The sequence below is a fragment of the Neoarius graeffei genome, chromosome 2 (assembly GCF_027579695.1).
Source record: "Neoarius graeffei isolate fNeoGra1 chromosome 2, fNeoGra1.pri, whole genome shotgun sequence".
Classification (NCBI taxonomy): Eukaryota; Metazoa; Chordata; class Actinopteri; order Siluriformes; family Ariidae; genus Neoarius; species Neoarius graeffei.
The window spans coordinates 74,404,059-74,476,147 of record NC_083570.1 but is presented as its reverse complement, the minus strand read 5'-3'; the positions used below and the strand labels follow the sequence as shown (position 1 = coordinate 74,476,147).

Here is a 72,089-nt window from a genome sequence, read left to right as displayed (position 1 = left end):
AACTGACAGTCTCATGTGACTCTCATTAAAACAGGATAGGTGTTATAACTTATGCAGCATACATGTACATGCATGCATTTTCACTGATAAAACGTAAAAGGCTAATTAAATAATCAGATGAACTGAGACAATCACATTCTGAAGCAAATTAAATAATCTTATACTGGTAACTTAAAGCATATATGCAGAGCCATGGCCTCACTTTCGTTTATAAATGCCTTGAGACCTCAAGAATGGCACAGGAATAGTTTTAAGCGTTAACAATAAATCTAATATCGTAATTTTTACGATTAAAATGATTCATATGGGTAGCGGTCTGAGTGAATGACCTTGACGTCCATAACGTCACAACAGGAAGTATATCGGTCTCATCACCATTTCTCCTATACTAAAACACAGAGCTGACTGCAATTCCGATCCTCTATTTTGAGCTAATTTATCGCCATGCCATCAGACGTGGGTAGTAACGCGCTACATTTACTGCGTTACATTTACTTGAGTAACTTTTTGGATGAATTGTACTTGTAAGAGTATTTTTAATGCAGCATACTTTTTACTTTTACTTGAGTATATTTGTGAAGAAGAAGCGGTACTTTTACTCCATTACATTGGGCTATATTCTGCTCATTACTCGCTACTTTATTTTTATTGATCCGTGCGATGCGTGGTCTGTTTGTTTATGTTTTGTCGAGACTTCCAGCAGAGGCTCTGTCACATGACCGCATCTCACCGATCAAATGTAGCAGCCAGAGCCATAGTGGGAGCAGCTATGGTTTAACTCCGTTTCACCAATCACACAGAGCTAAGCCGCCGCATGCGCCTGCACACAAAATTCCCGCAGCAAGAGCAGTCCAGGTAGAAAAGAGCACGGAAGCAGAAGAAAAATGGCAGAGACAGCGACCAGCGTTTCTCATCAAGCTGAAGAGGCACACCCGTGGCCACACATACAAACCATGTTCACTCTCCAAACAACAAAAAATAATAGTTATGTTATGCGGTGTCACATGTGTCTCCCCAAACCAGTGGACGTTTCAGCTTATAAAAACTCAACGCCGAATTTGAGGAAACACATTGCAGTAAGCAGGCTGTGTGCTTTTGGCTGTCTTCGTAGGCAGATGTTAGCATGTTGTAACATCACAAATAACTGTAAAATACATTGTTTTGTGGAAATGTATCGACGCACTGCAGCCTCAGACGGCAAGATAACACACACACCAGAGAACCAAGAAATAAAACTACAAAAAAATCTTCCTAACAATCACTTTTTATTGATGTGAAACCAAAAAATGCTCATGAAAATAAGGTTGCTCACCTAATGTCAGCTCCTCAATAGCGTTACAGTTGTACACGGCTCTGGTCAAAAACTGGGAATGGAAGACTGGTGAAAACTTAATAACAAAGCGCGTAACCAAGGGAGTAACTTTGATTTTGACATTGGTGGGGACACAAAAGTGATCCAAGGCAGAGCTTCCGAAAGGTGTTTTTTTTTTCCATTAGCAATCATAATTTCATGTCATGCAGATCTTATAGGTTAACAAGGGTGGTAGTGGCCTAATGGTTAGGGAGTTGGTCTTTGGATCGCAGGTTCAAATCCCACCCTTACCTCTCTATCTATGGCTGAAGTACCCTTGAGCAAGGCACCTAACCCAACATTGCTAGAATCTGATGATTTATTACTTTTACACCACACAATTCCTAATTTGTGTTTAAGCAGTCGTTCTGTCTCTTCCACAGAAATACATGAAAATAAGAATTAAAAACTTTAAGCATTTTTAGCATTAAATATTGGTTTTTTTTAAATTCAATATCTGTATTGTTTGACATGGGGGGGGTCCTCAAAATTCACTGACTGCCTTATTGAGACACTCATAAATAGGTGCTACTGGTGGCATTTTCTATTCTGTAATTAATCTCAAATTTAGTTAAAATGATATTTGGATATATAATTTAGTGATTGCCTATTATAGCATGATTATGATTACATTAGTATTGCATTTGTAGTATACCCCCCATTTTTTTGTCTTTTTGTTGCCCCTCCATTTTAGGCCGTAAGGTGAACCTCGAAAAGTCCTTCCGAAAAGGGATCCCACTCCGACCTCTCCGAACCGCACACGCTTCAGTTCATAAAAAAGAATGAGTTGTGGTAAGATTACAACAAAACAGTTTGCGTCACAGAATTGCGCTCATTTCTTAACTTGCAACATTTAATGAAGAACTAGTATCTCCAAGGCGTATGTACATATTCGGCAGGCGCAATAACACTTTGGCTCGCGAGAGGTGCCACGGTTGAAACGTCATCAGACTGGACGAATCGGGTAGCTGGTAGCTACCAGCTGTGCTAGGTAAACAGAAGCAGCATGGCAGCCACCGGAGTAGCAGTGCTATCATCCAGCAGTACCGAAGAAGAAGAAAACTCGGCCGAAACTGTTGAAAAAACTAAATCTTCGACACGTAAGACTTGTTATCTGCACATATCTTCTGTGAAGCATGAAAAAACACAGAATTTCACCAGCATACGGTGGAATACTTACCGAAACAGCCTTCGGCAGTGGCTGGAGTTGAGGGGTGAGTGCAGAGATGTATCCGAACATTACAAACACTGTCTTGACTTGGATTTTGATAAAATTCCCGAAGACGTGGCTTTCCATCCCACATGTTACCGGAGGTTCATTGACAAGCGCGAAATTGAAAGAGCATAAAGGTGTCTCGTGCGAGAGAAAGAGCGGGGAGATGATAAACAAGACCCCCAGACCAGCGAGGCTATCCCTGCAACAGTGACTGGCACGACTCCAACAAGGAAACTTCGTTCCAGATCAAGCCTGCCCATCTCGAGCTCTGGCCCCGTCCTTCCTGCCATCTGTATAATATGCAAGAAAACCTGCAAATATGTCATCAAGGCTGGCAGATGACAAAAAGAAGCTTTGTCAAAGACACAGACTTTAACCGCAGGTAAGCTAAAAGGCATCTCACCCTCATCCCCCACTACACAGTAGGTAGTCTATGCAAATGCATCCCACCCCCCAGCACACACACACACAGAGAGTAGTTGAATGACTATCTACACTGCTACTGACTGCACACAATCTCCTTGCATTTGTCTAATTTGAATGTATGTGTGGATTTATAGTACATTGACGTACAGATGTATGGATGGCTGTATGAATATGGAAAGATGTCTATTGGTTGTACTTTTGCTGGTGTGTGTGTATGTGTGTGAACTATAATGTGTTGTGTATGTGTGTGGGTGTGAGTAAAATAACATTCCAATACATAACTTCCCCGTGCCTGTAATATTCCAATACCATAAATGACCAAAATGCAGTGTTTGAGTTAAGGACTGCCCCCCCTTCTGTCTTAATGCCTGTTGCAAAGATTTTTGACAATAAAGTACACTTTGACTTTAATAGGGTAGTGTGTATGTTTGTATGGATGTCATAGTATGTCTGTGTGCTTTGATGTTAATATGCCACTGAATACCAGTCCACCAGGAAAAATGAAGTCTGACTGTTTGTCTGCCTATCTATCCATCCTTTTTTCTTTTCTTTTGTACAGACTTGTGCAGGTGTTCCAGCTGTTCGAACACAAAGGAAACAGAAGAGAAAGAAGATGATAACTGCCCTGACACTGACAGTGAGGAATAGCATGTCATGTAGTTTTTACCTCTATTCTATTCCATTGATATCATTATCATTCATTTTATTATGATGTTTATTTATATATGTATATAAGTTTATGCCAGTCGATGTATACTTGTTATGATTGTTTTTATGTGTTGTATATAGTTGTGAGTGAATAAATGAACAAATGAATACCTGAATGTTCCTTATCATTGATAATTAGAATTATTTCCATTTATTGATAAAAATGACAACATGAAAAGGTCTACCTTATCACCCACTTGCATCATTGTTCTTTGTGCTATAAATAAAGCACTGTTTGGAATCCATTTAGCCCACTTTAGAAATACATGAATGGTTATCATAATTAAATTGTTTCCATTTATTGATCAAAATGACAACATGAAAGGTCATTTGCATCATTGTTCTTCGTGCTATAAATAAAGCACTATTTAGAATCCATTTGGCCCACTTTAGAAATACATGAATGATCATTATCATTGATAATTAGAATTATTTCCATTTATTGATCAAAATGACAACATGAAATGTCTGCCTTTATCATGCACTTGCATCATTGTTCTTCATGCTATAAATAAAGCACTGTTAAGAATCAATTTGGCCCACTTTAGAAGGATATTTTGGGAGATTCCTTTATGTTGGTTACATTTGACAACACCAGGCAGGCTGTCATTTTTCCAGTTTGTTGTCGTAAATCGGCTACGCAATTGGTTTAGCGCGGTCACGTGGTGTCTCGTGACGTCAAAATTGCATTCAGCTCTGAGGAAAATAGTTCTTCAGAAAATGTCTCAATTTAAAAAACGAGTGCGATTCTGTGACGCGGAAAGTTTCCTGTAAGTGTAACATAACTTGGTCCTTTTTATCAGCTAAAGAGCATGTGGTTTAGAGACGTCGGAGCGACCGAAAACGAAAACGGGGTTCACCTTATGGTCTATTTTCCATATTATGTCTTTTTGTTGCCTGTTTCTGTGTTCGTAACGTGTTATGATTTTCACTGCAGATGTGCTTGTGACTTCTTTTATGTTCATGCTGCAGTTACCAATATTCGTCTGTAGGTGGCAGTAAAGGACCATGGATTTGTTGTATCTAGCCTAGCCTAGTAGTAGTAGAAAGAGGTCTCTGTAAAACGGTGAACATCAAAAGGATTCCATACATCAAAAGGATTTTGTTGAGTTTTTAAAGCTTGATGGAAACCCTGCACTTACATTCTTGACTTTGAAGAAGAATGAATGAATGTCTCGTTTCTTGGGAGGGGGGCCGTCATCCATGATACTCAAGTCAGCATGTGAGTCGTAGGGCAAGCATGCATGGACATCGAAGTCCAGCTCAATTTGTAGCCTGACGGAGAGTGGGGGGTGCATGGGGTAGGTCAGGTGTGTACGTGTGAGATACGGGGGGTTGATGGGCAGGTAGTCACGGCTGCTGTGGGAAGTGTGCTGCTTTTACAGCAGATGGAGTGACAGCTGGGATAGCCAACCATGCAAGTTAATGAGAAACAGGTAGCTAATCAGAGAATGTATATCTACGTTAGAGGGGGGATTATTAGCAGTGTCATACATTTAACCCTTTGTGTGCCATATAATCATTGCTCAGGTTAGGACATCGGTTTTATTGATCGTGATTACACAGTAGCGGCTGAATATTGGTAGGGACACGTCCCTAGCGTCCCTACCCAAAATTATGCCCTAGCACATAACATATCGTTTGTGAAATCTCCATTTTTCAAGCTACTGTATTTGTTGTGGATTAGAGGGATTTGTGAAGACTTTGTGTTTTTTTCTGTGAGATGTCATCTCATCTCATTATCTCTAGCCGCTTTATCCTTCTACAGGGTCGCAGGCAAGCTGGAGCCTATCCCAGCTGACTACGGGCGAAAGGCGGGGTACACCCTGGACAAGTCGCCAGGTCATCACAGGGCTGACACATAGACACAGACAACCATTCACACTCACATTCACACCTACGGTCAATTTAGAGTCACCAGTTAACCTAACCTGCATGTCTTTGGACTGTGGGGGAAACCGGAGCACCCGGAGGAAACCCACGCGGACACGGGGAGAACATGCAAACTCCGCACAGAAAGGCCCTCGCCGGCCCCGGGGCTCGAACCCAGGACCTTCTTGCTGTGAGGCGACAGCGCTAACCACTACACCACCGTGCCGCCCCTCTGTGAGATGTGTTTTATTATTTGTCTACAAGTGCTTGTTCACAAAAGGAAGGGCATTAGCTTGTTAGCTTGACCGCTTGCTAGCAATCCCCACCACCACCCAGCCAAGCTGGGCACTGGCAGTTAGTTAGCAACCTTTTTGCTTGTTACTTCCACTTGCTAACTCCTCTGCGAGATGGAGCCAGTAAACAACTTTTTGGGAGATGAAAGGATTAACATCGTTGATCGCATCTTACAGGATTATTTCCAGTCTTTTTCGTACAAGGAGATATTACGTGTGATGTTCAGCTGCTGTTAAAGCTGAACAGTCACTTCACGGAGTGGACGTGCACGCGCACACAGTGTTATGGTTTATGTGCAGACTGCCTTGAGCTTCTTGTTGTTATTGTTAATACACAGAACTACACACACACAGTTTATATGTGAAATATATATGAAATCTCTGCCTGTTATGACATCCTGATCAATAAACAAAGTTACTCAGCAATTACTCAGTACTTAAGTTTTTTCACTTAGTACTTTTTACTCTTACTCAAGTAATTAATTGGATGACTACTTTTTACTTTTACTTGAGTAATATTATTCTAAAGTAACAATACTCTTACTTGAGTAAAATTTTTGGCTACTCTACCCACCTCTGCATGCCATGTAAATATGTTGCTGGCGGGTGCCACAACACGACAGAAGGTGGATTTATGTTGCATTCATGGCCCAAGAATGTTCAAACTGCAAAGATTTGGACGTGTTTTGCAAGAAGTTCACGGGCACATTGGGCGCCTACAAAGTGGTCTCTCCTCTGCTCTGCACATTTTACTGAAGACTCGTACAAGACCTCTGATGTGTTGAGGAGTGTTGGCTATAAGCCTGTATTGAAAGAGGATGCAGTACCAACAATTAAAGAAAAAGAAAACTACAAGAAAAGGAAAGTATTTTATTTATTTATTTATTTTTAAAGGAATGTGGGTTCAGTTACACCAGTCCTCCCGGAGTGAGCCGAGGGTTGTTGCTAAAACCCGGGACGGGATGGGACATATCGCTCAGGCAGTGACCTCCCTGCAGTTGTTGCTAAAACCAGTGACATCCCATTCCATCCCGGGTTTTAGTAATTGCCTGAGCCCAGAAGTAATGGCGGACTACATAGAGTGGAGCAGCCGTCTTATTTCTAAACTGGATATTGCTGCCATCTCGCCCTTACGTGGAAGAAGTGAATGAACGGAGAACTGAACGAACAACTGAAAGTCAGATTGTTTCAAAAACAATCGGCCTTCAAGAAGCGAGAACACAGACGGGTAAGCTCCGACTCTCATTTGGATAAAAAAACCCCACAACACGTTGTTTACCTGCATTTAGATTAATACATGTAACTTGTATTGTGTGTTTCAGTTACCGGTATAAGATTATTTAATTTGCTTCAGAATGTGATTGTCTCAGTTCATCTGATTATTTAATTAGCCTTTTACATTTTATCAGTGAAAATGCATGCATGTACATGTATGCTGCATAAGTTATAACACCTATCCTGTTTTAATGAGAGTCAACCCACAATCACTGAAGTCAAATCAGTCTTAGTTGAGCAAGTCGGTGACGGTATTTCTTACTTTCACCATAAATTTTTATTTATATGACTTTGGTCTATAGCTGTCAAAGGCTTTGGTCTTAAAACCGGTTACCGCTGTGATGTCACGCACTCAGGGCTGGCTGGCTCAGCGGGACAGCTCGAATGCAAACTTTGCAGTCGATTTTTAACTCTCAAAAATATTTTTTTATTCCCATTTATGCAGCATACAAGAGTCAAGGATGGAGATACTATCCGCTCAGAAATTTATTTAAAAATAAAGACTCTGTGTATCTCCTTTAAATACACAATACAAGTTACATGTATTAATCTAAATACAGGTAAACAACGAGTGTTGTTGTTGTTATGTAACCAAATGAGAGTCACATCTTACCCGTCTGCTTTTTGAAGGCCGATCTTGTGGCCGATTGTTTTGAAACAATCTGACTTTCAATTCTTCGTTCATTCGCTTCTTCCACGTAAGGGCGATATATTGCTGCTGAGGCAAGCATATCCAGCGGGGAAAAAAAGCACATCCAGCGGAGAAATCTGATGACTGGTCCACTCATTCTCCATTTTCTCCATACTGAGTACTACGCCATTACTGCTTGGCTCACACTCTGGGAGAACTGGTGCAACTGAACTTACTTTCCTTTTCTTGTAATTTTCTTTTCCTTTGATTGTTGATACTGCACCCTCTTTCAATACGGGCTTATAGCCAATGCTTCTCAACAGATCAGAGGTTTCGTACAAGTCATCAGTAAAATGTGCCCGTGAATTTCTTGCAAAATGCGTCCAAATCTTTGCAGTTTGAACATTCTTGGGCCATGAATGCAACATTAATCCACCTTCTGTCGTGTTGCTACACCTGCCAGCAACACATCTACGCGGGACGGTGATAAATTAGCTCAAAATGGAAGCTTGAAGTTGCAGTCAGCTCTGTGTTTTAGTATAGCGGAAATGGCAATGAGACCGATAGCTTTCCTGCTGTGACGTCACAGATATCAAGGTCATTCACTCAGACCGCTACCTATATGAATCATTTTAATCGTAAAAATTACTATATTAGATTTATTGTTAATGCTTAAAACTATTCCTATACCATTCTTGAGGTCTCAAGGCATTTATAAACAAAAAGTGAGGCCATGGTTCTGTGTATCTCCTTTAAGCAATCCACCTAGTTTTCTTTTGCATGCTGTTTTACCAACATATGACTGTAAAAAATTATTTTTATATATATATATATATATATATATATATATATATATATATATATATATATATATATATATATAAGATTATTTCAGAGTCGAGCCACACTACCTTTAGGGGGCTGCAGGTAGGGGGTAGTTAAGACTGTTGTTGCAGGAGCATTGGCAGTAGTTACAAGAAGATATATCGACCTGCTGATTGGTCCTTTTGACAAGAGAAGAGAACAGAGGGATTAAAAACAGAAAGGTAATGCAAAATTGATCCTGCACACATTCTGACCACTAGTTATAGGACACAGTAATTACCAAAAATGTGCCCCCCCCTACACACACACACACACACACACACACTTCATTTCGAAGCAGGACACAACACAGGGTCTGTCCTCTCTCTCTCCCCAATACTGCAACCTAATTGTTCCTAACGAAGGAGTCATGGTGCAGATGCAGTCTCTGATTAGGTGGATACACCTGCTGACATTTTTCTCTCCCCCTGACTCTGTCTCTCCTCTGCTCTTAATTGTTCATTTCTTTATTTATTTGCTCCCCAAATTGCTCTTCTCACAAGATCTAATACATAATGAAAGTTCACCGAGTCTCTGAAATGACTATCGAATGAAACTAACTTGTATTTAAGTGCTCTGAGAAGTACCTAGTAAGGGATTAGTGCAGAAAACATGAAATCACATCCTCACTCAATTGAAATGCTGACATGATTTTAAAGGCCAATCAATATTGTCCAAGGTGCAGTATTCTCCTTTGTTGAAGTTTCTGCTTTAGATAAACCCCTGAGTCACTTAAATTGTGTTCATGCTCTAGATTCTGCTGATAACAATAACACTATAATGGAACAAATTTCAACATTGTGCTTTTTCTGAAAGTTATTCAGCCGACAAGGCTCATTTGAGAGAGCTCAGAGACTTTGAGGATCAGAAAGGATTGGTTTTGTGCATTAAGAATCGAAGGGGAACAATAGGGGGTATGATTCCTCAGTGCCAGTCAGCTCCAGGACCCTGACCATGCATAAACATGAGCCAGCCACTGCCACAGCCAGACACTAACACTGAAGAATGACAGGCTTCAGATGCAACTGGAGATACATTGTATTTGTGCATACAGTTTTGATACTGAAGTTATATAATGCTCATGAATTTGTAGGGAGCAACAGCAGTATGCAAGTATTAACAGATAACATATTTCATGTAAAGATATCAGACAGTGCAAATGCAGGGCAAAGCATCTGAAGCTACATGTGACTTTGAAGTTAATGGAGCTCCTTTTATAATAAACTTAAAACCATACCAGCAACAGGCTGAATGGCACAATACCACCAAATTGTAAAATGAGCAATTCTTTAAATAACTTACAAACACTCTTCTACCATACAGGACGAAATAGCCATCAACATGACTTTTTGAATCACAACTTTCTGAATCAAACTATTAAAAAGATACTTACGCTAAGTAACTTGTTATTTGCAGGTTGTTATGGTAACTTAGGGGCAGTACGGTGGTGTAGTGGTTAGCACTGTCGCCTCATAGCAAGAAGGTTGTGGGTTTGAGCCCAGTGGCCGTAGGGGGCCTTTCTGTATGGAGTTTGCACATTCTCCCTGTGTCTGCGTGGGTTTCCACTGGGTGCTCCGGTTTCCCCCACAGTCCAAAGACATGAGGTTAGGTTAACTGGCTACTGGTACAGGTTAAATGGAGAAAACCTCTATAATAATCCAGTAGAAGACAGTGAGAAACCACTACTGTAATTCTTCCCTAGACACTTTGATGGCTGAAGCCGTCAGAGTGGACCTGCCATGAGGCAGAACACTGAAGAAGAAGATGGTAACTGATGGTGACTGTTATTACAAAATGTGACCTACACTGTGTTAAACTGTAAACTTTGCATGGGTGCATTGCATGTCACATATTGTCGTAGTTTACAACTACTCCAGACATGCATACATTTATGAAAAAACACAAAATCATTAATAACTTTTGAAAACTTTAAAGTTTATGAAGTTAAAACAGCTAAAGAGATTAGCTTGCTACCAAGCTAATGTCATCGCAATATGTGTGTCTGAAAGCATTTTATTTATTCTAATGTTACAAAACTCTAATTACACATTTACATAGTTGTGGTTCTATGAACTCTGCATAACTACCAAGGCAAGTAAGAATTGCCTGAATACCTTCAAAGGACACTCTGCAGACTTACTATCATGGAACACTGGAAGTTCAAAGCATTGATTTGCAAAATTAGGCTATATATTCATATTATAATCATTCAGAAAACCTAAACACAAAGTCACACCAGAGTTATCTGAACACGATGCATGCAAGGCAAACTTCTCACCCAAACATGAAGCTTTCCCATTTGCTGAAGTAATTGCTAGCGAATATAGCAGTTCTCAGAGACACCAAATTCAGATCAATGCAGAGGCTCATAAAGATGATTCTTAAAGGATTCCAGAACAAGGGAGATATCCCAGGCTGGGCTCTTGGGTAATTGTGGTGTTTTGTCCCTCTCAGAAACCCCATATGTTTATGACTTCCCAGAGAGATGGCCTGCATCTACATACAATTGAAGTCAATGAAGAAGAAAAAACATACAACTCCAAATCAGAAAACATTGGGACAATATGGAAAATGCAAAATAAAAAAAAGAAAGCAATGATTTCTAAATTTACTTTGACTTGTATTTCATTGCAGTATGATGAACCCAAGATATTTCATGTTTTGTCTGAGCCTTCATTTCAGGCCTGCAACACATACCAAAAAAAGTTGGAACGGGGACAATTTAGGGCTAGTAAAAAGGTAAAACAAGTAAAGACTGATGTGATTTGAAACAGGTGATGTCAACAGGTGATCCTAAACATGATTTGGTACAAAATCAGTATCCAGGAAATGCCTAGTCTTTGAGGGGCAAAGATGGACCAAGCATCTCCAGTTTGTCAACAAATGTGTGAGAAAATTATTGAAACGTTTAAAAACAGTGTTCCTCAAAGAAAGATTGGAAGGAATTTTGATATTTCACCCTCTATGGTGCATAATATTATTAAACAATTCAAGGAATCTGGAGGAATTTTGGTGTGTAAATGGCAAGGGCGCAAGCCTAAGCTGAACACCTGTGATCTCTGATCCTTCAGATGGCATTGCATCAAAAACCATCATTCATCTATAGCTGATATAACCACATGGGCTTGGGATTACTTTGGGAAACTGTTGTCAAGCTCTACAATATGGAGTTAAATTCACAAATGTCAGTTAAAACTTTACAGTGCAAAAAGGAAGCCTTATGTTAACTGTGTCCAGAAGCACCATTGACTTCTCTGGGCTAAAAGGCATCTGGGATGGACCATCACACAGTGAAAACATGTATTGTGGTCAGATCAATCAATATTCCAGGTCTTTTTTTTTTGTAAGAAATGGACTCCATGACCAAAGACCAAAAGGACCACCCAAACTATTACCAGCAATAAGTCCAAAAGCCAGGGTCTGTCATTGTATAGGATTGTGTCAGTGCCCTTGGCAAAGGTAACTTACACTCCTGTGATGGCAGCATTAATTCAAAAAAGTACGCTGAGATTTTGGAGCAGCATATGCTGCCTTCAAGGTGACATCTTTTCCAGGGATATTTCAACAAGACAATGCAAAACCACATTCTGTACACATTACAAAGACATGGCTGTGGAAGGAGAGGGTGCCTGTCCCCTCTGTCCCCAATGGAGAATGTGTGGTGAATTTTGAAATGAAAAATATGACAACAATGACCCTGTACTTTTGCATGCCTTAAGATCTGTTTGCAGGAACAATGGGACAAAATAACACCTGAAACGTTTCATCACTTGGTGTCTTCAGTCCTTAAACATCTTTTCAGTGTTGTGAGAAGGAATGGCAATATTATAAAGTGATAAATGCTTTACCATCCCAACTTGTTTTGAAATGTGTTGCAATAATCAAAATTGAAATGTGTTTATTTTGAAAAACAATACAATTCATGAGGTAAAATATCAAATAATGTGCTGCTGTATTGTTGTTGTTAGTGAAATACAGGTCAAAGATTATTTACAAATCATTGTTTTCTGTTTTAATTTCAATTTCAACATACCATCCAAACTTTTTTCTGATTTGGGGTTGTAGCATTAAGCAAATTGGCCACAAAAGGCCTATATACTAGAGGCTCTTATGTTGAGGAATGTTTCCTGGACTGCTGTGTCACATTCCTCTGTTCACAGTTCATTCCAAGGGGCCAAGCCCACAAGCACAGGCTAGGCATGTTGTAATAGCACATGTAGATAGATAATTTGATTTCACTGAGGACTTGTCCAGGGTGTACCCCGCCTTTCGCCCGTAGTCAGCTTATCCCAGCTGACTACGGGCGAAAGGCGGGGTACACCCTGGACAAGTCCTCAGTGAAATCAAATTATCTATCTACATCTCCAGCTTGCCTGCGACCCTGTAGAAGGATAAAGCGGCTAGAGATAATGAGATGAGATGAGATGAGATTTCACTGAGGCTTACTGTGGATGAGCCCAACAGAGAACTTCTGTACAAGATGGAGAGAGATGTCTGACCTTGTGCCACCCTGATAATTTATACTATGTCTGAAATGCACTGTGTTATGTACAGCACAAAGACATGTCAACATCTTGGAACCAATACAAAAAACTAAAGGGTCAGTCAGAGAGGCACTTACCGGTAATTCCAGCTTATTCCAGTGGTTGTGTTCAAATATTCTATTAAAGTGTTTAGTGAATTCATTGAGGCCTATTGAATTTTCTTGTGAATGGCCTTAAGATGGCCAATGCTGTGTGAAAAAGCACATTTGGTGTTGGTTGTGTAGCACTAACCAACCCCACTAGGGCAATTGTCATTTTAAAACTGGCTGTCAGGGTCAGTTAGAGCCAAACAAGCAATGCTTGTGTGCTCTGAATGGCTGACCCAGACCCAATTTCAGCTGTTGCTGAAGCGGTAGTTAAACATGGCAGTTCAATTACTAGGTCATTATCAGCATGTAAGAATCTTTCGTCTGTGGCAGTAGACATAGCATCTTCACGTTGCTCCAACATCAGAAATGAGGAGGGTGACCATTAGACTATAAGAAAGGCTCTGTTGAAGCACATTAGTCTCTGAGCTTTGCTCTGCAGTTTCAGCTCCTGAATCATCAGTTTCAGCTGAGCCATGCCTATTGATTCACCCAAAAAAAAAAAAGACTAAGATTGCTTTGTGGGCTTCTTGTTATCTTTATCAATCATTGCTTGATGTGGGCATTTGTGATGTGGGCAAATGTTTTTGGGTCGGATTTGAATCAGTGCTTAAATCTGCCAGTTGAGCAGATTTCAAGCAGAAATTTCAGGCAGATTTAAATCTGCCAGTTGAGCAGAATTGTTACATAGGGGATATTCAAGCCAGACACTGCATCCTTAAAATGGTCAATGCTGAGGCAGTGAGCATATAGCTGATGCTCATCATTGGCTTTCAGGGGATTTATACATTGGCTGCATGAATGGGAGTCTTGCAGCAAGGCTCAATTAGCTACTCTGTTTATCATAAACAAATGAGAAGGGGAAAGTCCAGTCTGAGAGCTGCAAATTAGCAGAAATCCAACTAATTTGGAAGCCTAAACTGAGAACAGTATATGGTATAATGAAGGAAAAACTGCTTGATTATGCCAGTGAGACAGTATTCAGCCACAGGGCCACTTTCTGGTTGGGGGTTGATGTGGATGTTAGCAAAATCCAGTTAATGTAGCAGGCTTAGCAGTAAATTAAAAAAAAATACCATATGCTGTTCTCAGTTTAGGCTTCCAAATTTTATATATATATATATATATATATATATATATATATATATATATATATATATATATATATATATATATATACTACCGTTCAAAAGTTTGGGGTCACTTTGAAATGTCCTTATTTTTGAAAGAAAAGCACTGTTCTTTTCAATGAAGATCACTTTAAACTAATCAGAAATACACTCTATACATTGCTAATGTGGTAAATGACTATTCTAGCTGCAAATGTCTTGTTTTTGGTGCAATATCTCCATAGGTGTATAGAGGCCCATTTCCAGCAACTCTCACTCCAGTGTTCTAATGGTACAATGTGTTTGCTCATTGCCTCAGAAGGCTAATGGATGATTAGAAAACCCTTGTACAATCATGTTAGCACAGCTGAAAACAGTTGAGCTCTTTAGAGAAGCTATAAAACTGACCTTCCTTTGAGCAGATTGAGTTTCTGGAGCATCACATTTGTGGGGTTGATTAAATGCTCAAAATGGCCAGAAAAATGTCTTGACTATATTTTCTATTCATTTTACAACTTATGGTGGGAAATAAAAGTGTGACTTTTCATGGAAAACACAAAATTGTCTGGGTGACCCCAAACTTTTGAACGGTAGTGTTTGTGTCAGCCCTGTGATGACCTGGCGACTTGTCTAGGGTGTACCCCGCCTTTCGCCCGTAGTCAGCTGGGATAGGCTCCGGCTTGCCTGCGACCCTGTAGAACAGGATAAAGTGGCTAGAGATAATGAGATGAGATGAGATACCATATGCTGTTCTTAGTTTAGGCTTCCAAATTATATATATACAAGAACAACATCTGAAGCCTCAGTCCAGAAGAGCGCAGTCCTAGGAACATCGAAGATACTGCGCAGAACCCTCAAACTCCCAGGCCTCTGGTAGAGGACCCGAGCTTGAGGATGACATGGATATATATATATATATATATATATATATATATATATATATATATAAAATGTGAGTGTGAATGGTTATCTGTGTCTATGTGTCAGCCCTGTGATGACCTGGCAACTTGTCCAGGGTGTACCCCGCCTTTCGCCCGTAGTCAGCTGGGATAGGCTCCAGCTTGCCTGCGACCCTGTAGAACAGGATAAAGCGGCTAGAGATAATGAGATGAGATATATATACAGTATATATATACGGAGTTAGTCAAAATTGTGTTAACACTAAAATGGTAGAAACCATTTATTCACAAAACATACAGTGGTGCTTGAAAGTTTGTGAACCCTTTAGAATTTTCTATATTTCTGCATAAATATGATCTAAAACATCATCAGATTTTCACACAAATCCTAAAAGTAGATAAAGAGAACCCAGTTAAACAAATGAGACAAAAATTATACTTGGTCATTTATTTATTGAGGAAAATGATCCAATATTACATATCTGTGAGTGGCAAAAGTATGTGAACCTTTGCTTTCAGTATCTGGTGTGACCCCTTTGTGCAGCAATAACTGCAACTAAACGTTTCCGGTAACTGTTGATCAGTCCTGCACACCGGCTTGGAGGAATTTTAGCCCATTCCTCTGGACAGAACAGCTTCAACTCTGGGATGTTGGTGGGTTTCCTCACATGAACTGCTCGCTTCAGGTCCTTCCACAACATTTCGATTGGATTAAGGTCAGGACTTTGACTTGGCCATTCCAAAACATTAACTTTATTCTTCTTTAACCATTCTTTGATAGAACGACTTGTGTGCTTAGAGTCGTTGTCTTCCTGCATGACCCACCTTCTCTTGAGATTCAGTTCATGGACAGATGTCCTGACATTTTCCTTTAGAATTCGCTGGTATAATTCAGAATTCATTGTTCCATCAATGGTGGCAAGCCGTCCTGGCCCAGATGCAGCAAAACAGGCCCAAACCACGATACTACCACCACCATCTTTCACAGACGGGATAAGGTTCTTATGCTGGAATGCAGTGTTTTCCTTTCTCCAAACATAACGCTTCTCATTTAAACCAAAAAGTTCTATTTTGGTCTCATCCGTCCAAAATTTTTTTTTCCAATAGCCTTCTGGCTTGTCCACGTTATCTTTAGCAAACTGCAGACGAGCAGCAATGTTCTTTTTGGGGAACAGTGGCTTTCTCCTTGCAACCCTGCCATGCACACCATTGTTGTTCAGTGTTCTCCTGATGCTGGACTCATGAATATTAACATTAGCCAATGTGAGAGAGGCTTTCAGTTGCTTAGAAGTTACCCTGGGGCCCTTTGTGACCTCGCCGACTATTACATGCCTTGCTCTTGGAGTGATCTTTGTTGGTCGACCACTCCTGGGGAGGGTAACAATGGTCTTGAATTTCCTCCATTTGTACACAATCTGTCTGACTGTGGATTGGTGGAGTCCAAACTCTTTAGAGATGGTTTTGTAACCTTTTCCAGCCTGATGAGCATCAACAACACTTTTTCTGAGGTCCTCAGAAATCTCCTTTGTTCGTGCCATGATACACTTCCACAAACATGTGTTGTGAAGATCAGACTTTGATAGATCCCTGTTCTTTAAATAAAACAGGGTGCCCACTCACACCTGATTGTCATCCCATTGATTGAAAACACCTGACTCTAATTTCACCTTCAAATTAACTGCTAATCCTAGAGGTTCACATACTTTTGCCACTCACAGATATGTAATATTGGATCATTTTCCTCAGTAAATAAATGACCAAGTATAATATTTTTGTCTCATTTTTTTAAACTGGGCTCTCTTTATCCACTTTTAGGACTTGTGTGAAAATCTGATGCTGTTTTTCGTTCATATTTATGCAGTAATATAGAAAATTCTAAAGGGTTCACAAACTTTCAAGCACCACTGTACATCATATGTGCAAAATGATTTATAGGACGGTCTCAACCTGTTCACCATCGTGTTCAACACACAAAAAGCAGCGAGCAACTACAAGTAGGGCCCAATTACGCCAGCAGCGGTCACAGCGCACCACACATTCAGGAGAAAAATAATCCATTAGAGTTAACATAATTTTGACTAACCCTGTATATATAAAATGAGGTGTTCGGCTTCAGGGGATGCAGCAGACCATTTTCAAACCGATTACAATCATCTGACTCAGACAAATTCCCTTGGAAGGACATTTTTATAAAATATTTTATTAAGTTTAAGGTGCCTTTATTTATACCATTCAAATTTTTGAATGTGATTTTTTTATGACACAAATCACAAGGAATCTTGTGTTTTACTTTCTAAGGTATAGAATCTGTTTTGTTTGCCTCTCTATAAACATTACTGGAGACGTTATTGCAGTGTCTCTGCTTCCTCTTATTCCCAAAAAAGTCACTCCTGGGAAACCACAGCCCAGCATAGTACTCTGTTCAGTTCATAATGGGCTTGATAACTAGCAGATAAGCTGAATCAGGTGTATTGGACCATGGAAACACTAAATTGTAGAGGGACATAGTAGATCCCCAGGTCCCAGGATTGGGAACTATTACTGAACTACAGTGGTGCTTGAAAGTTTGTGAACCCTTTAGAATTTTCTATATTTCTGCATAAATATGACCTAAAACATCGTCAGATTTTCACCCAAGTCCTAAAAGTAAATCAAGAGAACCCAGTTAAACAAATGAGACAAAAATATTATACTTGGTCATTTATTTATTGAGGAAAATGATCCAATATTGCATATCTGTGAGTGGCAAAAGTATATGAACCTTTGCTTTCAGTATCTGGTGTGACCCCCTTGTGCAGCAATAACTGCAACTAAACGTTTCCGGTAACTGTTGATCAGTCCTGCACACCGGCTTGGAGGAATTTTAGCCCATTCCTCCATACAGAACAGCTTCAACTCTGGGATGTTGGTGGGTTTCTTCACATGAACTGCTCACTTCAGGTCCTTCCACAACATTTCAATTGGATTAAAGTCAGGACTTTGACTTGGCCATTCCAAAACATTAACTTTATTCTTCTTTAACCATTCTTTGGTAGAACGACTTGTGTGCTTAGGGTCGTTGTCTTGCTGCATGACCCACCTTCTCTTGAGATTCAGTTCATGGACAGATGTCCTGACATTTTCCTTTAGAATTCACTGGTATAATTCAGAATTCATTGTTCCATCAATGATGGCAAGCCGTCCTGGCCCAGATGCAACAAAACAGGCCCAAACCATGATACTACCACCACCATCTTTCACAGACGGGATAAGGTTCTTATGCTGGAATGCAGTGTTTTCCTTTCTCCAAACATAACGCTTCTCATTTAAACCAAAAAGTTCTATTTTGGTCTCATCCGTCCAAAATTTTTTTTTCCAATAGCCTTCTGGCTTGTCCACGTTATCTTTAGCAAACTGCAGACGAGCAGCAATGTTCTTTTTGGAGAGCAGTGGCTTTCTCCTTGCAACCCTGCCATGCACACCATTGTTGTTCAGTGTTCTCCTGATGCTGGACTCATGAATATTAACATTAGCCAATGTGAGAGAGGCCTTCAGTTGCTTAGAAGTTACCCTGGGGCCCTTTGTGACCTCGCCGACTATTACATGCCTTGCTCTTGGAGTTATCTTTGTTGATTGACCACTCCTGGGAAGGGTAACAATGGTCTTGAATTTCCTCCATTTGTACACAATCTGTCTGACTGTGGATTGGTGGAGTCCAAACTCTTTAGAGATGGCTTTGTAACCTTTTCCAGCCTGATGAGCATCAACAACGCTTTTTCTGAGGTCCTCAGAAATCTCCTTTGTTCGTGCCATGATACATTTACATTTACATTTAGGACTTGTGTGAAAATCTGATGTTGTTTTAGTTCATATTTATGCAGAAATATAGAAAATTCTAAAGGGTTCACAAACTTTCAAGCACCACCGTAGCTCACTACTCTCAGATTCATGTCAAGCTTTTATGTGCTTCTAGCCCCATGCTCCTTGTATTGCATTACAAATTCCAGTGTAAATTATTTTCAGAACAGTAATGACTAATGTTGCATCAAAAGTGGATTTTCAAATCATTTTAGACTTGTTAGTACAAAACCACTGGATGTTACATGCTAACCAACTTCTTTAGTGAAAGTGCTGTTATAGAGCCCCCTGGAGGCCATTTTTCAGAGTACATCAGCGTGGAGCACTCGATCACAATTTGAATTTTGACCCTGAAAGCATGATAGTTATCGCTGAGAGGGTACAATCAATCAGACAATGTGATAAAAGAGTAGGCTTCTGTATTTCTTCATGGTATTCCTCTTTGATTTGATCAGGCTGTCATGTGGCCACAAAATCATGCAAGTCATCCTTGTCGATGGAATGAGGATGTGGTTGTTTCCACATGACTGCTTTATATCACAAGAATCAAAGCAACCTGCTGATATTGATAGAAAACCCTGTTATTGAATCATTTCCCTCCTTTATTTACTTACATATTAATTGGCATACTTTTGTTCTTTAGAGGGAGCGCTATGTCAGGGTAAAGATTTAATTAAAGCCTTCAAAGGGTACTTGAGACAACAGGAGGCCCACAGTTCTCTAGAGCGTTAGCACGTTAATTAGATACTCTATTGTTTTGATGTGCAGAAGTTTCTGTGGAAACGGCCGTCATGGAAATGAGACTGACAACTGCTGTGCTCCCTCTGAACCACAGATCAAAAAGCCACTGGCATCACCTACACTGACCAGACATGAAGCACACCTGAGCACACCTCCTGTCTAGTGGGAATCTAGTGTTGCTGAAATAGAGAGGAATTAATAATATTGTAGATGTAGTCCTGATAGAACAGAATTAAAGTATGGCATTATCCTTAAAGACAAGCTGAAAAACTGACATTTTCCTGTTTGATATTTTTCAAGTATCAGTCATTTAAAAGACAATATTTTTGGTTTCCCACAGTCTCACAAATTAAAGGATTTTCTATGCCTTTTTTGTCACTATGCACACCTGTAATGACATCACATCATTATTATATTTCACCTCTTCCTCTACGACCCCCAGCTAAAGTGTCCTCAATAATTATTGCCATTCTTCATTAAAATGCACAAAAACTAATATTTAAAGAGGATAATATACTTTATTCTATCCACATTCACTGGATATGAGCAATAGTGCACGCTGATTGGCTACTCTACTACTAGGATATCAGCTCATATACCATGAGTAGAGAAAAAATAAAATGGCGGCGCGTGTTGCTGAACCGACCAAGGACAAAATAAAAACTACTCGAAAACAAAACCGAAAAAAGCAACAAAATATGGAATAAAAGTATTTGATGGTCCGTAGGTGTGAATGGTTGTCTGTGTCTGTGTGTCAGCCCTGTGATGACCTGGCGACTTGTCCAGGGTGTACCCCGCCTTTCGCCCGTAGTCAGCTGGGATAGGCTCCAGCTTGCCTGCGACCCTGTAGAACAGGATAAAGCGGCTAGAGATAATGAGATGAGAATGAGATGATGGTAAAAACGTATCTTTTTTTTCAAGAATTATAATAATAATAATAATAATTATTATTATTATTATTATAGCAGCAGCACGGTGGTGTAGTGGTTAGCGCTGTTGCCTCACACCAAAAAGGTCCGGGTTCGAGCCCCGTGGCTGGCGAGGGCCTTTCTGTACGGAGTTTGCATGTTGTCCGTGTGGGTGTGTTCCGGTTTCCCCCACAGTCCAAAGACATGCAGGTTAGGTTAACTGGTAACTCTAAATTGACCGTGAGTGTAAATGGTTGTCTGTGTCTATGTGTCAGCCCTGTGATGACTTGTCCAGGGTGTACCCCGCCTTTCGCCCATAGTCAGCTGGGATAGGTTCCAGCTTGCCTGCGACCCTGTAGAACAGGATAAAGCGGCTAGAGATAATGAGATGAGATTATTATTATTATAGCATTTTTCACAAATTGCTAGTCATTTCGCCAGTTTGTTTACATTCTAAGCGAAAATGATTTTGTCGGACGCTTTGTATAAAGTTTCTATTTACAGAATTTGCAAAAAATAAAAATGGTCTGTTTCTCAAAATCCAGTGAATGTGGATAGAATAAAACCGTTATTCTACTCAATCTCATCATACATGCCTTATAGCCAACTCAGTGCTACGTGCCTCATCGGCTATCAGCTCATGTATGACATGATTTCGTGGAATAACTTAAGTATACAATAAGTGATACTGTATCTATGTCATTGTGTATCTAATTTTGAATCTTGACAACCATAAAAATCAACTACACTGTGTAATTCTAGAATTGTGATCTTCGGGCTTTTTTTCTCCTCCTTCAACATCAACCTCAGTGTGGAGGGACAGTGTGCTCATGTGTCCATCCAGCCATCCATTATCTGTAGCCACTTATCCTGTCCTACAGGGTTGCAGGCAAGCTGGAGCCTTTCCCAGCTGACTATGGGCGAGAGGTGGGGTACACCCTGGACAAGTCGCCAGGTTATCGCAGGGCTGACACAGAGACACAAACAACCATTCACACCTACGGTCAATTTAGAGCCACCTGCATGCCTTTGGACTGTGGAGGGAAACCGGAGCACCTGGAGGAAACCCACATGGACACGGGGAGAACATGCAAACTCCACACAGAAAGGCCCTCATCGGCTGCTGGGCTTGAACCCAGAACCTTCTTGCTGTGAGGCAACAGTGCTAACCACTACACCACCGTGCCGCCCCTGCTCATGTGTACAATTTCTCACAAATTAACAACTGGTTCAGATGGATGAAACTTTGTTCTGGTCTATCTAATAATTTATGCATTTTTCATTACCTGATTTCTGCAGGTCAGCAACCATCTGTCTACTTTGTGTTAAAAAAAATTTTTTAACCTCTGTATGACAAAGGGATTTTCACAAGTGCAAGCTAATATTTATACCCCATGGGTAAAGGCAACAACAGAGTTCATGGGGACTGAGAGCAAATGAAAAATAATCCAAGCATTTCAAGAATGACTATACTATAATAGAGAAAATACTGTACTATTATTTTAATGCTATTAAAATAGCTTTTAACCAGTTATTAAATACTTAATGAGAATCATTTTTGTTGAAACAAATTTTCTTCAATTGCACAACTGAAAATTAATTAATCTGTGTAATGTTTATTTTTATACAATCATCTTTGCTTGTTTTTATGAAGGATACCAGCAATTCAGGAGACCACTATCGTTAAGAGGAGCTTCACTCTTAAAATGTGCCACTATGATACCTGTTTTACAGTCTTTAAACAAAATATATTTATTTAAAAAAAAACCCTCAAAACTCACAAACTTTATTGCAGTCTAATGTATAATAAATGGTAACAAATTCCAATAAACCAAAGCAAGCCAGTGTACAATAATTTGAAAACTTTATTTATAATATGATACAAGAATATTTTGTGCAAGAACTGAATGGGAACATGGACCTGTACATTATCAACAACTCTTTTTCTCTTTTGTGATGGCAACCCCAGAAAGCAGATAATAAACTATACAGTTTGGCCATGACTGTGAGTAAAGTATATATATAATTTTATACATATCAGTTTGTATACATTTACTGGTTGTACAAATTTATGTATGTACGTAAAGTGCAAAAACAAAACACTTACAGTGAAGGCATGGCCCTGAAGTGCTGTATGTGAGAGTGAATATGTGCTGTCATGTATGTATGTATGCATCTATGTATGTGTTCATTTGTGATCAAGTAAATATATATGTGTGTGTGTATTTGCAGAAGCATGTTATACACTACAATATGGCCGGTTGGAGGGTGCACAAACACCTATATGCACATCGCTTGTGCTCCCACACACAGTTTATGGTCTAGGCTGGTATCTTGGTGTCTACAGAATACAACCATTCCCAGTTCACTGATGAACATGAAATTCAATAACATTTGACCATTTGCAATACAATGAGTCTGTGCAATATTTTGAGTTATATGAACATAACTCGTATGAATAACTGCAAAACAAGCTGACTAGCATCTAAAATTCCTCTTTTTACATTTAAAAATATACTTTTTTGCTCTATATATATACTGCTCCTTTGCTCTCACGAAAATAGCACCACAGGGTCTCACCTTTCAAGCATAGAAATACAAAATTACCTGAAAATACAAGTGAGCATTTTCTTACTTTGGAAGAATAAGGCATTTTCATAAATTTTTGAAAGAATAAGAAAAATATATGCACTGTTAGTTTAAGAGATAATATGCTTTGTAATGTAGGTGCATACATACACACAGTGGTGTCTAACAATCTGAGACCACAATCAAATTCTGGGATTTTTATTTCCCATTTAAAATTGGAAATAAACAGGTTTTAGACTTTTGAAACATTTAAAAACAAAAAATAAAAATGTTCAATATCTTAAATATTTATTATTCAAGATTCTGCACTATTTCTAGGTCCCTATTTAAATGTAAGCAAATTTGTGATCTTGACCATGTTAACTGTTTTGCACAAAAAGTCAGATTCTCCTCAGGCCTATTCTCTTCTACTGAAGCATGTGTTCAGGCAACATGGATTTGATCCAAAATGTTTTTGCGCAACTTTATGGACCCCATGCCAGCTTGAGTGGCCACTGTCATTAAAGCCTACCAAATACTAAGAAACTCTGAAATTCATATAAATAGCTCAAAGGTTCTACTTTTCACTCAATTTGTTGTCAGCAATATAATTTGTAATGAAATTTGGTGAATTAAAATAGAAAAGAATGCCAATAGAAGCTTTTTCACGTGATCTCAGATGTTTGGACCCCACTGTATGTATGTTTTATATATATATGATGATTTTTATTATCACAGTTAAGTCTCCTCACTCCTACAGGCGGTTAGATGGCATAGGTGATGTCAATCGCTCCCAGTCCTGTTGCATGGCTAATTCGGCTGAGAACCCTAGAAGAACAAAAGCAGAGAAGTGAGACACAGCAGAATAGTGAATTGGCCATTTACAATTGTGGTTAAGTCATCCGACAGACAGACAGATAATCTTGTCCATTCTGTAAGAACTGTCTATAGAAGTGTCTAACTGCAAGAACTTCTGAACTGTCTAGAAGAAAAGGGCATTTCACCGAATTGGTTCTCTTGCGTTTCCAACAATCTGGGTTGAGGCGTTTTTGCTCCTCAGCCAGCGCTTTAGCCTCCATGGTGTACATCCTTCTCTCCTCATTCTTCATTTTCTTCCACTTATCACCCAAAATCACACTAATAGCTCTGCAGTAAAGATAAATTACTTTCTTAATAATTTCAGCTTGCAAGTGAGGAAAATTAGGAAGGAACATAAAGACCAGTAATATTGCTTGTAGTGTGATTCACTGTATTAATATATGCACGCATATGTGACTGTAAATTAAATAACGTGCAAAAAGTATGCAGCATTAGTTATAGAGTGTACTGGCCTGAAAATAATCAAGTCTGTATATTTATCTAGCTTTCTTAAATAAAAAACATTGAAAGTTCACAAATTATTACCCTTAACTAATGTTAACACTTACCTGTTGTCTTTCCCAGGATACATTTGCGTGTACTCCACTCGGTACTTCTTAGCAAAAAGCATGAAGGCATTCATTGGCCGTTTGCATTTTGTGGGTGTAGCTCCACTTCCCCCTGAGGAGTGGCTACGTTGTGATTTGCTACTGGGGGAGTGGTGGGAAGAACCAGAACGCTCCAGCTTGTCACAGTCAGGGCTCACAGTGCCCCCGCTTGACTGGGATGCTCTTCGCTGGCGTGCCATACTGCTCAGCACATACACAGCAGATGAGTCCAGAGGGGTGAAGTCATAACTGCAGGGAGAAATCTAATGAACTGCAGGCCACGGAGCACCACTTAATGTTCAACCTACATGTGTACTACATACAAGATGGCATTAAATTACCATTAGCAAGGATTTTGACCAATAACCTTATAGCACATATCAGTGAACTACCAAAGACAGTATCTACCTCCTGAAGGTGTCAAAAACAGTCGAGTCATCACAGTTGATGGCATCACGGTGTCCTGGAGGCAGACACAAGTCCCCAACCTGCATTTCATAACAGGGAATACCATGCTGCACCACAGTAAGGCTTGGATAAAAGGAGGACCAACCTATAATTGCACACAAATTAGGTCTGTTCAATTTAACAATCCAACCTTACAAGAAATCCAGTCAATCATAAGAGCAATTATATTATTTTCAGTCATCAACATTCTGAATAGGGTGAATACAAATCTAGACTAAAAAAGACTATTTGTGGCAAAAAGGTGAGCACAGCTAGTATGTTTGTTTACCTTTATTTTTCACATAAAATGGGTGGTCCAATTGGCACTCAGCAGTTAGAAGACCAGCCTCTTGAGAACCAGGATCAAAGGTTAATTTTAGAATCGACTGGCCAAATGACACAGTCTCCTCCAGGGCCACAAGCTTCAACCCCTCACATCCATATGTCTACAAAAGTACCATCAAGAGGTCAACAACACCGTCTCAGTCCTCTTTATAATAAACCCAAAGTATGTTTTAAAATAAACACAACAATACCCATTTACAGTGGTCATTAATCTGGCTAATTTCAAGTAACGTTGCTTTTTATTACACTGCAAAAAATGACGTCTCAGCAAGTGAAAACATCTTGAAAATAGTTGAAACGATCTAGCGTTTCCTATTAGAAGAATACAAGACACCAATTCTGAGATTATTAAACCTAGTTCTGGATTGCAACCAACTTATTCTAAGATGTCTTGTCAAGTAAAAATATCTGTCCATGCAGCAAGATCATTTCACTACTATTAAGTAATTTTCTCCTCAAATTCAGTTTTCAATTTTTTTGCAGTGTAGCTTTTGTGTTTCACTGGACACTGTCAAGAATGACATGTAGAAGCATTTTATAATGCATATAAAGCTATATTACTTTAACGGGACTGAGGTGCATGCCTCCTTCATCATCAGATTCATCCTCACACTCAGCCACATCCTCAACCTCCTGCCACTCCACATTTGGCCCTTTGTGAAAACGCAGGCGTGTGCCTGAAGGGGGGGGAGGAGAAAAAAAAAACCCTTAACATGATGTTTGTCTATGAATATAAATTCTTGAATATTTGTATCTTCCTGTCAGTTTTTCTGTAGGGGGAAAACTGAATACAATTCAAACTAATAACCAGTGAATTCTGCCCCAAAAGTGGAGGATGGAAAGAAAAGCATACAATTCAAATGACTGTGCCTGGGCCCCTCCCTTGACCCATGTTCTTGTTTTGTTGTTTTTATGTTGTAGTGGCACAGAGCTAACAGAAGAGGGTGCTACTTCAGCTTCAACGTCAACTGCTCATTCATAAAATGGCTGATGTTCAGCACATTTTAAAATATCACAAAGGTCAGCTGGGTTTTCCATTTTTCCCCAAAAAAATCCCTTTTTTTTTTTTAAATTATAAAAGTTTTGTGATCTTAGTGACCATAATCTGTAACCTTCATGTTGAAAACCAATACAAGTATCTGACAATGTGCGTTTGTGTATTTATGGCCTTTACCTTTCAGAAAACAATGCCAGACTGTGGAGGGCCAAGAATGGGACCATCCCATGTCATCATCATCATACAGTGAAGATATACAGAATACCCCAGACTCAGACTCACTACTAGCCTAAAATGAGTTCAAAAACAGCATTGATGACCTTATACAATACGTTTACATGACTCGAATGTAACAGCCAAATCATGAATTCATAAAATTGCACATAACTTGTAGCTATGTGCTTATTTGTTTTAATTATTCAATTCTAATCTGTTGCTGAACATTGTACCCTCGTGCGCCGACGCTCTCTCATGTGGCTACGAGCAGGACTGGGAGCACTGCTGGAGGCCAATGGAGGCCGAGCGTAGGAATGTAAACTGTTACTGTGAGCAAAGATGTGCACAGGCGAGGACCTGCAGACACAGTAATGCAAAAAGAATCAGTTGAGTATGTACAGAAAATCAAATAAGGACACACTTTCAGAAACAGACTGAGTAACAAATGAACATTTGCAGTGGAAGGCACTACATAACACTGTAGTAAACACAATTTAAAAATAAATAAATAAATAAATAAATAAAACGTCAATGTTTGTAACCTTGTTTTTATAAAGGAGATCATAAACTGTTTTTCCTTAAAGATTCGACAGAAACTGCCATTTCGTAACTCATATTATATATGTTCAGTTCAACATTCTCCACTGGATTTCCTGCATGTTGCTGACCTGGGATGGGGCGCACTCTGCAGTAAAGGACTTTGGGGACTGGTGGCGATGTTGGCTAACTCTGTGAGCCAGTTTGTGTGGGAGATGCTACTGCTTTCTGACTGCGGGCTCCAGCCTTGTTCAGTCCTCTCTTCATGTGACACACCTGGAGTCACCTGAAACACTGCTGGGGACGACTGGTCATCCTGCACTTCCTGTAGTTCTGGCAAGTCATCTGTAAAAGAGGTACAAAGAAAGACTGTATAAATAGCACTCCAGTTACATGTTCAGCTATACAGCTGTTGAAGAACTTTGGTCAAAAAAACAAAAACAAGGTACTTTTGCAGTACGCATGCATTTCTGACCAAATAATACACCATTTTAAATTGACAGACTGAGCGATAAAGACTGAGAAAATAAGTTAATTATGGAATCACCATATTCTATAGGGCCTTCAGTAGAGGGGCAGCCTGGTGAAGATGGCAGGTCCTCATTACACTTGAGCAGGTCAAAGGCCTCATCCATGCTGGGGCAATCGGTTTTGGATTCCTGGACACTTTTAGGAACTGTCTTTACCTCCCACACCATATTACACCTTGTCACATGGGCAGGCTGAATATATATGAAGGGAAATAAGGTTTCAGTGTGTGATGCTGCACAAAAAAATGGCCTACAAATGAGCAGTAGACCTCAAATAATAATTCTGAAATAACTCCTATTTTAAGATCTCGTGTATTTTCGAATGAATGAATGAATGAATGAATGAATGAACTTACTCGATCAAAATCAATTCATTGCTTGTTAAACCAACACTAGGATTACTTATTCCTTGGATTATTTTTTTTTAAATACAGTATAACAAGAACGGCTATGCTGGCTACTGAGTAACCTCACTCCAGATTTAAACGTCTGCTGCAATGGCCGAAGAACTATCAATACGAATTCTGAAACTGAAATTAAACCAAAAACAAAAGTGAATAGAAATGTCCAGTTTTATTATTATTATTAAGGAAATGTAATAGCTTTGTTTGCGAGTTTGCAGCCTGGTCACGTGACCATCTTGCACGCAACCTTGTTTATAAACGCTGGGAGAGTTGGCGCATGCGTGGCTGCGCTCATTCATTCATAACTGCGTAACAACAGTCGACACAGAACAAGACATTTAAATTTTCATGACTGATATCCGGATATCTTTAATAGCACTCGATGACAGCGAATGAAATTTACCCTAAAACGACGTTTGTTTTGATTTAAAAAAACCGGAGAGGTTTATTATTAACAGTCCTCTTTGTATCACAGGACGAAAAAATATCAGCTGTTAACAACAACAACAATGTCCATATATATATACACTTTTTTTTTTTACCAGAGAGAAAACAGAGCCATCGGACTGTTACAGAACGACGTGAAAACTCGTTTATAGGCAGACATGACGTTTAAGAGAAACTACTTTAAGCATCTAAAGTATTTTTTTCAGCCGTGAACAATAACAACATGAAAATTAATTGTCCTAAAAATCAACATCTCACCCTGATAAAGTTCTTGTTTAATAGTAGAAATGTTATTTCGGGTAAATCTTGTGTTCAGTGAGCTGTCAGAGAGCCCCTTACTTCTCACTGAACTGTAAACAAAAGAATGTCAACAAGTTGAGACATGGCGCTCGAAGCCCTTCCGAGTATCGCAATGAATGAAGGAACATTTATTTTTGGTAATATATGTAGCATGGGATCATTTTTAACACGACAGCTAACTAGCACTTCCAGTTGTTTCTATCTAGCTGGTTGGCTTGGTAACTCAGCTCGCTGCAATGGCTGGCAAGTTACTGAGCCACCAGCAAAACAACAAACGTCGTAATGAAAAAAATAAATAAATAACTGATCTAACGTTGTGAAAATGAAATCATGAATGACAACCTTCCTAATCGCCAGAGTAAAAACAACCGTCTATTCAAACATTTATGTCCATTTCAAATGATCAACATTAATGTTTTACTTCTTTGTAATCGTTCTCTAAGTTTTCACTTACCAAACCTGTCGCCATTACCGAGTATCTCTAGCATTCTCTGAGAAGGCTGGACCGATTTGCTTTTAGATCTCCTCGCTTATTGGCTAACACTCACGCCAATATAACGTACTCGAGGCATGATTGGTCAGCGCTTGGAGAACTGCAGAGGGCGGGACTTGTTTTGTTATTGTTATGTTCATTGGTAAGATTTTCATGCCCGTTACATTTACCAGTGCACTTCATTGGCTGGGTCACTGTATTTCCCCCAGTCTTCTGTTTTGTTTTCTCCTTTGTTATCTACAATCAGCTGTAACTTTGTCCAAGTTTATTCTTTACCCGGATAACCTGGAGCTTACACTACTGTTCAAAAGTTTGGGGTCACCCAGACAATTCTGTGTTTTCCATGAAAAGTCACACTTTTATTTACCACCATAAGTTGTAAAATGAATAGAAAATATAGTCAAGACATTTTTTCTGGCCATTTTGAGCATTTAATCGACCCCACAAATGTGATGCTCCAGAAACTTAAAGGAAGGTCAGTTTTATAGCTTCTCTAAAGAGCTCAACTGTTTTTCAGCTGTGCTAACATGATTGTACAAGGGTTTTCTAATCATCCATTAGCCTTCTGAGGCAATGAGCAAACACATTGTACCATTAGAACACTGGAGTGAGAGTTGCTGGAAATGGGCCTCTATACACCTATGGAGATATTGCACCAAAAACCAGACATTTGCAGCTAGAATAGTCATTTACCACATTAGCAGTGTCTCATCTCATTATCTGTAGCCGCTTTATCCTGTTCTACAGGGTCGCAGGCAAGCTGGAGCCTATCCCAGCTGACTAAGGGTGAAAGGCGGGGTACGCCCTGGACAAGTCGCCAGGTCATCACAGGGCTGACACATAGACACAGACAACCATTCACACTCACATTCACACCTACGGTCAATTTAGAGTCACCAGTTAACCTAACCTGCATGTCTTTGGACTGTGGGGGAAACCCACGCGGACACGGGGAGAACATGCAAACTCTGCACAGAAAGGCCCTCGCCGGCCACGGGGCTCGAACCCGGACCTTCTTGCTGTGAGGCGACAGCGCTAACCACTACACCACCGTGCCGCCACATTAGCAATGTATAGAGTGCATTTCTGATTAGTTTAAAGTGATCTTCATTGAAAAGAACAGTGCTTTTCTTTCAAAAATAAGGACATTTCAAAGTGACCCCAAACTTTTGAACGGTAGCGTATGTGACTTGTACAGGTTAATTCATGACATCCAAAAAAAAAAAAGCAGGGATCACTACAGTTTAATACAAAATTGTATTTTATTTTAATGGAAAATGAAATCTCACAGACAATAGTACTAGTGCCTCTGGCATTAAGAGTACACTTTTCTACATGAATGTCAATAAATAGAGAGCAGTAATGCAAAGGGCTACTTTTGAATATGGTAATTCAGAGAAATGATAATAAATATAAACACAGGTCAGCATTTAAAGTCTTTGACGAGTGGACTGCTTATAAAACAATGAACAGAAAATCCTACAGTGAAAGCACACAGTTGAGGTGGGTTACTCTTGAGACAGAAGCTGTAGTAGACGCTCACATGGTGTCATGGTGCAACACTGGTCTGAAGACATTAATAAATCTCATCTCATCAATGGTATTGGAAGAAAAATCCAAAAAGCGGTTACTTGCCAGTAGAGCAAAGACAATGGAATAATGGATAACATCACTACAACTGGTGACACATATTGCAGTTCAGAAGTCAAACTTTTAAAGGCAAAACAGCATATTTGAATAAAATAAAATAATATGCCATAACATATTTGCTAATAATAAGAATAATTATTATTATTTTTAACAAAAACATACACACTGTAGAAAATAATCAGCAACAGAAAGCTATCTTACGATCATTATGTCTTATTCCACTCTGAAACACTGGGGGGTTAATAAATAAATGTCAAAATAATGTATATGTACAATAAATATGCTACCTTTGAGACAGTATGTTAAAATACTCCATGGATTCTCCTTATTCATAAAGGAACACAAAACTAAAATTCTAAACTACTGTGTACAGCATACAGTGGTGCTTGAAGGTTTGTGAACCCTTTAGAATTTTCTATATTTCTGCATAAATATGACCTAAAACATCATCAGATTTTCACACAAGTCCTAAAAGTAGATAAGAGAACCCAGTTAAACAAATGAGACAAAAATATTATACTTGGTCATTTATTTATTGAGGAAAATGATCCAATATTACATATCTGTGAGTGGCAAAAGTATGTGAACCTTTGCTTTCAGCATCTGGTGTGACCCCCTTTGTGCAGCAATAACTGCAACTAAACATTTCTGGTAACTGTTGATCAGTCCTGCACACCGGCTTGGAGGAATTTTAGCCCATTCCTCCGTACAGAACAGCTTCAGCTCTGGGATGTTGGTGGGTTTCCTCACATGAACTGCTCGCTTCAGGTTCTTCCACAACATTTCGATTGGATTAAGGTCAAGACTTTGATTTGGCCATTCCAAAACATTAACTTTATTCTTCTTTAACCATTCTTTGGAAGAATGACTTGTGTGCTTAGAGTTGTTGTCTTGCTGCATGACCCACCTTCTCTTGATATTCAGTTCATGGACAGATGTCCTGACATTTTCCTTTAGAATTTGCTGGTATAATTCAGAATTCATTGTTCCATCAATGATGGCAAGCCGTCCTGGCCCAGATGCAGCAAAACAGGCCCAAACCATGATACTACTACCACCATGTTTCACAGATGGGAGAAGGTTCTTATGCTGGAATGCAGTGTTTTCCTTTCTCCAAACATAATGCTTCTCATTTAAACCAAAAAGTTCTATTTTGATCTCATCCGTCCACAAAACATTTTTCCAATAGACTTCTGGCTTGTCCACGTGATCTTTAGCAAACTGCAGACGAGCAGCAATGCTCTTTTTGGAGAGCAGTGGCTTTCTCCTTGGAACCCTGCCATGCACACCATTGTTGTTCAGTGTTCTCCTGATGCTGGACTCATGAACATTAATATTAGCCAATGTGAGAGAGGCCTTCAGTTGCTTAGAAGTTACCCTGGGGTCCTTTGTGACCTCGCCGACTATTACACACCTTGCTCTTGGAGTGATCTTTGTTGGTTGACCACTCCTGGGGAGGGTAACAATGGTCTTGAATTTCCTCCATTTGTACACAATCTGTCTGACTGTGGATTGGTGGAGTCCAAACTCTTTAGAGATGGTTTTGTAACCTTTTCCAGCCTGATGAGCATCAACAACGCTTTTTCTGAGGTCCTCAGAAATCTCCTTTGTTTGTGCCATGATACACTTCCACAAACATGTGTTGTGAAGATCAGACTTTGATAGATCCCTGTTCTTTAAATAAAACAGGGTGCCCACTCACACCTGATTGTCATCCCATTGATTGAAAACACCTGACTCTAATTTCACCTTCAAATTAACTGCTAATCCTAGAGGTTCACATACTTTTGCCACTCACAGATATGTAATATTGGATCATTTTCCTCAATAAATAAATGACCAAGTATAATATTTTCGTCTCATTTGTTTAATTGGGTTCTCTTTATCTACTTTTAGGACTTGTGTGATAATCTGATGATGTTTTAGGTCATATTAATGCAGAAATATAGAAAATTCTAAAGGGTTCACAAACTTTCAAGCACCACTGTAAATCAATGTGCAATTTTTCTTTTTCTGATTTTGAATGCAAAGTGCAGTCTGCATACAAACACTTATGTTTCCCTTTTCTGTAATCAAACCATTACAAGTTTATATATGAATGCCACACGTCCTGTTTTAACACACAATCCTAGGTTTTGGTTTGTATCATCCTCATACACTCACAAATAGTACACTCCCAAATTTATGTTTGCGTGTTTGCTCATACTGTGAAGATAATTAATCAAGACAAAAAAAAAAATGGGGATATTGTAATTAAGATGTGTGAAAAAACATTGCCATTTGTACTTCAAAAATGTACAGGATTCATAAACAAATTTTTGAAATATATGACAGGAAATTTCAACTTCTTTCTGTCAAAGCCTGAGCTCTAAATAAATAAATAAATAAACTAAAAAAATTAAATAAAAACAATCCTATTCTAATACTTCAAAATAAAATACAGCAGTGGACATAACGATGTAACTAAATAGCTGGACACACAGTTTATTCCCAATATAACAAAACACTTTACTAACGAAAAATTAACTCCCCCTCCCCAAAAAAACTCCGCGTAACCTGTTAATTTTTCCTACATGTAAAAATCACTATCACTGACACACCATAGCTTCACTTTGTTTTGCAAAACAATAACTTTAAAGTTCAAAAGTTATGATCATATGGCATCTGAACAATAGTGAGAGACCTGTACTCACCATTATTTACCTTTTAAATATGTTGCATTGGAGCATGTTTGTTATTTTTAATTTTATGCACTTGGCTCTTCTATTTCCATTTGACTCCCAAAGAGGGTGACCAACTGCTCTTCATAGTTCGCAATGTTGCGCTTCATGATGTCCATGCATGGCCCCAGTAACCTCTCAAATGCCTGGACATCCATTACTGTGAAAGGCATCCAAGAAAAAGTGAAAATACCACATCAATTATGATATAACAGTATCTACAAGTTTCTAACTCAGTCTTTGTGTATTTAAATATTATTTAAAATCAGTAGTTTTACCTAAGCACTTGACGTTTTCCACAGCATATGCAGAAGCGGCCCTTGGCTTGTTTGTAACAAGGGCTAATTCTCCAAAGTACTGCCCTCTAGTGCATGTGGCGATGTCCACCTCCTCATGCTCAGAATCTGTTTTCAACTGTCAACAGACATCCCACAGACAATTCTCTACACACACTAATCACTTTACCATCATTTCATCTCCCAGAAAGCTTTCAGTGAATTATACTGGGGCACTGGGACCGTAAAACCTCCAAATATGCCGTATTTCAAAATGGCAGGGTATCATTAGCATATTTATAACATTAAATTGATTTGAAAAGAATATACACTACTGGAAAATAACACTCCTGATTCAGTTAATCAACATGCTCCATAAGGAGTATCTAAATACCGCTTAACACACAGAAATATTTTTCTGTCAGTAAAATATTTTCTTTTTACAAATTGTGTGCTTGTCACTTGTCTTGTGTAGGAACAGGAGTGATTACATAATCCTGATGTTTTTTTTTCAGCATTGCCAGAACACTTCATGATGAAGTAGATTATCATAAAAATGGCATGTTAAGGCATGCCATTACACCTTGTTTGATGTGTGCATCCCATTACATTTCAGTGTAGTAGTCTCCTAGTGAGACTTTCTGTTAATTAAAAGAAAATTAAATAGGTCTGAATCAAAATAAATCTCTACGACAGGAAGCACGAAAGTAATAATAGTGAATAAATATGCAATTTTATATTAACATTATTTATCAGCAATTTGTACTGCTTCAGTTTGTTGGCTGATGAACAGAATTAGCCAGAATATTTTATAAGCCTAAGCAAAATTGCTTCCATTATGGAAACTTACCCGGTTCCTCTTCATGGTGATTCTAACCTCACCTGACTCTACAATGTAGAAACAGTCTGCCAGGTCACCCTAGAGGAAAAAACAAAACAACATGTTAATTACTGCATTGCATTATAAGCTGCAATATTTGGTTTCATGTGATTCAGCATTGACTCATACCATTGTGTGTCATTCTGTATCAGTACAGTACCACTAATTTTTCTAAATGGTAACAATCTGTATGTTTGGAGGTTAAGAGAATAGCGCTAACTTGTGCAATGATCTGCTCTCCATTGTTGTACACTTTGGATGATAAGACATCCACCACCTTCATTCTTTCTGAGACCTGAAAGGAAATACATGGTTAAAAGTGTTCCTGCATTGTTGTTGTTGTTTATAAACACACTGCAAGAAAAGGAAATGGTTCAAACCTCCAAAGATGTGAGCAGTGGAAGGGTCTCAATGAAAGCTTCATACATTTTCCTCTTCTTGGCATTGTTTTTTACAATGATCCTTCTGAATGTCAATCGGTCCTGCAATCACAAACAGTGAAAAGTTGCCTACAGTTAACATCTAAGTAATAGATGACTCTATCACTGGAACTCTATAAAGCTCTATTTAACAGTTATTCCACGAAATCGAGTCGTACATTAGCTGATAGCTATAAGCCACATATGACGAGATTGAGTGGAATAACTGTTTTATTCTATTCACATTCACTGGATGTTGAGAAACAGAACAATTTTATTTTTTGCAAATGTGATAAATAAAAACTTTATACAAAACGTCCGAAAAAATAATTTCCGCTTAGAATGTAAACAAACCGGTGAAATGACAGTAGCTATTTGTGAAAAATGCTATAATAATAATTCTTGAAAAATTTAAAAAAGATACGTTCTTACCATCAAATACTTTCATTGCATTTTTTGTTGCTTTAGTTTTGTATTTTTTGGGGGGTTATTTTCGAGTAGAGTTTTTATTTCATCCTCAGTTGGTTCAGCAACATGGTCCGCCATTTTGTTTTTCTTTACTCATGGTATATGAGCTGATAGCCTAGTAGTAGAGTAGCCAATCAGAGTGCACGATTGCTCATATCCAGTGAATGTGGATAGAATAAAAAGTAATAGCCATTGAGCTGATAGCCTGCATATAAATCAATATAAGTCTTCACGTTTTCTTACCATGCTAATCTTTTTATCTATAGTCACTATTAGGGTGCATCAGTTGCCCCCTAAAAATGAAAAGTTCCTCCGATCATGATGCATTTTTGTTTTTATGTTCCTTTTGGTAAGAAAACACACTGGGTGAAATATTTTGACAAAATTCAAAAGTTTAATGGTGGCACCAGGAGCTCAAAGTTATGGAAAAAGCTGCTATTTTATGACTTTTATGACAAAATTTTGATCACTTTTCATGAAACATTATGGCACCTTATAGAGTATACCAAATATCTTAGATACTGTAGACAGTATGTCTAGAATGTCTAAAACTATTTGGAGGTTTATTTTAGGGTGTCACTAGCATTATCTATCAATGTTATAACCCTGGATTTAAGCTTGCCGCCTATGCATATGCTAGCCCCTATTAAAGTTATAATGATGCTGGATTACCTGTTTTCAAGACAACTGAAGATACAAGTGAAATGTTAAGAAGCAAATTCTTAATGTCTATTTCCTATGTGGCCGTCTCAGATTTGGAACCATTACTCTGTCTTTTGCTACAACTTGCACAATGTTCTGGAATCTTTCTTCTATTGTGGCAGAACCAACTTTCTCATGGGCTAGTTTAACCCCACGCTCTGCCACATCATTTGTCACAATGAAGTTTGTGAGTGTTGCCTTTATCCTCTGGTAAGATGCCAAGCCATCCCATTGTGACACTGGTGTTGAGAGCAGATGATCATCAAATATATCAAAAGCTGCAAAGAACAGCCACGAGTCTTCACCTATGAAGTTTTCCAATTTGAGGGCCACACGAAATCAATAAATGGAGTCCAACATTGTGATTCAAACCTTACGCGAAAACATAAAATAAGCATTTTTTTTTGGCAAAAAATGAACCTCATGGTGCCATCATTAGACTTTTGAATATGGTCAAAAAATTTTACAGGATGTCTTTATTGGTGAAAAGGAACACCCAAACAAAAATGCATCAGATTTTATGAAAGTGAGGGCAACTGATGCACCGTAGTCACTATGCAATGTTTTAAATTCATTTCATCTATTTTTTCCTTACTTAAAGGTCATAGGCAATGGTCGAAGGTGAAATGTACGGTAGAATATCAACTTTATTGTCTAGAAGAACGACCCAAAAAGCGAATTCAATCTTCCTGGTGTCTAATTTGCACCCTAAAATTGAATAAAACGGTTAAAATATACAGTTTTGCCCAATTTCCGAAGGTTTGTTTACATCTCACTTATGCGCATTTTCACCGCCAGGGGGCCGTCGTCGTGACGTCATTCAAGCCAAACAGACCGGGAGCAGTTCTGTGTTTACTTGCGAACCGAGCACACGTGTACGGACTTTGGTCGTGAGAGGTTGTGTAAAATGTCTGAAAGCGATAGTGATTTTGAAGTAGGAACTCTCCAAATTGAATATTGAGAGGTGAAACCATACATGTATGAACCTATGGCTGTTGCGAAGCAATCGGTGAATGTGGCTCACTGGTTTGACCGTGCGGCCTCGGAATTGGACAGCGACTCGGCCGACTCTGATCGCGGTGACCCCGGACCTCAACAAGACTCGTGCCCAAACAATTTATCCTGGTAGTTATGATAAATTCCTACTTTCGTCGTAATACTAAATAAGAGCCCTTTTGAAGAATAATTAAACCGCCCTCCCTAGTGGATATAGGTAACGATTACTGGACAGTGCGCCGGTAGGCCACATTAGCCTGCCATCTGCGGCATTATACTATTTATAGCCGACTCTAAGCAAGGAAATATCCCTTTGTCTCATTTCCACAATGATTGTACAGGATCCCTCAGGATTCTTGACTTGTCAATTGCAAGCAAAGGTAAAAATGTTTACCTCCAATCTTCTCCTTTTTGCTTAAGCGTTGCTACTCCATTTCTTTGACTGCTTGATTTTGTTTCATGCGCACAATCCACTCTCTCCGCCTCGTCTCCTCTTCCGGAAAAAGCCAACCCTCTGGCTTCACGCACACAATCCACTCGCTCCGCCTCGTCTCCTCTTCCGGAAAAAGCCAACCCACTCGCTCCGCCTTTTCTCCTCTTTTGGAAAAAGCCAACCCACTCGCTCCGTCTCTTCTCCTCTTTTGGAAAAAGCCAACCCTCTTGCTCCGCCTCTTCTCGTTTTTCGGAAAAAGCCAACCCACTCACTCCGCCTCTTCTCCTCTTTCGGAAAAAGCCAATCCACTCGCTCCACCTCTTCTTCTCTTCCGGAAAAAGCCAACCCACTCGCTCCGCCTCTTCTCGTTTTTCAGAAAAAGCCAACCCACTCACTCCACCTCTTCTCCTCTTTCGGAAAAAGCCAATCCACTCGCTCCACCTCTTCTCCTCTTTCGGAAAAAGCCAACCCACTCGCTCCACCTCTTCTCCTCTTCCAGAAAAAGCCAATCCACTCTCTCCGCCTCTTCTCCTCTCTCGTAAAAAGGTAAAAACTTCTTCCTGAACCGGTCCTGTTGTTACAGTTCACTGCACAACAATAAGGCATGGTTTTTCTTTGGAAATTCCCGAACGCACGTCTGCACTCAAGCCAAATGGCAATGTAAGTAAACAGAAGTGGACTCAACTCAAGCGGTTTGTTTGTCTTGAATGACGTCACGCGCCGAGTGGTCACGAAAATCACCGAATAGAAATTCGCCACGATCCGCACTAACTTATTTTAATTATTACTTATTAACAATACTTCTTGGGACCAGAAGAAAATTACAGAGGGTTTTTTAACATATAAAGTTTCAAATGTGCATAAATTGAAAACCATTGCCTATGAGCTTTAAGTTTACTTCAGTAGGGAATGTGTGCCAATTAACATGCAAATGCAAAATGGTTTTCTTTAAGTAAACTTTTGCAGGCAGGGAGGCTTTTAACTATAAATTCCACAGATGCTGTCACCACATATACATTTTATGAATATTTTTAAATATTAGGATGTATGTTTTTCGGCCAAAGAGCTTTTTATTTATTGAAGTCCTCCAACAATACACATAGGGCCATGTTGACATTATTTATAGGTTACTTGTTTTTTAGTTATACATTTTTGGATTAAACCAATTCAATTTAAGTGGTCAGTCAAACAGGCAAATAATTAGAACAACTGACTAACTAATATAATAAACTTGATAATCTTCTTCTTCCATCTGCTCCTGTTAGGGGTTGCCACAGTGGATCTGTTCCACATATTTGATTTGGCATAGGTTTTTACACCAGATGCCCTTCCTGACACAACCCTCCCCGATCTATCCGGGCTTGGGACCAGCACTAAGTATGCACTGGCTTGTGCAACCCTAGTGGCTGGGTGTTTTACCCAATCTGCATGTCTTTGAAACTGTGGGAGGAAACTAGAGCACCCAGAGGAAACCCACACAAACACAGGGAGAACATGTAAACTCTACACAGAAAGGCCTTTCAAACCCAGAACCTTCTTGCTATGAGGCAACAGTGCTAACCACTGTACCAACCTGATAATGATTTAAAAAAAAAAAGAAAAAAAAAACCCACATAGATCCTCTGACTTTGCATCTTGACCCCATATTGAAAACCACTGCTTTAGGTAACCCAGATATACAGTATGTACCCTATATTACAGAGCCCATTAAATGTTTTCAGTATTCTCATTTGGTTATGGTTCTTTGGTATATCATCAGAACAGAAGAGGGAGCTACGAGTGACACCAACAGAGCATTTTTTACTTTTTACCAAAAATAATATGCATAAATCATAATCAAATAATAAATATTATTACCAAATCTCTGCTGAATATTTCAATATCGAATACAAAGTATTATGGTTATTTTATTAGCTGTTATCTACAGATGGTGATCAGTCGTTGTTAAAGAAATCTAAACTAACTCATAAATCATGGAGTCACTTACTAGGCACCACAGGGCACCAGGTGAGGTAGCAACAATAGTGGCGGCGCGCGGGGTGTTATACATCAGCGCCAGCTCCCCGAAACTCCCACGGTTGTCGTATGAGCCCACTGTTCTTGTGGTGCCCTCTGACTTCACAAGGATGTCAAAAGTCCCCCTGGATGAATGAAGCAATGAAGCAATTTAATGCAACACTGAGAAAATTATATACTCATATGTTGCTTGTGCAACAGAAATCATACGATCCACACCTTTCAATGACATAAAAGTTGTCTCCATCATCATCTTGATCAATAATGTGTTCCCCAGTAGAAACGGTCTTCTCAAACATGGCATCCAGGACTTGGGATATTTGCTCCTGCAAACAAATTATAATAGCAAACACTGTATACACTGGCATGACAATCAGGCTTCTAACTTGAGTTGTTAAACTCTGACTGGAAAATTCTAAACTCTGCTCGAACCATTCTGAAGCTTCTAAACTCTGAGCTGTCTCCTGTGTTCACATGCATCATCTGTGGCATGTCAGCCAACATCACACACATTTAGCACATAATATACAGTATATTTGTGGATCAGAATGCGATACCAATCCAGTATGTCACACAGTTCCAGCTCCCAGTCATAACATTCAGTGTACAATAGTTATATCCCTAACATGGAAACATGTAACAATATAATAATATCAAGGGCCTCAAACAGCATTAATTACTGTAATTAATGTAGATTTAATGTAAGGGCTAACAAATTCTTGTCTAGAAGTTTAGCACTTGTTGCCTGATTTTTGCACTTGCTGTATGTTGCTCTAGATTAGAGTGTCTGCTAAATGCCTGTAATATATCCATCCATCCATCCATCCATCCATTATCTGTAGCCGCTTATCCTGTTCTACAGGGTTGCGGGCAAGCTGGAGCCTATCCCAGCTGACTATGGGCGAAAGGCGGGGTACACCCTGGACAAGTCGCCAGGTCATCGCAGGGTTGACACAGAGACAAACAACCATTCACACTCACATTCACACCTACGGTCAATTTAGAGCCACCAGTTAACCTAACCTGCATGTCTTTGGACTGTGGAGGAAACCGGAGCACTCAGAGGAAACCCATGCAGACACAGGGAGAACATGCAAACTCCACACAGAAAGGCCCTCACTGGACACTGGGCTCGAACCCAGAACCTTCTTGCTGTGAGGCGACAGTGCTAACCACTACACCACTGTGCTGACCCTTGCCTATAATATATAATTCTTGGAATACAAGTCCTGAATATTTTGTAGTCAGATATTCGATCATTCGCCAAGAAGAAAACCTTCTGGGTTTTTTAGAGATAAAGAAGTCTGTGTTCCTGAACTTCCCATAAAGATTTAGTGATTACAGTTTGATTAGGGAGGCCATAGAAGACACTTGACTTTACCCTGGTGTTCTATAAACCACTCCTGAATAATTTTAACAGTCTATACTGTATAATACTGTATAAGGGGCATTATCATCCTGTAATCGTCTTGTAATATGGGATAAATGTGCACCATACAGCACACTTGGCTCTGTGAAGCTGTCTCGTATTTGTTGGCTGTTATATGATCATGCAAAGCAATCGTTACACCTGATGATTTACCTGAGATGGCTGAAAGTAAACTTAAAGTAAAGACCAACATTAATAGTCAAGTGACTAGCTAATTACTAGTTAACTGTTAGGCAGCTATGACAGAAGTGTATGTCTACACTTCACAGAGGGACTGAAATTACAGATACAGGGCAGACAGAATGAAAGAAACGTTTTAAGCTATTTGTTGCAAAGGGTAAAAAATAATGCAACTAATATTTTTTTCTGAGATACACTCAGCTGTCTGGTTTACTCCTATTTCCCTGTTACATTTAGCCAGTTGGTTAAATGGTTGTGCTAAATTGTTCCTATGTGTGAATGAGTATGTGAATGTGTGTGTGCATGGTGCCCTAGCATCCCATCTTGCTAACTGAAGAAGAATGAATCAACGAATTAGGGCTGGGTTATATGACAATTTAATGATAATTTATTTAAGAATATACTTTTTCAAATATAAATAACAATTACAAACTTTTGAAGCAGGTGATTTTGATCCTGAATCTTTCAAATTGTAAAATGTTAATTTTTTTTCTGGAATATTTTCCTCATTTTAGTTTAAAAAATATACCAATCTTCCATCCATCCATCTATTATCTGTAGCCGCTTATTTTGTACAGGGTCGCGGGCAAGCTGGAGCCTATCCCAGATGATTGTGGGTGAGAGGCGGGATATACCCTGGACAAGTCGCCAGGTCATTACAGGGCCAACACATAGAGACAAACAACCATTCACACCTACGGTCAATTTAGAGTCACCAGTTAACCTAATCTGCATGTCTTTGGACTGTGGGGGAAACCAGAGCACCCGGAGGAAACCCACGCGGACACGGGGAGAATATGCAAACTCCACACAGAAAGGCCCTCGTCGGCTGCTGGGCTCGAACCCGGACCTTCTTGCTGTGAGGCGACAGTGTTAACCACTACACCACTGTGCCACCCCTATAGCAATCTTATATACTGTATATTGTGATGCATATGGTGTATCATAAAAATATCGAGTATTGAGATTTGACTTGTTTGACATATCACCCAGCCCTACTGTTGATTTTCAGCATTCCCTTGAAATCATTAAATGTTTCCACTATTTTGCCTCTTGAAACTTGTTTTAAAATCTCATATTACCATACACTTTTAAAGCTGATGCATGCTGTTAGATGGCAATCAGCTGAATATACTTTGTGCAGTGGTGTTTGTAATTGTGATTTAGTCACTGAGGAGGCTTGTGTGATAGAATTAATTAAATGTCTTTACACGATATTACACTGCCACAATGTCCAGTGATGTGAAAGCTGATTATACGAGCAATACCGCATCTGCCAAGCTTTACACGTTTTGTGCAGGAGCTCCGGTATTGAACATTGGACTATGTTAATACAGATCATGAGCTGGCCTAGTGGTTAGTGTGCCCACCTCTCAACCATTAGATTGTGAGTTCTACTGGCGGTCAGGTCATACCAAAGACTATCATAAAAATGGTACCTACTGCCATCTGGCGAGGTACGGTACACTGCAATACAAATGCGAGTAGGGAGTTAAACTCTCAAGGTTACCAGAAGACCATCCCCCCACTGTAACTCTAGCTACGTAAGAGGCTGAGAAATGGAGATCAGCACCACCCACTGTGCCTTAAGAGTCTGGTTAGTACTAGGATGGGAGATTGACTGGGAAGACCAGGTCCTGGCACGGGAGGGACTTTGACGTTAGTACAGATTATCACTTAAAAATACAGCAAAAGAACAGTTTCCTTCATCCCAGTAAAACAGAAGATGAGCCAATTGATATATGCATCATACTCACTGTCTGTCAAAGGTAAGCAGAGAATATTCTAAGTACATTAATGTGAAATCAAATATATCAAAATCGGTTAAGTATATTTATTAAGGATGCCTAAATGGTCAAAAACAGCATTTAACCATCAAGTCACCACGACCCAAACAGTTTGAGTAGCAGCATAACAATGAAAATGTTGCCATAGAGAACATATAATCATTTGTGCTGTTCACTGTGCATTACTGCAGAATCACCAACAAGTTCACCATCATGCAAAGTTTTTGCGATTGCTGCTGCTAGCAAGCAGTTCCCAACTGCACAGCTGATAATATTATTATGCCCTTTTTGCTATTTATCCATCCCTTGTATCACGCAGCCTTTCAGTTAGCCAACATAAAATGTCAACTGGGGTATTACCGAGCCAGATTTATCAGTTAGTGGATGTTTGAGCACCTTAACTAGCATGTTACGGTCTAACATGTCTTTATACACAATAGAGAACATGATAATAAGGTGGCAAGATACAAAGCAAAAAAGTGAACAATAAAAAAATGTCTTTACCTGGTCAAGATTTTTAAAAAGAAGTATGTCTTTGCAGGCCTCCTGTAGTCTTTGTCTCTGTTCATCTGTTTTTGGGTAAGTCACCTGCAATGACAGCAAGTACATTCAGAATTTCTTTTCTTTTTTACAAAAATGCACCACAAATTAAAGGAATGTAGCTTGGCTTTAAGCATCCCTGTTTTGCCTCTGTGATTGTGTAGCCATAGCATCACAGCAACGTTACAGTTTTACCACAAACATCAACAATCTCTCACCCTGGGCTCTTTGTCTTCTTCCTCCTCATCTGGGTTAAAGGCCTCTGCACACACTGGGTTTGGACAAACAAAAAAGAGAGGCACATTTGAAGCACATTTATGAGCTTGCTGTGTACACAAAGGCTTGGCCATCAGTGGTGGTTAAATTGAATATATCTGAGCCTGGAAAATAAAAATCATCAAAACCATCTGTTTGTTGGAACATATTTCAAACAATCAGCTTAGCTCACCGTGCTCACCAGTGTGCTCTCAAAATATTGAACAAGTCTGCCTGAGCCCTTTGTTCTTTTCTGTAACATGAGACTCATTTTCTTTTTGTCTGTCTTTTGTCTCCCTCTTTCCTCTATTATGTGTGTTGTGTTGAGATGAGAAGCCTATTTGTGCTCCCCTGCCACACGCCCCCAGTGTTCCTACTGTTATTACCAGCAAAGAGGATGACAGGAGCATACACTATCTGGATCGATATCCTTCCCATGGCCTGAATATGAGCTTCAAACCAAACCTACATTAAAACTCAGCCATGGTGGAATGTGTTTAACTGCAGAAATCAGTTTAGCAATCCACAACATAAGGTCACGCCTTAAAGGAGCAGTCCACCGTACTTCCATAATGAAATATGCTCTTATCTGAATTGAGACGAGCTGCTCTGTACCTCTCCGAGCTTTGCGCGACCTCCCAGTCAGTCAGACGCACTGTCACTCCTGTTAGCAATGTAGCTAGGCTCAGCATGGCCAATGGTATTTTTTGGGGCTGTAGTTAGATGCGACCAAACTCTTCCGCGTTTTTCCTGTTTACATAGGTTTATATGACCAGTGATATGAAACAAGTTCAGTTACACAAATTGAAACATAGCGATTTTATATGCTATGGAAAGTCTGCACTATAATGACAGGTGTACTAACACCTTCTGCGCGCTTCGACAGCGCATTGATACGGAGCTCAGTATCAATGCGCTGTCGAAGCGCGCAGAAGGTGTTAGTACGCCTGTCATTATAGTGCGGACTTTCCATAGCATAGAAAATCGCTACGTTTCAATTTGTGTAACTGAACTTGTTTCATGTCACTGGTCATATAAACCTATGTAAACAGGAAAAATGCGGAAGAGTTTGGTCGCATCTAACTACAGCCCCAAAAAATACCATTGGCCATGCTGAGCCTAGCTACATTGCTAACAGGAGTGACAGCGCATCTGACTGACTGGGAGGTCGCGCAAAGCTCGGAGAGGTACGGAGCAGCTCGTCTCAATTCAGATAAGAGCATATTTCATTATGGAAGTACGGTGGACTGTTCCTTTAAAACAGATTTTCAAGTCAGGTAGATACCTGAAGAGCTGAGACTCTGTAACTGATTGCTCCAGCAGGCTACTTTTTAAAACGTCGATTGAACAGAAGCTTATAACATTCTTATAAGGCTGAGTCTTCCCCGGCCATGCAGTTACAGTGAGCCATGATAACTTCTCTGTCCTGTTTCACCAATTCTTTAAAGAGATTTCTGTGGATCTTTGTGAATGATTTAGCTGGAAGAGAAGAGCAGGGAGGATTGAGAATCAAGTGGCTATGGTTTGTTTACACCTGACACTAAAACTTGTAGCGTCCTAGCAATCACCGCAAAGACACGTACAAAAAGTCCAAAAATGTCTCCTTACCAGGGCCAAAACGATACAGGATTTATCTTGTAGTGTCCCCAGATCTTTAATTCAGCCACATATAAAAAGTTGTACTCCTCTATGCTCTTCCAGGTTTTCATCTGTTTGTCCGTGTAGAATAGGGTGACCAGATTTCCCTAGTCTGAAACCGGGACACTTTTGCGCGCGACCATGCTCGTGCTCGCACACCTTTTTTTTACGTAAACGTGACACTCAGAGAGGTGCACTTATCATTTTGTTGAAGCTCACATTTATCAACATCTCACATGAAATAAAACAAACAGGCATTTTGTTATCTAGTAGCATAGTGGTATACAGATCAGTTAAATTATGGTCAGACAACAGATTTTGTAATGGCTGAGAATAGGCCAGGCTGTGTCCATAGGCCAAATTTAAACTGATTTATTTCACCTGTTTGTGAGAACACCAAGAAGAATGCATATGCACATGTAGGCTATAGCTCTAAAATTGTATGCACTATAGCATGAACTTAAAAAGTAGATATGTGACCTCAACATAGCCTAGGCCAGAATCAACCTTACTAACCATTCCCCACAACTGAGTGAATAAAGCAAGAAGATGTGTACAAAAGTGAACACTTTAATGGAAGGTGCAACAAGCTGTTCAACACAGCAATATGGCCAAACTGTCAGAATGGTATGTTAAACAGAAACAAAAAAGAGACAAGTGATTTGAGAATATATCCTACGCAAGCCGAGAGAGGCCCTTCATATAATCCTTTTTTTTAATTCACCTTGTTATCCCGAGATAACGACATAATTAATTCAGGATCTCGAGAAAACAAAACCGTTATTCCATGATCTCGAGAAAACAAAACCGTTATTTCATGATCTCGAGTAAACAGCTGAGAAATGGTTCATTCAGGTGCTCCAAGAGACTTGTGATATGCTGACTTTGGGGCTGTTTCTCATTCTGTATAGACGCAACTTTGGTCATTAGAATGTCTGGAATAATCGATCACCTAATAAGGCAATATTTTGATCAGGGGTTGACACAGGGAGAGATTGCATTAAGTCTTTTAATAAGGGATCATTTCAAAATTAGTCCGCGGCACCTCCGCAGAAGACTGGCCCGGCTTCGTCTCTACCGACAGAGATACAGTGATCCAGCTGAGATCATGAAATAATTTTGTTTACTAGAGATCACGGAATAATTGTTTTGTTTTCTCGAGATCTCAAATTAGTTGTGTTGTTTTCTCGAGATCCTGAATTAATTATGTCATTATCTCGGGATAACAAGGTGAATAAAAAAAGATTACATGAAGGGCCTCTCGCGGCTTCAGCAGTAAAGGAGGAGAGGGGCGGCAGCCCGGGGAAAGCCCCCACAGGAGCGCACAGCATTTGCAGCATAGGCTACCCAACTCAGTACAAGAACAAAACACTTACAGTGTGTGCAGTAGGCTTTGTGCGCATTGTTCTGCACCTCTCGGAGGAAGGGGTAGGTGCCCTGTAAATCTTTGGAAAAGGTACATTTTCTTTTCGGCATAATTGCTGCTGGCTGCTAGACAAAGAACATTCGCGCCAGTTAATGTTTATTTTATTGTTGCATGGCAACCCGTTCTGTTGTCTGGAATAATGTGACTAAATAAACACCCATGCCACAGGGCCAGGGGGCAGTAACCAGGAAAGTTTGCGATTCCTGTCAATTCATCAAAATAGTAAATGCAGACATTTCTCCGCTAATGATTCCCACGCTGCTCAGTCGCAAATGTTGCGAGTGGCAAAAACCGGGACATATCTGTGTCCCGACAGACTTTTGTCAGGACTCGGGACACACAACCCCAAATCGGGACTGTCCCGGTAAAACCAGGACGTCTGGTCACCCTAGTGTAGAACAATGCCTGCAGCACCAGGTAGTTTGAGATGTCAGGGAACTCAACAGATGGATAATTTTTCCAAATCATTGGAAAAATCCTTCTTTGTTAGTGTGTAAGGGTCTACACCCATCACAAAGAGCAACTTTCTGAAGGTATCTTGACCGTACACTGGCCTCTAAACTGAGAAAATAGTCAGAGACAGTTTCACTCTTTACATGCTAGCAGCCAAATCGGTTTGTCTGACCACCACTTCATTTAACTCTGTGGACTGTCAGTGAAAAAAAATGGCAAGCTCATGGCCACACACTATGACTGTATGTCAGGCCTTGAAGAGAGCTGTTCTCACATAGCATCATTGTTGTGAGCTATCGAAGCTGGAGTGAAACAAAGGAATTCACTGACAGTTACAGATAAAAAGGCATACTGGATTCTTCCTACTGCTGTGAAAAAAAGTCTCCTACTCCCGGATCAGAGATATTTCCTTTCTAAAAAAATATGCCCAAGTCAAGTTCATAAGCCACAATCAAAAGTTCAAGACAAAGTTCCAGGGACACAGTAATACCTTTTATCTTTTTCTCTATATGAACGATTGCAGCAACCAAAAACAGCGCAAAAATCAACCATAGTTAAGATAGATTAAGCCTTGCTTACAGGAAAGACGGTGTCTGGTTGTCCCCAGGAGAAATTATCACACGATGCATGATGTCACGCGCATGGGGTCTATAGGTTAAATCCTACCACTCACTCACTTCTTCCAGCTTGTCAGCTTATGTGTGTGGGGTCGCTACCCTATTGATCCACATGTCATATTAATTGGAGCTTAATTTTAGGCCGGATACCCTTCCCATCACAACCCTCCCATTTCTGGGCTTGGAAAACTATGGACAATTTAGAGTCACCAGTTAACCTAACTGCATGTCTTTGAACTGTGGGGGAAACCGGAGCACCCGGAGGAAACCCATGCAGACACGGGGAGAACATGCAAACTCCACACAGAAAGGCCCCTGCCAGCCACTGGGCTTGAACCCCGAACCTTTTTGCTGTGAGGTGACAGTGCTAACCACTACACCACCATGCCACCTAGGCTAAAGCCTACCACTATCTTGTATAAAGCTTTACTTACATTATGATGCCAAGGCACAGTGTGTTCACCTAATGCTAAAAGAAATCAAGCAATATTGAGGGCTTGTTAAATAATTATGATCTTGATACATGTAATAAATCACAGGCAAGCTTTGAGGCAGATGGTACATGCAGCCATAACTCACATACCATGTTCATTTATTCATTATTTAATATTCAGTGCATAATATTAAACATATTAGGATAAATATATTTCTTCTCACTACAAACAAGCATTTGGGACATTTTAAAATTTACTCATGCTGTTTCTCCCCTTTTTCTTGTGTAGACTGCCTGCATGAGTAGACTACCTGCCTAAGCAACATTGTTCTTGAGTTGAATTGCACTGAGAAATGATTTGAGATTGTGATTTTAATATGAGCCCCAAAAATCTCATTTCATCTCATTATCTCTAGCCGCTTTATCCTGTTCTACAGGGTCGCAGGCAAGCTGGAGCCTATCCCAGCTGACTAAGGGCGAAAGGCGGGGTACACCCTGGACAAGTCGCCAGGTCATCACAGGGCTGACACATAGACACAGACAACCATTCACACTCACGGTCAATTTAGAGTCGCCAGTTAACCTAACCTGCATGTCTTTGGACTGTGGGGGAAACCGGAGCACCCAGAGGAAACCCACGCGGACACGGGGAGAACATGCAAACTCCGCACAGAAAGGCCCTTGCCGGCCACGGGGCTCGAACCCGGACCTTCTTGCTGTGAGGCAACAGTGCTAACCGCTACACCACCGTGCCACCCAGCCCCAAAAATAAAGTCAATAAATACCACTACATGAAAGGAAATTACAAATGATGTATAGCTGTGCACTATTCTTAGAGGACAGAATCGACAGGACCTTTGGGATTTTGTTTTTAGGATAAAGAGTAGTAGGTGAGAGGAGGAGGACATAGAGATTTGTCACAGTTTGTGATTATGTGGTAAAATGTGACTATTTGTTAGTGAGAATTACTTTACTAATTCTTTGTGAACTTAATGTACATAAAAAGTTAATGAACTGACATGCACATTAGTTTACCCAGTACATTAAATAACGTATGTGCCTTTAAATAATGACAACAACTCAGATGGCTTGGACAAACTGCTATAAAAGTAGTACATATATAGAAATTTTTTTTAAAAAGGTGCTCAAATAAGCTCTGAACATTTCTTTCTAACTTGTGCATTTAACCTGTTTTTAATAGTTAAAGCTTTTCCTAATGTACAAGGTCAGACACAGGACTGCTGGGCTTGTGTATAATAGATGACTCTGAGAATAAATCCTTTAAAACACCCTCTTCTGGGGGCGTTGTGGCTCAGGTGGATAAGGTGCCATACCATAAATCTGGGGACCCGGGTTTGATTCTGACCCAAGGTCATTTCTTGATCCCTCCCTGTCTCTCTCCTGCTCATTTCCTGTCTGTACACTGTCCTATCCAATAAAGGTGGAAAAGGCCCAAAAAAAAATCTTAAAAAAAAAAAAAAGATGTTTAAAAAAAACCCTCTTCCACTGCTGGTTTATTTCTTTTCATCACTGTGTGTAATAAAAGTCATCGTCCTCTGTCTCAGCCTGTTATTGACCATGCAGCTAAAGCACTTCCGGGGCAGCATATTCAGGCTCCAGTGACGTGTGATGACGTCTTGCACATGTGAATCTGCTGAAATCCTCAAAGAATTTGAACAAATCAAGCATGGTTCCAAAAGCACTATTAAATCTGTCAGCCAGGTAAGTAAACTGATGCTGAAGAAGGCTTGTTAGGTCATGTGCAATACTGTACTGTCCCATCATGTCTCATAGTATACCTTTTTATACCTTTTCAAATGATACCTCCTTTAATTGATGTAAATTTCTGTGTCTGTATATGTATGTTTTGTGTATTGTATGGATTATTTATGTTAACGAACCCTGAAAGATTAGCTCTGCAAGAGGCTAAAGGGTATCTCAATAAACACAGCTCAAACTCAGACTTATTGACTGCTGATGGATGTCAGGGCTAGAGATGCTTGTTAATGAATTGTGTGGATTAACTACTAGTGTCTGTTGCTTATTCGTTTTCTCTATTATTATCTCATCTCATCTCATTATCTGTAGCCGCTTTATCCTGTTCTACAGGGTCGCAGGCAAGCTGGAGCCTATCCCAGCTGACTACGGGTGAAAGGCGGGGTACACCCTGGACAAGTCGCCAGGTCATCACAGGGCTGACACATAGACACAGACAACCATTCACACTCACATTCACACCTACGCTCAATTTAGAGTCACCAGTTAACCTAACCTGCATGTCTTTGGACTGTGGGGGAAACCGGAGCACCCGGAGGAAACCCACACGGACACAGGGAGAACATGCAAACTCCGCACAGACAGGCCCTCACCGGCCACAGGGCTTGAACCCAGACCTTCTTGCTGTGAGGCAACAGCGCTAACCACTACACCACTGTGCCGCCCTATTATTATTATCTCTTTTTAATAAAAATATAACGAGTTCTTTACACTACTTCACAAATATAAATGCATTTTGTGTGTAGTTTTATTAAGGGTATTTCTAACTGGGCACAGCCAGCCATCAGTGAAGAGTTAGTAGTTCTTAGTAGTAGCTTGACTTAGTTTCGACCGCTATCAGCTTTAAACATTTAAACATCATTTTTTCTGGCCCTGACTTTGGCTCCACCCCAGCTTAACCAGAACAGCTCATCACTGTATTTTTATTGCAACTGGACTTCACCTCACAAGCATTATAAAATGTACAAATTGCTATATTCAAGCCTGCAGATCTGTTAGTAGTTTATCTAGCTTACCTATTTTGTGAGCCATTATTATGCTTTTTAGTGGTTGATTTGTGAAATGGAGCTGTCACATAGCATGCTATCTACTGCTACTGAGGTCGTTGTCAACTCGTGAGTACTGTTTAGCTGTCTGATTGTGAAATTGGGTACGAGAGGTATGAGAGTACCGTATGTGCATGTACTCATACAAACACACTGTACTTAATCACACATGATGGATTTATCTCTCTTTACAAATTCTGTATCTGATCACACTGTAAATAGTTCACACTATATCATCCTCTTTTATGACATATGAATGCTTCAGCAATGACACATACTAAAGTAAATGAGACATGGGAGGTGAATACTTCATGTTTCCGTGTGACTTACATAAATATAGAGCTACCTGATTTGACAACTTGTACATTGTGCAGTCAATACAATCCCAATTCCAAAAAAGTTGGGACACTGTGTAAAACATACATAAAAACAGAATGTGAAGATTTGCAAATCAAGGAAGCCCTATATTTCATTGAAAACAGTACAAAGACAACATATCAAATGTTGAAACTGAGAAATGTTATTGTTTTTTGAAAAATATATGCTCATTTTGAATTTGATGGCAACAACACATTTCAGAAAAGCTGGGACAGGGGCAACAAAAGACTGAAAAAGTTGTGTCATGCTAAAAAAAAATAATTAGGTTAATTGGCAACAGGTCAGTAATATGATTGGATATAAAAAGAGCATCCCAGAGAGGCTGAGTCTCTCAGAAGTAAAGATGGGGAGGGATTCACCGCTCTGTAAAAGACTGCTTGGGCAAACAGTGCAACAATTTAAGAATAACGTTCCTCGATGTAATATTGCAAAGAATTTCCAGATCACATCATCTATGGTACATAATATCATTAAAAGATTCAGAGAATCTGAAGAAATCTCTGTATGCAAGAGACAAGGCTGAAAACTGACATTGGATGCCTGTGATCTTCAGGCCCTCAGGCGACACTGCATTAAACACAGACACGTGTCTGTACTGGAAATCACTGTATGGACTCAGGAACACTTCAGAAAACCATCATCTGTGAAAACAGTTCATTACTGCATCCACAAATGCAAGTTAAAACCAAATATAAACAATATCCAGAAACAATGCCAAGCTCTTTTATGATGGACTGAGGCAAAGTGAAAAACTGTCCCGAGATCTGACAAATCAAAATTAGAAATGCTTTTTATAAATCATGGACACCATGTCCTCCAGGCTAAAGAGGACAGGGATTATCGGGCTTGTTATCAGTGCACAGTTCAAAAACCAACATCTGTGATGGTATGAGGGTGCATTCGTGCACATGACATGGGTAGCTTGTACATCTGGGAAGGCATCATTAATGCTCAATGATATATACAGTACACATTTCAGAGCAATATGCTGCCATCCAGACAAAATCCCTTTTCAGGGAAGGCCTTCCTTCTTTCAGCAAGACAATGCCAAACCGCTTTCTGCACATAAAACTATATGGCTCCATAGTAAGAGTCTGGGTGCTAAACTGTTTCCGATTGAAAACATTCGGTGCATTATGAAGCACAAAATCCAAAAAGGAGACCCTGAACTGTTGAGCAACTGAAATTGTATATCAGGGAAGAATGGGACAACAATTCTCTTTCTATACTAAACCACTTGTTCTCCTCAGTTCCGAAATGTTTACAGAGTGTTGTTAAAAGTAAAGGTGATGCAACACAGTGGTAAACATGTCCCTGTCCCAACTTTGAAACATGTTGCTGACATCAAATTCAAAATGAGCATATATTTTTCAAAAAACAATTATCGCATTCTGTTTTTATTTACAGCTTACACAGCATCCCAACTTTTTTGGAATTGGGGTTTTCGACACAATTGTCAGAATAACTTTCTAGTTCTGTATCAAATAGCCATATCCTGTAGAACAGCAGATATCAAAAACTTTTTTAGCCTAAGGTCCTCTTTGTTGATGGTAAAAGTCCAAACAGCTATCATTGGCTATAAAAGATGTTGCACTCTTCTGATGACATTACAGCAAACTTGTGAAGTAGGCGCAGGTTAGACTTAAACTGTGATTGACTGGCACATATTTTAATAACTTTTAATAACATACATTTTTTTTTTTTACATTTCTTAAGCAAATTTCATTAATTAATTAATTCATTCATCTTCAGTAACAGCTTTATCCTGGTTAGGGTTATGGTGTATCCGGAGCCTATCCCAGGAACACTGGGCAGCAGGCAAGAACACACTCTAAAGCCCCTTTCACATGCAAAATCCATTACTGTATGAGGTAAAAACATGGAACAGGTAACAAATTTTCACTCCTACTGTGGAAAGTATTTTTCATGTATGCATGCTAGTAGGGACGAAAAGTTCCCTGTATTTTATCGGCATATGTTTGGACGGATCGCCAGTAGAATGTCTTCTTCTGATAAGCAGGCAGAATCCTGACTTTTGTTACAGACATGGAATGCTTACAGCTGCATATTTTTCTGATAAACATACAATTTCTTTTAGTTTTAGAGACCACTCTTTGTTTAACACCATTTCCTTCATCTGTGCTGTGCATCAGAAGCACAGTAGATTGAAATGTTATACTTGAGAAGAAAGGATACATTTAAACAAGAAACAATGGACCAACAGAGTATAAAAATGGTATCAAGCTTTCTGTACATCAAGTCAGGGCTTGACATTAATGGTAGTCCGACTGTCTGGGACAACCAAATGTTTGGTCCGGACAAGTGAAATCCGCATCTGCCTGTCTGACAGGACAAGTTGAATATTTGTTGAAAATCACCATTTTTATAGTAATTATTCAAGAGTTACATCAGTAAAATTCCAACAAAACTAGTTCAATCACCTTAGCGAGCCGGCTGTGTTATTGTTTATGAAATTCCGGGCAAGCCAAGTATAGCAGGTGTGTGTGTAAAAATAACCATATTGTAATATCTGATTATAGTTTATTAGACTTTTAATTAATCGAAATTAGAGAAATGGTGAACAAATACCTCAGGAAAATAAATATCTGTGGTGAATCTTCATTTCATTTCATTCATGCATTTTTCTTTTGTATGGGACACATTAATCATCACAAATGTCCTAAAATATTTCATGTGAATTTTATGACAGTGCCGAACTCACGTACAGTTTGTTTTCATTCACAACGTGATTCTGTCACCCTTATCATGTCCAACTTGTTTTCTTTCGGTTTCATTTCTTTAAATTAATTTATACTTCACGTTTTACTGGATTAATCAAGATTTAACTTTATTTCCTCCACAAGCTTTGAATTTGGGCGAGTCTAACTCTTAAAACTGCAGATCAGGTAATGGGTTATAACCACACACGCACCATAATGGGGTACTGATTAGTTTTTGTTTCTTGTTACAGTTAAAGTTTGAGTTTTATTGAAAAATTCTAAACCATTAAAGCATAATGATTATCATAACTAGACCTGCTTTATGGTCAACTTTGTTAACCACTTTCCTTTCATTGAGCTAGTAAATACATAGTAATAAAAAAGGTTATAGTCAGGACAAGTGAAAAATCTTGCTGCTTGTCTGACCGGACAAGTGGATTAAAAAGTTAATGTCAAGCCCTGATCTACAGTTTCTGCTACCACATAGTTTCTTGATGTATTTCTTTGGATGGGAGACTTGTTTTTTTGTAATGACACCACTCAGTCTTCAAGAATGGAAGCGTAACAGATACTGTATATTCCCACCTGACTGTATTCAAGGGAATGCTACAAAGCATGAACCATGCGAGACCTGAAATTACCAGATATGAGAATAATAAAAGGTTTTCAGTGCCACTGGTACAGAAATCGCATATCAGATCCAAGTATTTCTTAAAATGTAAAACTATTCATGCATTCTTTTTTCTTTTTTATTATACAAATCTATTCACCCATTCTATCATCAGGAAACACATGTTATGTTTATCATCAGAGATTCCAGAAAATGAGGGTGATGTTCTGATGTCACAACGCTGCGTTCTACAACCCCGATTCCAAAAAAGTTGGGACGCTGTGTACACTGGAAATAAAAATAGAATGCAATAATTTGCAAATGATGGAAACCTTATAGTTTATTGAAAATAGTACAAAGACAACATATCAGTTATTAAAACTGAGAAATAGTATTGTTTTTTTAAAAATATATGCTCATTTTGAATTTGATGTCAGCAACACATTTCAAAAAAGTTGGGACAGGGACATGTTTACCACTGTGGTGCATCACCTCTACTTTTAACAACACTCTGTAAACGTTTGGGAACTGAGGAGACGAATTGCTGTAGTTTTGAAAGAGAAATGTTGTCCCATTCTTGCCTGATATACAATTTCAGTCGCTCAATAGTTCAGGGTCTCCTTTGTCGTATTTTGCAATACATAATGCGCCACGTGTTTTAAATGGGAGACAGGTCTGGACTGCAGGCAGGCCAGTTTAGCACCTGTACTCTTTTACTACGGAGCCATGCAGTTTTAAAGGAACAGTCTACCGTACTTCCATAATGAAATATGCTCTTATCTGAATTGAGACGAGCTGCTCCGTACCTCTCCAAGCTTTGCATGACCTCCCAGTCAGTCAGACGCAGTCAGACGCGCTGTCAATCCTGTTAGCAATGTAGCTAGGCTCAGCATGGCCAATGGTATTTTTTGGGGCTGTAGTTAGATGCGACCAAACTCTTCCGCGTTTTTCCTGTTTACATAGGTTTATATGACCAGTGACATGAAACAAGTTCAGTTACACAAATTGAAACGTAGCGATTTTCTATGCTATGGAAAGTCCGCACTATAATGACAGGCGTACTAACACCTTCTGCGCGCTTCAGCAGCACATTGATATCTGAGCTCCGTATCAATGCACTGCCGAAGCGCGCAGAAGGTGTTAGTACGCCTGTCATTATAGTGCGGACTTTCCATAGCATAGAAAATCGCCACGTTTCAATTTGTGTAACTGAACTTGTTTCATGTCACTGGTCATATAAACCTATGTAAACAGGAAAAACGCGGAAGAGTTTGGTCGCATCTAACTACAGCCCCAAAAAATACCATTGGCTATACTGAGCCTAGCTACATTGCTAACAGGAGTGACAGCGCGTCTGACTGCGTCTGACTGACTGGGAGGTCGCGCAAAGCTCGGAGAGGTACAGAGCAGCTCGTCTCAATTCAGATAAGAGCATATTTCATTATGGAAGTACGGTGGACTGTTCCTTTAATATGTGCAGAAAGTGGTTTGGCATTGTCTTGCTGAAAGAAGGAAGGCCTTCCCTGAAAAGGATTTTATCTGGATGGCAGCATATTGCTCTGAAACATGTATATATCATTCAGCATTAATGGTGCCTTCCCAGATGTACAAGCTACCCATGTCATGTGCACTAATGCATCCTCATACCATCACAGATGTTGGCTTTTGAACTGTGCACTGATAACAAGCCGGATGGCCCCTCTCCTTTTTAGCCGGGAGGATGTGGTCTCCATGATTTCTAAAAAGAATTTCTACTTTTGACTCGTCAGGCCTCGGGACAATTTTCCACTTTGCCTCAGTCCATCGTAAAAGAGCTCGGACCCAGAGAAGGTGGTGGTGTTTCTGAAAATTGTTTATGTTTGGTTTTAACTTGCGTTTGTGGATGCAATAATGAACTGTTTTCACGGACGATGGTTTTCTGAAGTGTTCCTGAGCTCATACAGTTTGATTTCCACTACAGACACGTGTCTGCTTTTAATGCAGTGTTGCCTGAAGATCACAGGCATCCAATGTCAGTTTTCAGCCTTGTATCTTGCATACAGAGATTTCTCCAGATTCTCTGAATCTTTTAAGGATCTTATGTATGGTACATAATGTAACATAGATGATGTGATCCAGAAATTCTTTGCAATTTTACATTGAGGAAAGTTATTCTTAAATTGTTGCACTGTTTGCCCATGCAGTCTTTCACAAAGTGTTGAACCCCTCCCCATCTTTACTTCTGAGAGACTCCGCCTCTCTGGGATGCTCTTTTTATACCTAATCATGTTACTGACCTGTTGCCAATTAACCAAATTAGGGTTGTTGTTGTTGTTGTTGGTTTTTTTTAAGCATTACACAACTTTTTCTGTCTTTTGTTACCCTTGTCCCAACTTTTCTGAAACATGTTGCTGCCATCAATTTCAAAATAAGCATATATTTTTCTCAGTTTCAACATTTGATATATTGCCTTTGTACTATTTTAATGAAATATAGGACTTCCATGATTTGCAAATCTTCACATTCTGTTTTTACGTTTTACACAGTGTCCCAATTTTTTTGGAATTGGGGTTGTAGCTTGTGAAGTGGATGGAGAACAACTGCAGTGCTTGACTCAGAACACTGCAGCTGCCTTGCTTCCACAAGGTTTTAATGTCATGTGACATACTGACGTTCCGCAGCACCAGCAAAAGCCAGACAAAATTTCTAACCAGCATGGATTATTTTAAATCCAACATGCATCACGACAAGTTAGCGCTGTACAGCGCTAAATTAAGTCAAATGCACCTATTAGCTAGTTAGCAACATGGCACTTGCTAACAGCTGTTTCCGTTATCTGCGGTTCACCCCGGGCTGAAAATGGTCACTCAAGAGCCGAGAAACGGCCCTTGGTGAGACTTCCAGGCTGCGCTTCCTGGAGCACACTGTGCAGAATACAAACATGACCCCTCGAACTAGAATCCCCACACACCCTGCTTATTAACTCTTAACCATGCATACCTGTTTGCACATAGACACTTATTATTCGCCATATTTAAAACACCGGCTTCTGTTAGTTTGTCTTGCGTTTGTTTTTATTTTTCATGCCGATGCTTGTTGTGTTCCTCACTTCTACTCTCGTGTTTTCATGCTTGGTGTTTTTGTTGTTTTGACTATACTGTGTAAATAACAGGTTTCTGCACTTGCATCCATCTCTGTGACTCAATCATGATAAAAATATTAAGTGGAAACGTCAGAATCCTGTTCATTTGAAAGAGAGAGAAAGACCACATTCACATAACTTTTATTTCAGTATATTGTTAAACTGTTTTATTTTATTATTAGTTACTCTTGTTGATGTCATCCATTCATCATCTGTAACCACTTATCTGATGTCTTCCATTCATCATCTGTAACCACTTAGACTGATTCCCAAACTGTCTGACCTAGGACTCTCTCAAACCATCTGCCACTGGATCAAGGACTTCCTCACCAACCGCTCCCAGATGGTAAAACTAGGCCCCTACACCTCATCCACCCTCATGCTCAGCACTGGAGCCCCATAGGGCTGTGTGCTGAGTCCCCTCCTCTATGCCCTTTACACCCATGACTGCACTCCCACCCACCCTACCAACACCATCATCAAGTTTGTGGATGACACAACTGTGGTTGGACTCATCTCAAGAGATGATGAGATAGCCCACAGGGATGACGTCCAAAAACTGACAAGGTGGTGTGAAGAAAACAACCTAGCCCTGAACCCATCAAAAACAAAAGAACTCATAATAGACTTCCAAAAACACAACAAGGACTACAATCCATTGCTAATCAGCGGGGTCAGAGTAGAAAGAGTGCCCACTTTCAAGTTCCTGGGTACACACATTGCAGAGGACCTCACCTGGACCACAAACTCCACAGCGGCAGTGAAAAAGGCACAGCAGCGACTGTACTTCCTGAGGATTCTCAAGAAGAACAACCTCCACGAGCAGCTGCTAGTGACCTTCTACCATTGCTCGATTGAGAGTGTGCTGACATACTGCATCACTACATGGTACACCAGCAGCTCTGTGGCAGACAAGAAAGCCCTTGGCTGCCCACTGCCCTCTCTAGAGCAACTCTACACCACCCGTTGTCTCAGCAGAGCCACCAACATCTTAAAAGACCCTTCCCACCCTGGACACCAGCTTCTTGAACCACTGCCCTCTGGTAGATGGTCCAGGTCCATTGCATCACAGACAAATAGACTAAGGAACAGCTTTTACCTGAGTGTCATACTGAACAAAGCCAGTCACCTACAAAGATGCCAGCGGTACGGACAGAAACAGGACTGAACGGTAACACAAACTGTCTACACCTCTACATGCCTACCTCTTACATGAATAGTATATGTTTTTACAACCACATGCATCTTATTCTTTCAACCACCTATATTTATTTATTTATATTGTTCCTGCTCAACTGCACTCGGTCAACATGGGCAAATGTGCAATTATCACGCCTAACTGTGTAATACATTCACTTATTACTGTGCAATAACCCGCTGTATCATAGGTCACACCCTAGATACATAGAACTATTTTTTAAGCAGTTCTTGAAAAGACATGTTTATCTTTTTTATTGACTTATCTATTTATCTTATAGATTTGTTTATCTTTTTACTTGAATGTTTATCTTGTACAGATCTGCCTTTTTTTCTTTTTTCCCCTTAATACTAAGTGTTTGCTTGAATACACTGACTGGATTGCTTGCTTCAATTTCACTGTACTGTATGGTGCAGTGACAATAAAGGAATCTTGAATCTTATCCTGTGCAGGGTCACAGGCAAGCTGGAGCCTATCCCAGCTGACTATGGGCGAGAGGCGGGGTACACCCTGGACAAGTCGCCAGGTCATCGCAGGCAGGGCTGACACAGAGACAAACAACTCACATTCACACCTACGGTCAATTTAGAGCCACCAATTAGCCTAACTTGCATGTCTTTGGACTGTGGGGGAAACCGGAGCACCCGGAGGAAACTCACACAGACATGGAGAGAACATGCAAACTCCACACAGAAAGGCCCCTGTCGGCCACTGGGCTTGAACCCAGAACTTTCTTGCTGTGAAGCAACAGTGCTAACCACTACACCACTATGCCACCTTGTTGATGTCATACTGTGCGTAATTTATAAATGAAACTTACCATAGGTATGTACTGTATGTACACAAAAAACAAGATTCAAATATGGATCTGATTTTTTGGCTGTCCGTGTTAGATTGGAACGTATCCCCATGGATACTGCATTCCCACTGTATCTTCCAATGTTTTCTCTGCTTATTATTTTGAGTATGTTGCCAGTTGCTTTACATTTAGGCAGTATGAGTCGTGCTGACGCAATATCCTGTCCCCGTCAGCAACAACACGACTGGTCACTACATGTAACAAAGGATTTCCATAAATGTTACTAGGTTGCCAGGGGATAGATTAACGTTCCAGCTTTGCTGTTTTGCTCCCATTCCTACAAGACACCTTTACACCATTACATAATAATGGAAAATTTACAGTTTTCAGTGTGAGTAGGAATGGGGTATAAATGAATCGCAGATAATTATACACACATTTCTTCACAGCTAGGGGCAATTTAGCAGAGCCATTCCATCGACTGGCATGTTTCGGGAGGTAGGAAGAAATTGGAGAATCCGTGGAAACTCACGTAGACACAAAGAGAACATGAAAAATTCCACATTCACAGTGCCCAGTTCAAGAACTGCTGCTTTATCTGCTCAAAACAGCATTTGCTAACGATCTTCCAGCATGCATATGAATAGTAGTGTTTTTACAGAAAACACTTGTATTACTTACCAGAAGGTCGTCTTATGAATCTATTTATGACTGGCGCTGTGAGGAGAGAACAATAATATACATGTCAGAAATAAAATTTCATAAAACACTACACAACATAGCTCATGCTTAAATAATTTATTCCAGAATACATTTAAACACGGATTCTGACTGCTTTGAAGTTGATACTTCTCTAATTGCCATTTATATTCAGAGAAATAATAAAGCATCACCACTGGCAATAAAAAGCACTTAGTTGTGATACAATCAACCTCTCATGAAAATTACATTAGCATGTTCAGCCAGCAATGCCATTCACCTCCCATTGTTTTGAAGTGACTGAACAATTTCCTCAAATGAACTACACATGGACATATTCTAGCTGTTATAAAATGAACCACACAAACTGACATACGTATATGGTTATAAACCTGGAAGATAATTTTGTTTTTCGGTAAATGCTTTGAAGAGTGTAGATGTGCACAGAGAGACACAGAGAGCAGCTGCTTTGGCTTAGTGTCTATCATACATGCAAAATAGCTTTTCCATCTCAGCCTTCATTAAAGCAGACTCTTATTCATGAAAGACCCAAAGCTCTTTACAGTGGTGTTGCTAGGTCCACAGGGCTCCCATGGACAGGGGCTACTTTTGAACTGCTGCTTCAAGTTAATGTTTACATTAGTGGGTTGGAGTTTGCGCCTTTGCATACACTATGTGACAATCTTCTGTAGGTCAGATGTAAGAAAATATAAATAAATAAATAAATAATTTTTAAAAAATGCAAACAGTACTTTTACAGATGCATGCCCCAGGACTGTAATGATCAGAATAAGAAGGCTTTATTTGTCACATATACAATAAAGCACAGTGAAATTCTTTCTCCAGATTGTTAGGAAGTTGGGATCAGAGTGCAGGGTTAGAGCAGCGTATTACATAAGAGACCACTTTTCAGATTAAAAAAAAAAAACCGTTATGAAGGCTGCTGGGTTTTGCTGCAAAATTAAGAAGTAAGTGTGACAGTCAAAAGGTCCAGAAGAACTGTGGCTGGTTCTGCAAGCTGCTCAGTAAAACCTACAGCTCATTTCCTTCTAAAACTGCACTTACTGTACCCAAGACTACTTTTTTTTTTAAAACAAAGGGTTGTGTCACACCAAGTATTGATGGTTTTTCAGTTATTATGGCTAACTGCTGTTTATAGTAGTTTTTTTAATGTTGAAACATTTCATTTGATTACTTTTTTATGACATTTTTGGTCTACAGCATTTCTTTACATGTGCCTAAGACTTTTGCATAGTACTGTAAAATCGATAATTATCATGAGGTGTAAACAGGGTAGCAAGATGATTTTCCCATAAGAATACTTTTAAAACAGTGCTTATCCACACCATCATGCATATATTAACGTTAGGCCGTCCCCATATTCAGCCAAATGAAAATGGTATAGCAGCATGAATATGCTAAGGCTACTCCACATTTTAATGCTGTTAAATAGTGTATTATACATTATTATACATACAGGATACTTTTTCAGTGGAATAAAACCATGTATTCTATTCCCTTTTAGCGGGTTTCATTCATTTGGTTCGACAGCATGCAATATTGTTAGCATATCACTTATCCTATGTGTATTATGTCACTCTACTCAGTGGAGAATGAGTGTTGAATATGGTTTATGATATTGCATGGTTGTCAAGACAACATGACGTCACACATCGGAGCTGATATGAATATTCAATGAGAAAGTTTTCTGCTGTGCATGCACAGAAGCATTTGTTTGTTCGCTGGGAAAGAGAAAGACACGTTGAAAACCAAAAAGGCTACCAAAACTTCATTACATATTCTTCATGCATATTTACAAGAGAAAAACATACCAACGGACATCGAAAAACTGGAAAAGAGACACGTCAGAAACGTAAAACTTCCATGCTAGCGAGCGACTGTGACAATTTGTAAACAAACATGGCCGCCAGGTTTGCTTCGTTAAATATGGAAGATTTTCAGAGAATTTTGTAAGAGAAAGACACATTGAACACCTGAAAGGAATGTATAATAATAATAATAATAATAATAATAATAATAATAATAATATTGGCTGGCTGGCTGGCTTTTTTCATGGCATATCAGATATATTCCATTCAGCTAGAATGATACTGAACTCGTCTTCGACTCAGCTAGCTAAATGGAATATACAGTGGTGCTTGAAAGTTTGTGAACCCTTTAGAATTTTCTATATTTCTGCATAAATATGACCTAAAACATCATCAGATTTTCACACAAGTCCTAAATGTAAATCAAGAGAACCCAGTTAAACGAATGAGACAAAAATATTATACTTGGTCATTTATTTATTGAGGAAAATGATCCAATATTACATATCTGTGAGTGGCAAAAGTATGTGAACCTTTGTTTTCAGTATCTGGTGTGACCCCCTTGTGCAGCAATAACTGCAACTAAATGTTTCCTGTAACTGTTGATCAGTCCTGCGCACCGGCTTGGAGGAATTTTAGCCCATTCCTCCATACAGAACAGCTTCAATTCTAGGATGTTGGTGGGTTTCCTCACATGAACTGCTTGCTTCAGGTCCTTCCACAACATTTCAATTGGATTAAGGTCAGGACTTTGACTTGGCCATTCCAAAACATTAACTTTATTCTTCTTTAACCATTCTTTGGTAGAACGGCTTGTGTGCTTAGGGTTGTTGTCTTGCTGCATGACCCACCTTCTCTTGAGATTCAGTTCATGGACAGATGTCCTGACATTTTCCTTTAGAATTCGCTGGTATAATTCACAATTCATTGTTCCATCAATGATGGCAAGCCGTCCTGGCCCAGATGCAGCAAAACAGGCCCAAACCATGATACTACCACCACCATGTTTCACAGACGGGATAAGGTTCTTATGCTGGAATGCAGTGTTTTCCTTTCTCCAAACATAACGCTTCTCATTTAAACCAAAAAGTTCTATTTTGGTCTCATCCGTCCAAATTTTTTTTCCAATAGCCTTTTGGCTTGTCCACGTTATCTTTAGCAAACTGCAGATGAGCAGCAATGTTCTTTTTGGAGAGCAGTGGCTTTCTCCTTGCAACCCTGCCATGCACACCATAGTTGTTCAGTGTTCTCCTGATGCTAGACTCATGAATATTAACATTAGCCAATGTGAGAGAGGCCTTCAGTTGCTCAGAAGTTACCCTGGGGCCCTTTGTGACCTCACTGACTATTACACGCCTTGCTCTTGGAGTGATCTTTGTTGGTCGACCACTCCTGGGGAGGGTAACAATGGTCTTGAATTTCCTCCATTTGTACACAATCTGTCTGACTGTGGATTGGTGGAGTCCAAACTCTTTAGAGATGGATTTGTAACCTTTTCCAGCCTGATGAGCATCAACAACGGTTTTTCTGAGGTCCTCAGAAATCTCCTTTGTTCATGCCATGATACACTTCCACAAACATGTGTTGTGAAGATCAGACTTTGATAGATCCCTGTTCTTTAAATAAAACAGGGTGCCCACTCACACCTGATTGTCATCCCATTGATTGAAAACACCTGGCTCTAATTTCACCTTCAAATTAACTGCTAATCCTAGAGGTTCACATACTTTTGCCACTCACAGATATGTAATATTGGCTCATTTTCCTCAGTAAATAAATGACCAAGTATAATATTTTAGTCTCATTTGTTTAACTGGGTTCTCTTTATCTACTTTTAGGACTTGTGTGAAAATCTGATGTTGTTTTAGGTCATATTTATGCAGAAATATAGAAAATTCTAAAGGGTTCACAAACTTTCAAGCACCACTGTATCTGATATACCACTCAACACCACCCCATCCATTCATCCATTATCTGTAGCTACTTATTCTGTTTTACAGGGTCGCAGGCAAGCTGAAGCCTATCCCAGCTGACTATGGGCGAGAGGCAGGGTACACCCTGGACAAGTCGCCAGGTTATCGCAAACAACCCTTCACACTCACATTCACACCGACAGTCAATTTAGAGTCACCAGTTAACCTAACCTGCATGTCTTTGGACTGTAGGGGAAACCGGAGCACCTGGAGGAAACCCACGCAGACACGGGGAGAACATGCAAACTCCACACAGAAAGGCTGTACTTGAACCCAGGATCTTCTTGCTGTGAGGCGACACACTAACTAACCACTACACCCCCTCAACACCAGCCACTATTATTTAAATATACTTCCTCGTGTAGGGAAGAGTTTGGATTTCTGTATTGGGCTGAATTTGATTGGCAGTTGACGTACAAACCTGGCAACCCTGTTTTAAATCTCAGTGGCTGGAAGCTGGTGATGAGATCTCTATTATCTCTATTTATCTCTAGCCGCTTTATCCTTCTACAGGGTCGCAGGCGAGCTGGAGCCTATCCCAGCTGACTACGGGTGAAAGGCGGGGTACACCCTGGACAAGTCGCCAGGTCATCACAGGGCTGACACATAGACACAGACAACCATTCACACTCACATTCACACCTACGGTCAATTTAGAGTCACCAGTTAACCTAACCTGCATGTCTTTGGAGGAAACCGGAGCACCTGGAGGAAACCCACGCGGACACGGGGAGAACATGCAAACTCCGCACAGAAAGGCCCTCGCCGGCCACGGGGCTCGAACCGGGACCTTCTTACTGTGAGGCGACAGCGCTAACCACTACACCACCGTGCCGCCCCTCTCCGCATATGTATCAATCTAAAAACAAATTGTATCACCTACTAACGTGCTTGTGAAAACAGCACGCCCCCAGAGGCACTATTTTACGCAGCCGCACTTTCATTTCATTTTCTGCGAATAAAATGCAGGCGAACTGGACTGCTCGTGTCCCACTGGGATTTATGAGAGTCTGTAATTCAGTGTGCATGACGGATCCAGGGTTTGGGTTAGGATGAGGAACATGTGAGTATCATCACACAGAGAGACAGACAGAGAGAGAGAGAGAGAGAGAGAGAGAGACAGATCCCACGCAGTGCAGCGGAGTGATCTCTCCAAGCGCACTGACTGCAGCGCGTAAATGCCATCTAGGGAGGTTATGATAGGAAAAAACCGAGCATTTCAAGCAACCCGAGTCTGTTACCTACGAATTCCTCATCGTCATCCTCGTCCTCTCCGTTCTCTGAGTCGATCTGCATGGCCTCCTCGAGGAAGTTAACGGCTTTGGCCGCGCGCAGAGCCGGATGCTGCTCATTGCCGAAAGCGGCCGCCCTCGCTTCGTTCTCCTTCAGCTGAGTGAAATACTGCAGGGCGAACTCCAAAAGATCCCGCGGCTGGTTCCTCAACACCTCCACCGTAAAGCTCTGTAAAAGCTCCGTCAAGCCCTCGGGGATTTCTATACTCATTCCTGATAGCAGGGCTCCAGAGGAAGACGCGCAAAATGCAGGCAGGGGTTCGACGGATCAGCCTCCGTCCTCTGTGTGCGCGCGCGTCACGGAACCGACGGCAGAAGAAGCTGTAATAACGTGGACCTCCTCACATTCCCATATGGCGCCTATTTCCATTTGTTTCCGATGGCGCGCCTTGATTTAATTCGTACACATAATAAAAATGGCACAGGATCCGACAGAGAGCATCCTCGGCCCTTTTTTTTTTTTTTTACGCCTCTGGCCACGGGAAAGCCGCGCATGTGACCCGGGTAACCATGGCAACCGGGCGGGCAGGGATTGCGTGCGCCAGACTGCAGCAGCGCGGGAGTGACATGGTCTCACACACACTGATATATCTGCTGAATACACTACAGCCCACCATTATATGATCTGATCTCTTATATGCTGAAAGCTTCTCCAAGAGGTAGCGCGCAAAACATATAGACACACATCAAATGAACATCTATCCATCAATCCATTATCAAGCTGGAGCCTATCCCAGCTGACTACGGGCGAGAGGCGGGGTACGCCCTGGACAAGTCGCCGCCAGGTCATCGCAGGGCTGACACAGAGACAAACAACCATTCACACTCACATTCACACCTACGGTCAATTTAGAGCCACCGATTAGCCTAACCTGCATGTCTTTGGACTGTGGGGGAAACCCATGCAGACACGGGGAGAACATGCAAACTCCATACAGAAAGGCCGTTGCCGGCTGCTGGACTCGAACCCAGGATCTTCTTGCTGTGAGGTGACAGTGCTAACCATTACACCACCGTGCTGCCCCATCAAATGAACAGAAACAATAATAATACAAACCTTCTACAGTATAGCAGTCATCATAAATACCATCACAGTCCAGGCAGAGATCCATCCATCTATTATTTGTAGCCGCTTATCCTGTTCTACAGGGTCGCAGGCAAGCTGGGTCCTGGGCGAGAGGTAGGGTACACCCTGGACAAGTTGCCAGGTTATCGCAGGGCTGACACAAAGACAAACAACCATTCACACCTACGGTCAATTTAGAGCCACCGATTAGCCTAACCTGCATGTCTTTGGACTGTGGGGGAAACTGGAGCACCCGGAGAAAACCCATGCAGACATGGGGAGAACATACAAACTCCACACAGATAGGCCCTCGCCGGCTGCTGGGCTCGAACTCAGGACCTTCTTGCTGTGAGGCAACAGTGCTAACCACTACACCACCATGCCACCCCATCAAATGAACAGAAATAACAATAATACAAACCCTCTACAGGATAGCAGTTATCATAAACACCATCACAGTCCAGGCAGAGATTTAAAGTCCATATTGATGACTGCATACCTAAACATATAAACCACCAATAGTTAGAAATCACAATAATCCAAAATCATGTACAGCAGCCATCATATGATCACAGCCCAGGCATGAATGTGCATCCATGTATTCATATACACTAATCTGTTGCATTCTACATCCCCTCGTCCATTTATACCCCAGACTCTGCATGGCTACCACATCTTGTTTGAGTTATTGCTACTTTGTTCAACAAATATGTAGTCTATGTAAAGTCAAAATTGTTTAAACAGGTGACGTGCCCTTCACAATAACCTATAAGCAAAAGTCTTATAATTAACTGACAAGATTAATAAAACCTACAGCACTTAAAAAACTGCTTTTTGCCTGTCTTATGCAAATTATACATACATGCTCTACTATGCTATCCTTGAAATACAGTATCTTGCAAAAGTATTCATTCCCCTTGGTGTTTGTCCTGTTTTGTCACATTACAAGCTGGGATTAAAATGGATTTTTTTGGGGGGTTAGCACCATTTGATTTACACAACAGGCCTACCACTTTAAAGGTGCAAATTGTTTATTTATTGTGACACAAACAATAATTAAGATGAAAAAACAGAAATCTGGAGTGTGCATAAGTATTCACCATCCATCCATCCATCCATTCATCCATCCTTCCATTTTCTACCACTTATCCGGGTCTGGGTTGCAGAGGTAGCAGCCTAAGCAGAGCTGCCCAGTCTTCCCTCTCCCCAGCCACCTCCACCAGCTCTTCTGGGGGAATATCAAGGTGTTCCCAGGCCAGCCTAGAGATGTAATCTCTACAGTGTGTCCTGGGTCTGCCCCGGGGTCTCCTCCTGGTGAGGCCTGCCCAGAGATCCTCCCCTGGGAGGCATCCAGGGGGCATCCTAACAAGGTGCCGGAACCACCTCAACTGACTCCTTTCAATGCGGAGGAACAGCGGTTCTACTCTGAGTCTCTCCTGAATGACCGAGCTTCTCACCCTATCTCTAAGGGAGAGCCCAGCCACCCTGTGGAGAAAACTCATTTCGACTGCTTATATCTGCGATCTCATTCTTTCAGTCACTACCCATAGCTCATGACCATAGGTGAGGGTGGGAACATAGATAGACCAGTAAATTGAGAGCTTTGCCTTTTGGCTCAGCTCTCTATTTACCACAACAGACCAGTTCAGCGTCCGCATCACTGCTGATGCTGCCCCAATCCATCTGTCCAACTCCTGCTCCCCCCTACCCTCACTCGTGAATAAGAATGAGAGATACTTAAACTCCTCCACTTGAGGCAGCAACTCCCCCCTGACCCGAAGTAGGCACTTCACCCGTTTCTGGCTGAGCACCATGGCCACAGACTTGGAGGTGTTGATCCTCATTCCAGCCGCTTCACACTTGGCTGCAAACCATCCCAGCACCTGCTGGAGGTCACAGATTGATGAAGCCAACAGGACCACACGATCCACAAAAAAGCAGAGACCTGATCCTGAGGCTACCAAACCGGACACCCTCTGCCCCTTGGCTGTACCTAGAAATTCTGTCCATAAAAGTTATGAACAGAACCGGTGACAAAGGGCAGCCCTGGCGGAGTCCCACATGCACTGGGAATGAGTCCGACTTATTGCCGGCAATGCGAACCAAACTCCTGCTCCGGTCATACAGGGACCGAATGGCCCGCAGCAGTGGGCCCCGAATCCCATACTCCCGAAGCACTCCCCACAGGGCACCACGAGGGACACGGTCGTAAGCCTTCTCCAGGTCCACAAAACACATGTAGACTGTTTGGGCAAACTCCCATGCACCCTCCAGCGCCCTTGCAAGGGTAAAGAGCTGGTCCAATGTTCCACAACCAGGATCAAAACCTCATTGTTCCTCCTGAATCTGAGGTTCGACTATCGACTGGACACTCCTCTCCAGCACCCAGCATTGGCTTTCCTAGGGAGGCTGAGAAGTGTGATCCCTCTATAGTTGGAACACACTCTCCGGTCCCCTTTTTTGAAAAGGGGGACCACCCCCCCCCCAGTCTGCCAATCCAGAGGCACTGTCCCTGACTTCCACGCAATGTTGAAGAGGTGTGTCAGCCAAGACAGCCAAACAACATCCAGTGCTTTCAGGAACTCAGGGCAAATCTCATCCACCCCCAGAGCCCGACCACCAAGGAGCTTTTTAACCACCTCGGCAACCTCAGCCCCCATGATGGGCAAGTCCTCCCAAGCGCCCTCAGACTCTGCGTCCTCCTCAGACGACATGAAGGTGGGATTGAGGAGATCCTCAAAGTATTCCTTCCACCACCGGACAATGTCCCCAGTTGAGGTCAACAGCACTCCATCCCCACTGTAAACTGTTGGGACAGAGCACTGCTTCCCCCTCCTGAGCCACCAGACGGTTTGCCAGAATCTCCTCGAGGCCAACCAAAAGTTGCTTTCCATGGCCTTACCAAACTACTCCCACACTCAAGTTTTTGGTTCAGTGACTGCCAGAGCTGCATTCCGCTTGGCCCGTCAGTATCTGTCAGCTGCCTCTGGAAACCCACAGGCTAACCAAGCCTGATAGGTCTCCTTCTTCAGCTTGATGGCTCCCCTCACCACAGGTGTCCACCACCAGGTTCGGGGATTGCCGCCATGACAGGCATCAACAACCTTGCAGCCGCAGCTCCGCATGGCCGCCTCGGCAATGGAGGTACAGAACATGGTCCACTCAGGCTCAATGTTCCCATCCTCCCCCGGTATGCAGTTGAAACTCTGCCAGAGGTGGCAGTTGAAGATCTGATGGACAGGAGCCTCTGCCAGATGTTCCCAGCATACTCACTACATGTTTGGGCCTACCAGGTCTGTCTGGCCTTCTCCCCCACCATCTGATCCAGTTTGCCACCAGGTAGTGATCAGTTGACAGCTCCGCTCCTCTCTTCACCCGAGTGTCCAAGGCATACGGTCACAGATCAGATGAAATGACTACAAAGTTGATCATCAATCTACAGCCTAGGGTGTCCTCATGCCACGTCCACTTATGGACACCCTCATGCTCGAACATGGTGTTCGTTATGGCCAAACCATGCATGGCACAGAAGTCCAACAACAGAACACCACTTTGGTTCAGTTTGGGCAGGCTGTTCCTCCCAATCACACCCCTCCAGGTCTCACTGTCATTGTCCATGTGAGTGTTGAAGTCCCCCAGTAAAACAATAGAGTCCCCTCACAGTACACTGTCTAGCACTCCACTCAAGGACTCCAAGAAGGCCAGGTACTCTGAACTACCATTTGGCACATAAGCACAAATGACAGTCAGAGACTGTCCCCCGACCTGAAGGCGCAGGGAAACGACCCTCTCATTTGCTGGGGAGAAGTTTGATGTTAGCATGCTGAACTGGGGGGCTACCAATAGCCCCACCCCTGCCCGGTGCCACTCACCCTTGGCAACTCCAGCATGGAAGAGAGTCCAGTCCCTCTCCAGGAAATTGGTTCCAGAGCCCAGGCCATGCATTGAGGTGAGCCCAACTATATCTAGTTGGTACCTCTCAACCTCACGCACAAGGTCAGGCTCCTTCCCTGCCAGAGAGGTAACATTCGATGTCCCAAAAGCCAGTTTTGTCAGTCGGGGATCAGTATGCCAGGGCCTCCGCCTTTGGCTGCCACCTGATCCACAATACACCGGACCCTTACGGCACCTCCTGCAGGTGGTGGGTCCACAAGAGGGTAGTTCCATGTCTCTCATTCAGGCTGGGCCTGACCGGGCCCCACATACATAAGCCCGGCCACCAGGCACTCACCGATGAACCCCTCCCCCAGGTCTGGCTCCAGGGTGGGGCCCCAGTATCTGGGCGAGGGCACTCGGATCCTTGTTTTTCTTCTCATAAGGGTCTTCAGAACTGCTCTTAGTCTGACCTCTCATCTAGGACCTGTTTGCCTTAGGAGACCCTACCAGGGGCAAATGCCCCTGACAACATGCTGTTGGGCAAACTCCAAATGTGTTTTCTTAAGCAATGACTTTTTTCTGGCCACTCTTCCATAAAGCCCTGCTCTGTGGAGTGTACAGCTTAAAGTGGTCCTATGGACAGATACTCCCATCTCCGCTGTGGATCTTTGCAGCTCCTTCAGTGTTATCTTTGGTGTCTTTGTTGCAGCTCTGATTAATGCTCTCCTTGCCCAGTCTGTGAGTTTTGGTGGGTGGCCTTCTCTTGTCAGGTTTGTAGTGGTGCCATATTCTTTCCATTTTTCTATAATGGATTTAATGGTGCTCCCTGGGATATTCAAAGTTTGGGATATTTTTTATGACCCAACCCTGACCTGTACT

At 40.7% G+C, this 72,089-nt stretch overlaps 2 protein-coding genes across 2 annotated transcripts; both read right to left on the bottom strand.

Annotated features, from left to right (window-relative positions):
* Nucleotides 1-22,607: 22,607 nt before the first annotated feature.
* On the bottom strand, nt 22,608-29,526 carry hbp1 (HMG-box transcription factor 1). Its single transcript, XM_060914961.1, has 11 exons — nt 29,472-29,526; nt 27,884-28,058; nt 27,468-27,681; nt 27,033-27,156; nt 26,761-26,872; nt 26,148-26,263; nt 25,531-25,687; nt 25,203-25,347; nt 24,756-25,043; nt 24,333-24,474; nt 22,608-24,156 (listed from the first exon to the last, which is right to left on the bottom strand). Exons 1-11 carry the CDS (start codon nt 29,484-29,486, stop codon nt 24,139-24,141), a joined length of 1,506 nt encoding a protein of 501 aa, XP_060770944.1. The 5' UTR covers nt 29,487-29,526; the 3' UTR covers nt 22,608-24,138.
* Nucleotides 29,527-33,671: 4,145 nt separating this feature from the next.
* Nucleotides 33,672-66,504, bottom strand: LOC132873870 (cAMP-dependent protein kinase type II-beta regulatory subunit). Its single transcript, XM_060909694.1, has 11 exons — nt 66,218-66,504; nt 61,157-61,192; nt 44,224-44,276; nt 43,970-44,053; nt 40,289-40,395; nt 40,041-40,194; nt 35,416-35,517; nt 35,256-35,330; nt 35,006-35,074; nt 34,159-34,294; nt 33,672-34,040 (listed from the first exon to the last, which is right to left on the bottom strand). Exons 1-11 carry the CDS (start codon nt 66,477-66,479, stop codon nt 33,907-33,909), a joined length of 1,212 nt encoding a protein of 403 aa, XP_060765677.1. The 5' UTR covers nt 66,480-66,504; the 3' UTR covers nt 33,672-33,906.
* Nucleotides 66,505-72,089: the final 5,585 nt, after the last annotated feature.

Bases quoted from the DNA above. Each gene is read 5' to 3' on its own strand.
- hbp1 (XM_060914961.1), bottom strand. The intron at 27,682-27,883 runs GTGATTCCATAA...CCTCTTTTACAG, and splicing joins TGAAGGCCCTATAGAATATG to ATGACTTGCCAGAACTACAG. The intron at 25,348-25,530 runs GTAAACAAACAT...GTGCAATTATAG, and splicing joins ATTTTATGTGAAAAATAAAG to GTTGGTCCTCCTTTTATCCA.
- LOC132873870 (XM_060909694.1), bottom strand. From the start codon at position 66,479: ATGAGTATAGAAATCCCCGAGGGCTTGACGGAGCTTTTACAGAGCTTT. The intron at 44,277-61,156 runs GTAAGTAATACA...GTCCAAACCCAG, and splicing joins ATTCATAAGACGACCTTCTG to TGTGTGCAGAGGCCTTTAAC. The intron at 40,396-43,969 runs GTAAAGACATTT...ATTTGTTTGCAG, and splicing joins TTTTTAAAAATCTTGACCAG to GAGCAAATATCCCAAGTCCT.